The sequence below is a fragment of the Ceratotherium simum genome, chromosome 7 (genome assembly GCF_057802395.1).
Source record: "Ceratotherium simum simum isolate JZ-2026a chromosome 7, ASM5780239v1, whole genome shotgun sequence".
Classification (NCBI taxonomy): domain Eukaryota; kingdom Metazoa; phylum Chordata; class Mammalia; order Perissodactyla; family Rhinocerotidae; genus Ceratotherium; species Ceratotherium simum.
The window spans coordinates 61,668,499-61,740,587 of NC_141906.1; the positions used below are offsets into that span (position 1 = coordinate 61,668,499).

Sequence of the window (72,089 nt, forward strand, 5' to 3'; positions counted from 1 at the left end):
GATCCGAACCCGGGCCGCCAGCATCAGAGAGCACGCACTTAACCGCTAAGCCACAGGGCTGGCTCCCACCACAACATATTAAGCATGATAAAGTATATTTTTAAACTCATCTTTCTGGCTTTTGTAAGTCTTTAAAAAAATCTCAGTTCATCAAAAAGTTTCCTGTCAAGGCTCACGTATCTCTTGTACTCAGCGAACATTTATTTGCCATTCAAGGCTTAGTATTATTACCCGCCTTCCCCAGTTTCCCCAAGTTTATTCATTATTATGATCATTTATAACTTTATAGTCATCATTATTCCCGTGTATCACGCCTACTGGCATTCTGAAATTTCCTACTGTCCTTGTTTGACAATGCCCAGAACTCCCTTTTACTCTAATTTGAACTCCAAGATGACAATCTCCCATCTTGTTTTTTTAACTGGAAGGAGGTGGGGGGGAAGTGCAGAACAGAAGGAAGTGGTTTAGATAACTGGGAGTTGTTTTACTGTATCTTCCCGTCAGACGTTCAGCTACCTTTTAATATTTATTGATCCTGCGTGGCAGCTTTAACCGCTAACAAAGCAGCAAGGTTAAGAAAAAACCAGATCAGTAGGTGAAAGAGCAAAGCGCTTGGCCCCGCCCCCTAAGGAAAAACCCTTCCGGAAGGCGTGGGAACGCGCGGGGAGAATGGGTGCACTTGGGCGGGTAATGGATTTATAGGTCACCCGGGCGGCGCGCGGCACGGAGCTGGCCTCGGCCGGAACCCAGCCCCCCGCGCCCCTTGCCGCAGCTTTCGGCCGTCAGGCGCCTGCGCAGCCGTCCGCTCGCCCTCGTGGCCGCTGCTGTGCGGCCTGCGTCGCGTCCGGTTGTACCCGACCGCCGGCTATGGCCGCCGCGGGGAGCGTGCGGCTGCTGCGGGCCGCCTCCACGGTCCTCGGCGGCGCGGCCCATCGGTGGCTGCTCCTCGCCGGACCCCGCGCGGGAGCCGGGGGCCTCCCAGGGAGCCCGAGGCCGCGCGGGAGCGCCGAGCTGGGCCTGGGCGGCGGCGCGGGGGCTGCCCGGTCGCTGAGCACGTCGGCGCGGGCGCGGAGCAGGTGAGCGTGGGTCGGCGCGCGCGGGCGGCCGGGGGTCCCTCGCCGGGCGGCCGCGCTCCCTCGGCCCGGTTTCTGGTTGCGCTGGCTTTTCCCGGGCGCACGCGCGGGACGGCCAGCCTCTCGCTCCGCCTTCTCCGGGGTGCTCCTGGCGGCTCTGTCTGGTCGCGGTGCCGTCGCTGCCTCCCCTCTGTTACGCTGGAAGTTTTCTTTCCAAACCACAGACGCCTGGCGGGAAACGGGGACCTGGGACCCCCAATCTCCCTTTCCTGGCGCCTCCTATGCCCTCAGGAAAGTCGGGCGCTCTGCTGCCGCTGGTTGTCCATGCGATTTGCTCGGATGTGACCTTTGCTCTGCCAGGTACCTGCAGTGACCTTCGTTAGATACTCCCCACTGACGTCCCGGCCAGCCATTTCTTTCTGGGCCTTTCTCCTGTTCTGTTAGGACATTCTGTCTGTAATTCATTGTCAGGGTAATGTCCGTTTAGAATACACCCACTCTATCCCCTGTGCTTGCCTGTATGCTCTCTTCTGGTTGATACAGGGTTACAAGCCCCTGCGTTGGAGTGGCAAGGCAGGGTTTTCAAGTGGACTTTGGCACTTACTGTCTACCTTGTCTGACTTCCTCAGTCTCTGTAAATTTGAGTTCCCCGATCTGTAAGTGGAGGATAACAATAGTATAGGCTTCGTGGGGTTATTTGAAGAATAAATGAGATAATACAGGTAATGCCGGTAATCTTGTGTCTGGCAAACAATGACGGCTCCGTAGATGCCACCTGTTAGCAGCAGCCGCTTCCTTTTAGGCCCACAGTGTTGAGTGTTTTGTATTAAATGTTGAAAGAGATGTGAAAAAATTTCCCCCAAATATGTTGAAGTTTTATATTCTTGGGCATATTTGTTTTTCAAAGACAACAATCCCCTTAGATATAATAGAGAGAAAGTTTACTGATAATTTCAGAGTATAGCAACAGGGTGGAACCTTATATAATGCCGACCTCAGAACAGCCCTCTGACCCCCTGCTGTCATGTAGCAGGAAGCAAGAACTGGAGGGAGAGAGTGTTGGATTTGTATGTGCTTTTTCTAGTTTCTTCTTGATAAGGCCCCTGAGAATAGGGTCTAGGACTTATTCATCTTTCCCCCCTTAATCCTATTATGTAGTGGTTGCTTAATAAATTTTTGTTTTGTGAACTGTGAGGGAGATAACAGAGAAGGCAAACCAGATGTATTTGTCCATATTTCCCCTATACTTCCGTGCCTTTGACCTCCCTCTGCGTGGATGCCTTGCTTTCTACTATGGATGCATTCTTGAAAAATTGTGTATCAATTGGGACGTATATTGAACATATTTGTGTAACTAGTGTTTAAGAGAACATGAATACTTTTGTAAATGGGAATTCTCTCTCTCAAGTTGATTGTTTGAATTTGGATGTATCAAATTGTCTTGAAGGGAAGCACATCTGTTCTCTTCCCTCCTAATCCTGCCCTCCTCCCCCCCATTGGCACAGTTTCAGTTGATGGCCTTGTGCTTCTTATCACAGACTTTGGAGCTACGATTAGACTTTCCAGCTTTTATCATCTGAAACTTGTACTGTCCAGTACAGTTATCAGCAACCACATGTGGCTCTTTAAGATAAAGTTAAATAAAATTAAATGTTCATTTTCCCAGTTGCGCTGGTCGCATTTCAAGTACTCAGTAGCCACATGTGGCTGGTAGCTACTGTGTTGAACATCACAGGTATAGAACATCTCTGTTATTGCACAGAGGTCAATTGGACAGAGCAGTCTAGAAGCTGTAGTTATGTCTTTTAAGTTTAACATTTAGGTAATTTATCAGTAATTGAGAGTTGAAAAACTCCTTTTACTCCAAAATACCCTGACACAATACTTTATATTTTGTAGTGATTTAGTTTGCAAAGGGTTTCTACATATATTATTTCACTTGACTCTTAGGAAAATCTGTGAGGTAGGTGGGGTAGATAGATGGGAATAAAAATTTAGTATTAAGTAGCTGGCAAAACTAGGACTAGAACTCAAGTAGTTTTTTTTTTTGTCTTTTGAGCACCATAATAGTTGATAATTCTTTAACCTGTAGAGTCATTTGGAAGAGTGAGGGTGGCTATGGAAGCAGGGAGCCCTAGACAAGGCCCTTTTCTTGGACCGACTGCCCTAGGCTACCCTATATAGTGAAAGGGTGGGCATCAGCAGCTATAACTCCCCTCCTGTTCAGAAACTGTTACTGCACAAAGGGCACGATCTGCTCCCCGCGAGACAAAAGCCAATCATCAAGAGGCAAGATGGTGGCAGAGAAAGGGTAGTTTATTACACCTTGTTAGCAAGGGGGAAGATGGCCGACTAATGTCCAAAAGAACCATCTTAAGGGGGCACAAAATCTTGAAGCAGTTATACAGGCCGGTGGGTTATAGGGGAGGAGGTTAGGAACGTTGACCCTCTGATGTTACAGACTGGGAGTTGCCACACCAGATCTTTCAATTTTCATGGATGATGGCTATCAGCCAGTTGAGGGGTCATCACATTGCTGAGGAATTCAGAAGAACAAAGTTATCATCTTATCACAGCTGGGAGGTACATGCACAAGTAGGGGTTGTAAAATCTAGAGCAGTTAGATCTCCTGGAGGGCGCATATCCAGCTGGTTAGTCAGAGGTCAGTCAAAGTTACAATAGGGTTTCTTTTCTACAATATGGCTTCCCTTATGTCAACCTTGTCTTGAGCCGATATCAAAATCTGTTAAGAACTTGACCACAGCACCCCCTGACAGCTTTATTAAAATATTTGCTGTGGTTGAGCAGAATAAATGGCAGTGAGTAAAGAGTAACAAGTGAAGAAACCAGTTGTTTGTGGTGCTGACTGATTAATTGATGGTGATAGAGGATTTAGAAGGATCATATTTATTTCCCAGTGCATGAAATCTTATCCTTCTTGGGAACAGTGAAAAGCTTTTTGCTAGTTCTTAGAACTAGAGGAAAAAAGTCTACAAAACCCACCAACACCAATTGTTAACGGTGAATGGATACAGTTACTTGCGAAAAGGACATGTATAATGCTTTAATTCTCTTGGCAGCTTAGTGAAGTCACTGTTGTCCCCATCTTACTCATAAGGAAGTAAGTGGGTTCCATGGTCATCTCATGAGTATATGTCAGAACCAGGGCTAGAATCTACATCTTTTGATTCTTACATTCCATACTTTTTCAACTGAAGAATTACCTTTCCTCTCTCATTTCTGCTGCTTCTCCTGTCCTTTGGTAAACCTATTATTACTCTTACTCTGAGTTTTTTCTGTGGCTGTACAGCTTTACTACATCGCAGCTGTTCAGGCTTCTTAGCAGCAAAATGCCTGGGGCTTTAAAAAAAGATACTCATCAGTGTTTGTTGAACTCAACTCTGTGTCAGGTTTGTATTTTGCATCCATTGTTACCCTGTTTTTACAGAAGAGGAGTCTGATGTCCAAGAGTTTGAATTCCTTTGCTGTAAGCTTAGCTCTAGAGTGCTCCAGAAGAACAGCAATCCTGAAGCCTCTGGCTTTCAGTAGTGTGTATAAACAATGCAGTTTCTGCTGTTGTACTTCTTGTAGCTTGAGCCACCAGGCGTCTGTTGATGTCAAATCTCTAGACTGCTCTGCTGAGCTGAGACCCGTATTTCCCTCTGGCTTCTGGACAGTCTCATCTGTTTTTTGCTATTGTTAAATTAAACAGGTCTAAACTTTAACTCATTTTCATCTTTCCCAAAGCTCCTCCTTCTTTGGTAACCCTAGGTTAAACTGTACCCCTTAATTGTCCGAGCTGGAAATTTTTTTTTTTTTTTTTTTTTGTGAGGAAGATCAGCCCTGAGCTAACATCCGATGCCAATCCTCCTCTTTTCTGCTGAGGAACACCGGCCCTGGGCTAACATCCATGCCCATCTGCCTCTGCTTCATATGGGATGCCACCACAGCATGGCTTGACAAGCGGTGCGTTGGTGCGTGCCTGGGATCCAACCGGCGAACCCTGGGCTGCCAAAGCGGAGCGCACTTAACCGCTGGGCCGGCCCCATCAAGCTGGAAATTTTAACGTTATTTCTTCCCTCTCTCTCAGTCCACCTTATATAGATGGTCACCGAAACCTTTTAATTCTACGTCTTGAATATCTCTTAGGTCAGTGTCTCCTACATCCTTGCTTAGTTTATGCTCTTTCAATAATCTCCAAAGTGGTCTCCCTGCCTCCAGAGTATCTTCATTTTCAGCCATTTTACCTTGAAAAAATGGCATCTAGTTGAAAATCATGAATAATGTTTGAGGATATTTGTTTTTAAAGCATTTTTTGCTGTGAAAAGAAGTTGGAGACCATAGACCCTTTTGAGGGACATTCTCTCTTTCTCTTCCTCTCTCTTTCTTACACACACACACACACACACACACTTCTGGTAATTTTTAATTAACAGAATCCTCTTTCTTCAGCATTGAATTATCAGGGAATTCATTATCCGATAGGGGCTGCACTTGCCTCATTTGTGAAATGAGATAATTGGACTTGATAATTTGCAAGATGTTTATAGTTTTGAAGTTATGTAATTCTAGGTTTTACCTACATTAAACAAAGTTTCTTTGATGGACTATTACCATCTCTTGGCAGTAGTGAAAATTACAACTAATTGTTTTAAGCTGAAGTGTGTCTTTTCATTTGTGCGGTAAAAATTAAGATGACCAGTGGTGGAGGAGAAAGATCTAGTTGTTACTATAATTTCTTTTCCCAAATTTTGGATGTTTGTGAGATGGGGAAGAAAGTTAAGTCAGCTAACTGAGAGATAATACAAAATCCTATAGTAGAACATGTAAGCAAGTATTATATTTATCTTCCCACAGATTCAAGCAAATAAAAACCTTTTCTAGTCCTTTTGATTTTTGAGTACACACTGGACCAAAATGAAATGTTTAAATACTCAGAAGACTATCTTAACTGCTGCCTCTCAGCAGCAGTGCCTATGAGACACTTGCACAGTTGCCTTATTGATAGCAGAACGATTTGCTTTAGAGATAGCTCTCCACCCCCGTGGTCTAATCTTTTAGGGGCGCAGTCATAGGGACATTGTTTACAGAGAGCTATGTGAGAGCGAAGTAGACTTCATGAGTGATGATTGCTAAATGTGTTCACATAACTGTGACCTGTGACCATGACCACTGGGGAGACGCATACTGCAGTGGCCTTGATAGTGATGTCGTTGCTGTTTCCTTTAAGGTCGTAGAGCTTCCCTCCTGGTAGGTGGGTAGGTAGACATGCCTCTGATTTGTGGTGCCTTCTTCCCAAGTAAACTTTGGAAAGAAAAGAAAATACTATAAAAGAGCATATTTGTGTGTGCGTGCACACACACACACACAATCCCATTTATTTGACCTTAGGTTTTTAAAACAATTACTTTAAAGTATCTTTTGAAATTACTAAAAATAACAAAAGAATGCTTCGTTTTCCAGCTCAGAAGATAAAATAACAGTCCACTTTATAAACCGCGATGGTGAAACATTAACAGCCAAAGGAAAAGTTGGTGACTCTCTACTAGATGTTGTGCTTGAAAATAATCTAGATATTGATGGTTTTGGTGAGTATGGAATGTTCCTTAAAATTTGTAAGTGAAACTACTGAATAGATTTCAACTTGTTGTTTCTTTGAAGAATTTTAACCTATAGCATGCTAAGTAAAATATTAAAATTCAGGAGGTGTTAGTATTATATTCACATTGATAAAGAATGAGTGACACTGTGTTTCTATTCTTTGTGCATTTAGTTAGTTATGTGCTCAAAAGTCTGTTGCCTCGTTATCTTACTGATTGATTACCTGTGTGATGCAAAGCTGGGAGTAGCGAGTGGAGTTGAAAGATACCAGGTTAGAGATAATAAATGTCATATCACAGAGGGGGTAGTTACATAGTTTTAACCTAGTCTTTTTTTTTAACTTTTTATTTTGAAATAATCTTAGATCTACAGAAAAGTTGCAAAAATAGTACAGAGAGTCGTGTAATATTCATTCAGCTTCCCCTACTGTTAATAGTTTATATAACTATTGTTATATATGTATATGTATATGTATTGTATATTATGTACAATAATCAAAACCCAGAAATTAACATTGGTTCAATAGTTATGAAACTGCAGACGTATAGAATTTTACTAATTTTCCCACTAATGTCTTTCTGTTTTGGGATTTAATCCAGGATTCCACACTGCATTACATTTAGTTACCATATCTCCTTAGTCTCCCTCAATCTGTGACATTTCCTCAGTCTTTTCTTCTTTTTCATGACCTTGATACTTTGGAAAAGTGATGGTAAGTTATTTTGTAAATGTCCCTCAATTTGGATTTGACTGATGTTTTCTTGATTAGATTGAACTTATGCAATTTTTTTTTGTTTTAAGTGAGTTTTATTTTACTTACTATTTTATTTTTATTGAGATATAATTGATATAACGTTATATTAGTTTCAGGGTGTACAACATAATGATTTGATATTTGTATATATTGTGAAATGATCACCACAGTAAATCTAGTTAACACCCATCACCATACATAGTCTTGAATGTCAGCTCACCTTCCTAGGAATGGTAATTTATCTCCCTTTTGTTAGAGAAGGAAGTGTTTTATTTTCATTTCTATACTTCTGAGCATATTCTATAACCACTTACACAAAGCCCATGTCCCAGAAACTGTCATCTTACAGCTCAAGAACACCCTGTAAATCACTTGTCAGTTTTGCTCAAGCACCCTCTCTGTCTAGAACGGTGGTTCTCAAAGAGGGTTCCCTTAACCGTTAGCATCAGTGTCACTTGGGAAATGCAGATTCTCAGGCCCTACTCCAGACCTACTGAATCAGAAAGTCTGGGATAGGGCCCAGCAATGGGTGTTTTAACAAGCCCTCCTTGTGATTTTGATGCATGTTAAAGCTTGAGAACCATTGGTCTGCGATAAGGTCCAAGGAGCATATCTGACTATGCTTCTTTTGGGGCATGGTTCACATTGCACTTTTAAGAACCCTTTCCAGATCAGAATTATTTCTCCTCCTCCATTTTCCCAAGATATATTAAATATACCTCTCTATGTTAATGCTCCTCACAGTTACCCTTTTTAGAGAGAATGCCTCTTCATTATTAAATTGTGAGTTCTTAGAAGACTCTTATCACTCAGATATCGTCACAGAGTAGACTTTGTCCAGAGTTGACACTCAATAATATTTGCTGAATTTCTGAATCTAAGCTCAGTTTCAGGGTTAATAACAACAACTACCATTTGAGTGCATACTACATTCCAGCATAAGTTATCTATTATTGTAACAACTCTAAGAGATAGATATTTTTTTTAAACCTATGTTTTATAGATGAAGAAACCAAGGTTCAGAGATGTTAATTTTCTCTGGGTCGTACATGTAGCAAGAGGGCTGAGATTCAAACCAAAGTCTCTCTACCTCCTAACACTCTGCTTTTTCCTTTATGCCGTTTTGGCTAAGAATCATCTTTCCTGCATGAACACCTGCTATATAAATTAGGTGATGAAATAGTTGATATTGTTCTGATTTTAAGGAGTTTTTTAGTCTAATGCAGTGGTTCTTGGCTGGGATTGAGTTTGAGAATCTATGCAGAACTTTTAAAAGTACCGACATCTGTGTCCATCCCAGGTAGTACAGGGAGAGAGGGAAGTTGTGCAGGTGTATTTTGTAAAAGCTCCACGTGATTCAGATGTATACCGTGGTTAAGAATGACTCGTTTAGGGAAAAACCTCATTGATAATTTATGTATGACATATTCTATAAAATTCATATATAATTGATCTCCCTCACGAGTTCATATTCAGCTATACTTTTAACTGAACATAGTTTCTCTGAATTATTCTCTCACAAATGAAAAGTAGTACATAGCACAGTAATTGAGAATAAACTGGAATCACAGATTATGGTTCGTAAACCAACATTGTCACTTACTAGCCATGAGACCTGGAACAGGCTACTTTAACATCTGTATGCCTCAGTTTCCTCCTTTTGAAAAATAGGATTATAATAGTTCTAACCTCATAGGGTTGTTGAAGGTTAAATGGGATGTTGGACGTGAAGTGCTTAGCACAGTGCCTGCCTTTGTAGGAACAGTAGGATTTGTGGCATTTTAACTTGGCGTCCTCTCATCCTCCTGCCCCCACTTCCACCGTAGCCTTAAAAACCATCAGCCTTGCAGCCGCTTGGAGGGGCAGACTGGGTTTGAGTTCCTCAGCCCTGTCTTCAGAATGTTGTCACTTGTCTCGCAGCTTCCTGGAAAAGCTCCATCCCAGGGAGCTATTATTTGACCTGCCTTAGAGATTGCTCTGTGTGAAAAGCTCTATCTCGAGGGCTTTTGTCTAAAATAATTACCTGCAGTTGTTTAACATTGTAGCTGCCTGAGGCTGTCATACAGGTGGGGGCAAACAAGAGCCTGGCCAAAAATTTAAAAGGGAGATCTAGAGGCGGGCCCCGTGGCTTAGGGGTTAAGTGTGCGCGCTCCGCTACTGGCGGCCCAGGTTCGGATCCCGGGCGCGCACCGACGTACCGCTTCTCCGGCCATGCTGAGGCTGTGTCCCACATACAGCAACTAGAAGGATGTGCAACTATGACATACAACTATCTACTGGGGCTTTGGGGAAAAGAAAGGAGGAGGATTGGCAATAGATGTTAGCTCATGGCCAGTCTTCCTCACAAAAAAAAAGAAAAAAAAAGGGAGATCTGGGGAATGAGATGGCCCATAGTGGGCTTTGAAAAGCTCTGGGGATCTAGAAGGCCATGCACATGTGCAGGCCTGTGCTCATGTACAGGAAAGACCCAAGAGGGCCCCAATCTCTCATCTCTGCCTGACTTTGAGGTCCCCTACAAGTGAAAGCTATGGCAGACATGTAAACTGCTCAAATGATGAAGATGTGCCTAATCCCACACTGAGCTGCTCAGAGAAGTGTAGAAGACTTACTGGTTCAAAGCAATGAGGGAAACCTCTGCCCCGTCGTCTAGCTGACCACTAAGCTAACTGAGTAGAGACTTCAGTGGCCACACGCTACAGGGAATATGGACTTAGAGAATTAGTCCAGGAAAGTCGCCAGAGAAACAAATAGCAACAACAACAACAACCAAAAAGCCGGCAACAACAACAAACCCAGGGGAGAGGGCAGTGATCCTGATTTCCGCAGTGGTCACATTATATTACTTAAAATGTCCACTTTGCAATAAAAAATTCAAGACACTCAAAGAAACAGGAAAGTGTGGCCCATACTCAGGAAAACAAAAGCAGTCAATAGAAAGTGTCCCTGAGGAGGCCCAGGTGTTGAACTTACTAGACACAGACATTAAATCAGCTGTTATAAAAGTTCAAAGACCTAAAGGAAACTGTGTGGAGGTGTTCTTTGGCATCTTTACGTCTGCGTGTGTGCGGGCCATCACCACTCTGAGGGTACGTAAAAGAAATAGTGAACGTTGTTCCTGCCCCTGTGGAAGGCTAATGTCCAGGCTGTGATCCAGTAAATCTATTTCTATAGATTTCTCCACAGATTCAATCTCATTTTTAGGAAAAGACATATATACTAGCCTATTTACTAAAGAGCTATTTGTAACAGCAAAAAATTTGAAATAACCAAATGCCCATCAATAGAGGACTACATAGTCATCCAATGGGATATTATATGGCTGTGTTAAAAAAAGGAAAAATTCTCTGGAAGGAGTCTTAAAAACTAATATTAGTGGTTACCTGTTGGTAGGGGGGAGGCAGGAGGAAGATTTTCGTTATAAAACTTTTTTGCCAATATTCCTTTTTTTTTTTTTTTTGCTAATCTTCCTTTTTTTTTTTTTTTTTTTGCTTGAGGAAGATTAGCCCTGAGCTAACATCTATGCCAGTCTTCCTCTATTTTGTGTGTAGGTCGCCATTGCAGCGTGGCTGATGAGTGGTGTAGGTCCATGCCTGGGATCTGAACCCACAAACCCCGGCTGCTGAAGTGGAGCACGCTGAACTTGAACCACTAGGCCACAGGGCCTGCGCCTTATAAGACTTGTTATACTTTTGAATTTTGAACTACGTGAATGGGTTACCTATTTTAAAAATGTATTTAAAAAAAAATTAGAGGAGACAACCTAAATGTCTAACAATAGGAATTAAGTCCACGGTGGCATTTCTACGTTATAGTATGCATCCATTATGAATAATGTTCACAGTGAATTTGTAATAATGTAGGTAGATGCTTATAAGTGAAAGACAATGTATTTAGTTGCTTTTGATTTTTCAGAGTGCATTGAAAATATACTAGAAGGAGATGTTTGATGTTGGTTGTCTCTTCTTGATCTGATTGTGAGTTTGTCATCTTCATTCCACTTTTCCTATATTTTAACTTTTTATATAGTAACTTACTACTTTAATACCCTGTGGCTCGAGTAAGTTACTGACCTTCCCTGTGTTCCACTTTCATTCTCTGTCGAATGAGGATAATAATTAGTACTCACCTCACAGGGCTTTTATAAGGATTAAATGAATTAATATATGTCTTCAGAACAGTGTCTGACACTAGAAAGTTTATAAGTATTTACATTAGTCTATTTTATTATATAAAAGTGATCTTTGTACACAATAAGATACGACTTCACAACCTTTAGGATGGCTATTGTCAAAAAAATGGAAAATAACAAGTGTTGGCAAGGATGACGAGAAATTGGAGCCCTGAAGCATTGCTAGTGAGAATGTAAAAGGGTGCAGCTGCTGTGGAAAACAGTTCAGCGGTTCCTCAGAAAGGTGAACATAGAATTACCATATAATCCAGCAATTCTTCTCCTAGGTATATACCCAAAAGAATTGAAAGCAGAGACTCAAACAGATACTTGTAAACCAGTGTTCATAGCAGCTTATTCACAATAGCCAAAAGGTAGAAACAACTCAAGTGTCCATCAGTAGATGAATGGATAAACAAAATGTGGTATATACATACAATGGAATATTAATCAACCATAAAAAGGAATGAAATTCTGATACTTGTCGCAACATGGATGAACCTTGAAAACATTGTGTTAAGTGAAATAAGCCACACACAAAAGAACAAATACTCTGTAATTCTACTTATATAAGGTACCTAGAATAGGCAAATTCATAGAAACAGAACGTTGAATAGAGGAGAGAGGGAAGAATGGGGAGTTATTGTTGAATGGGTACAGAGTTTCTGTTTGGGATGATGAAAAATTTCTGGAAATGGTGATGGTTACACAACATCATGAACATACTTATTGCCACTGAATTGTACACTTAAAAATGGCTAAAATGGTAGATTTTATGTTATGTGTATTTTACTGCAGTTAAAAAATTGGGATACAAAATAAAATCTGTATAAATAGAGAAAATAGCATTTTTTCTGATTAAAAAATCAATACATGTTCATTGTAGAAAATTTTGGAAAATTTAAAAAGTGTGTAAAATAAAAATCATCCATTGTTCTACTCTCCATCACCACTAACAACATTTTTATGCTTTTAAAAACATATATATTGTGGTTAAATTTTATCCTAGTGTGAATTACATAAAATAAGAGCAATATAAAAATATTAAAGTTTCATATTATATACAACTTTTGGAATTGTGTGAATCCACATTTTTAAAATATGAAGAGATTTTCATCATTTTGAAGCTGACAGTCATGGTGAATTGTAAGCTGTGTTTGTGCTAAGGCTGTGTGGTGGAGCCACTTGAGCTGATAAATGGAAATATGTCCTGGTCTTTGACAGGAGCAGGTGAACCGTGCTGTTGTTGGTGTGCATTGGAACTTGTGACTATTATGCTGCTGAAAAAATTTAAATTTTCACGTCCCATAACAGTGTTAACTAAACTTGCATCAAGTCGTGGTGTAGTGCTGAAACATACCCCCAAATCAATAACTTTGGAATGGAAGTTAAACCTGGCGACACTATGAAGAAGGTTAAACAATCACCCTGACCTTCTGTGCTGTTAACCTAGGTGTAGGTACTGTATAGACAGAGGTGCTTAGAAAATATGATTTTAAGAAGCAGAAATATTTTCAAGTTCACAGAAATCTCTTGGACAAGGGTATTGGAAACCAAGACTGGTGAGAGCGGCAGGCGCAGCACTGTAGGGCGTGTGCCTCAGTCTGCAGTGGCTGATGTTTATGTAACTGAAAGTGCTGGAAGTGCTGCGATCGTCTGCACGCCTGCCCTGCCCCTCGTTGCGTTTATTTCTATGAGAAAGGGAGTCTTGACTTGAGTTTCGAATTATGTGAGAATTTGGGACTCAAGTCCCTCGCATAAATAAGGTTACTGGTTTAAACGCATTTTTTTTTCTATTGAATGTACCATGAGAGAATATCTGACATTTATAAATACTCTTTTGTAAACATCATTTTAAACGGCTGCACATTTTTCTATTCTATGTATTTGCCATGGTTTATTTGACCCATTTCCTCCTTTGGACATTTAGGTGGCTTCCAGTTTTCAGCTATTATAAACAACCTTAAGGTGAACATTCTCAGAAATACTTTTCTGTGTATATGTTTTACAATTTTCTTGCAATAAATTCTCAGGGATGGAATTACCGAGTAAAGTTTATTTGTTTTGGAAATTGTTCAAATTATTTGCCTGTTTTTCTGATGAGGTATTGTTTGTTTTTATTGGTTAGCAAAAGCTCTTTAAATGTGCTATTTGACAAAAAAATGAAAATTAATTTTAAACATCAAATAACTTTCAACCTCTATTTTACACAAAAGTACATTTTTCTCAAAATAATGTAAAATACTTTATTTGCAGTAGATAATTTTCATGAGTTGCTTTCCATTAATTTCTTTTAAATTAAAGCATAAATATGTGATCTTAATATTTGAAAGTATCTTTTTAAAAATTTAAAAATATTTTTTCTCTCATCATTCGTGATGGTCACAGTATGCAGTGACTGTGATGTTTTTCGAACTGAGGGTTGCAACCATTAGTGGGTCATGAAATCAATTTAGTAGCTCCCAACTAGCATTTTAAAGAAATCAAAAAGAACAGGATATATGAAAATACACCATCTTTTGCAAGGGTATTATTTCATGAAATATTTGTTTAGCTGTTTTACAAAGTGTATGTGTACTGGGTCATGATGTAAAATGGAATTCATACTGCAAGTCACAAAAAAATTTTATTTTGAAAGCTGTTGGTTGGGATGGTTAAGAATGGTCTTCCTGCCTGGGTTTGTTTCCCAGCTCCGCCGCTTCACCAGCTTTGTGGCCTTGGGTTAGGTACCTAACCTCTTCATACCTTGTCTTTTCAAGGGTAAAATCGGAATAATATTTGTTCCTACCTTGTCAGGCTGCTCTAAAGATCAAATAAGTTAATCCAAGCAAGCGCTTAAAATAAACGTTAGCTGTTATTGTTAACATAGTTATTAATACAAGTTCACCGTTCATTTTAGCAAATTTTAAAAATACATTAAAAAAGGACTTCCTATAATCCCATCACAAAAAGATAACCACTAAAAGGATCTTTTCCCTGATACCCCAGAAATATAGAAAATTTAATGCCAGCACAGTCTTTAGTAGTTTGATAAGAATTCTGCACTCCTTATGCAGACTTAAAAGAGAAGCTTTAAAGATCAAGGATCTTAACATGTCCAGAAATTTTGGCATATAAATATAAACTTGAGATAAGCTAAACTAGGTTCACAAAAGATAGAGTTAAGCCTAGGCCACTTTCTAGAATAAAGATGAAAGAAATGAGATCAAGAAATCTGAAATGTTATCTTTATAAAGAAGAGGTTATTATAGTGACATTATAGGGGCAGCTATTTCATTAATTCCTAAATATTGCCCTTGTCTTAAGTCATACTCACAGATGAACCTCGTACTCAAACGAGACTGACGAAGTACAGAGTCTCTCTACGATTTCTCCTCAGGTGATCTCATCTCTTCTGTGACCTTAAATCCCACCTAGATGCCCATAAATTCTTAACTTTACATTGTTAGCTCAGACTTCTCCTTTGAGCCCTGGACTTACAGATCCAGCTTCCTATTTTATATCTCGTCTTGGAAATTGCAAGGGCATTTTTAAGTCAACATATTTAGACAGCTTTTGATTTTTTTCCCCCACTGAAACCTGTCCTTCCTAGAGTCTTTTCTATCAGTAATGAGCATCACTCGGCTGTTCAGGCCTGCAACTAGGGAGCATCTTTTATTCTTCCTTCTCACCCATCCCCTACCTCCAGTCCATCAGCGGCTTCTGTCAGTTGTGCTTCCAAAATATGTCTCCAGCGTGTCCTGTTGTCCCTCCCTGCAGTCACTGTTTGGGGCTGTCCAGTAACTGTATGCTTGGAACTGTGCTGATCTGCCTCTTTTCTTGAGCCCAGCAGTGGGGGTGATTTGTCATAACACATCATGAAAAACTTCCCATTTCACTAGGATAGAATCTACGTTAGTTACCGTAGCCTAAAAGGTTCTGCAGTATCTGGCCCCATCTGCCCTTCTTCCTCTCCCCCGTTTTTCATCATTCTTTTTCTCAGTTTGGCCACACTAGCCTTTTCTCAAGAGCTGAACTCACCCAGAATTTTTACCTTTGAGACTGTGTACACACTTAACAGTTTTTTTTCTTGCCTGGGAAGTTCTCTCTTTCACCATCCTGTATATAGGATTTTCATCTGTCTAGTCACAGGTTATGTGTTACTTCCTAAGTGAGGCTTTGCCCAATCCAAAGTAGGGTTTCTCTCATTACCCTGAACCCATTATTCTCCATCACAGCATCCTGTTCATTTCTTTCATTGCATTTGTCACTATCTGTTGATTATGTATATGTATTTATTTACTTGTGTATCTTTCTTCCAAGAGACTGAGATGAAGGGTAAAATCATTCCTGTTTTATTCCTGATTGTATATGAAGTGAAGTAATGAATGAATAAATGAGTAAAAAGGGACAATTGTAAATTTTGGAAGCAACACAAATTTATAAGCATTCTTATTTTCAACTTTTATATTAATATAGACCTTTTAGATGATCCTTGTTTTTAAGACTATTGTAATATCCTGTCACTAGGGGGCAGTTACACCTCTCTGATGAAATTTACTTAGTTTATTATCTCAGACTTTTTTTATTTTATATTACCTATTTCGTATGTCTGTTTTGAGGGAAATTATTAAAATTGGGAGATTCTGATAATGTTCATGTAAATCTATATTTATTGCTATCATGTTTGTTGACTCCTTATTGGTATAATGTATTTCTGGCTATGCTAGATCAAGCTTTACGCTAGAAAATTAGATTTGATCTTTATATGTAGTTTCACATTTTTAATATATAATATTCCCACACAGCTATTCTCTGGATTTTTGTTTGGGAGAGGGATTAGGTATGGGGGTGGGCAATCTTGTCAGCATCATAACAGATCTACAAAATGATCTTAATGTAAGATACACACACACACACAATGATCTTTTCCTGTTGGCAAACACTCAAATTACATGAAAGGATAGAAGCAGTAGTCTGCAGATAGCTAACTTTCTCTGGAAATTAATTTTATGGCAGAATTTCTGAGCATTTGTGCAAAAGCTCAATATTATTAGTCTTGTTTTTAAGAAAAACTCAGTCTGGAGAAGTTTTATTCATCACCAACTTTGAAATTAGCCAGTAACCATGCTTTACTTATTCTTGATATAATTTTTAAATTGTGCAAATTTGAATTTGTGCAGATAAACAATATTAAAGTTCTTACTATAGCAAAATCAGAAGTACTGTGAAAACCAAAACTTTGTCAAGAATCCCATCATTTCAGGCTGACAGGCTGTGTGAATTGTATATTTTGCATTTGTTACTGCAGCTAAATTGGTGCCACTTTAGCTGGTAACCAAATACCTGCCATCCATTGTCAGTATCATGTGAACTGTGTTGTTTACAGACATCTGAATGTCTGTGTGATTTTGTTGACTATAGTGCTGTTTTAAATTGTGGTTATAATATAATTTTTAGAGCCTACAACAGTTTCATCCAAGCATTCGTTAAGTGCTAATGCTGAAAAATATGTCTGAAAATGTGTTACTTTGGAACAGAAGTTAGATAGGACAAAATGCTATGAAGAAAGCCAAAAACCTGTCATGATATGTATTACTGTTAATTTAGGGGAAAGAACTCTGAATTGTTAGCTAGAATGCTGACAAAGTTAAAGCAGCACTAAAGTGTACATACTTTTAAGTTCATGAAAATTGTTGTATAACCAAGCAAGGGTGATAGATAAAATGCCGGCACCAGGGGCTGATATCAGCATGACTGTAATGTGTCCCTAAGTCCCATTATTGTCTATGCTAAAGTGTGGAGTATTTTTGATTATTTGAAAGCTGGACATAGTAATGTAAAAAGTTTTATTTCAGATGTTTGTTCTACTTAAGTATATTTTAAAACAAATATGTTTATGAGGATTATAGGTTGGTGAACTATAAGAACCCATCTCCCTACTTTACATTTTGTTTCATTGAGAAAATAACTCTTGAATTAAAAGACTTCAGTTTTCAAAATTTTGGGGAATACATCCCTCATAAAATGTGATCACTTTATGCTTACATATATATGTGCATCTGTATGTATAAATATATGTATATATACATATGCACATCTGTCCATACATATGTATATGCGTACGTATACACATTTCCCCCATTAATTTACTCTTGTGTAACCAACCACTGATAAAGACACTAAAAGCTGACGGCCACCAGTATTGCTCTGGGCCTGTATATTAGCATAAATCACATAACTTTTATACTTTCAATCCCCTTCTTTCCACATATATCATTGTGTTAGTCTAGTGCCCATATTCTAATCAGCTACCAGGTTTAGATTGAAGGCTCTGTAGTTGTTGTTACTTTTGTATCCTTTTATAGGTTGCCTTCCATTGCTTGTTCTGTAGAGTTGTTCCCTGTGTATGTGATAAGAATGAAAAACAACAGATACTCCCTATTTTATGAATAGGTTTTGTTCCCCAAATCCATTTTCAGGTCAACTACTTGGCATTTGGAATTTGTTTTCTCGTGAAAGTGATGTTATACATGGTGGCTAAATTTTCAGGCTAACCCACAGAACCTATGTCTTCATAACTAATTTAATCACCATTTACAGGCTGGTTTCTTTGAGAAAATGCATTTCAACTTATAACTTCTAACGCCAGATCAAGAACACCTTAACTCCCTGGACCCACCTACTACACCCTCCCCGGCCCTCCCCGCCCCAAACACACACACTATAGGGACTCCTTTCTCCACTTTGCTCCCCGTTCTGGTGGAGGGAACATATGCCCTGCTGATTGTCAATGCAGACGATTTCATGGTAGATAGGAGCCTGGGAATTCGGTGATGCTAAAGAGGAGTTAGAAGATGAGGCCCAGTAGGGACACATCCACTTTGTTCCTGCCTGTAGCCATTGGCAGTTTGGGTTGTGGCTCCAGTGGAGTTGGGCGCTGCAGGGATGTTCATTAAAGATGTGAACTCTTGTCAAGGGAATATAGAATTGGTGGCAGCTCCCATGTTTTAACTGAAAATAAGTAGGCAATGACAGATCAGCTCTGGTTGTGCACAGTCAGGTCCTGATAAAGGGCATCTACAAAAAACCTACAGTCAACCTCATACTTAGTAGTGAAAGGTGGAATGCCTTTCCCCTATGTTCAGGAGCAAGGCAAGGATGTCTACTCTCACCACTCCAGATTAACATCTTATTGGAAGTCTTAGCCTGTGTAGTAAGGCAAAAGAATAAAAAAGAAAAAGAAAGAGATTAAAAGGCATACAGATTAAAAAAGAAGAAATAAAACTATTTTAGACAATGATTGTTTATGTAGAAAATCACAAGGAGTCTACAAAAAATCTTAGAACTAATAAGTGAGTTTAGCAAGGTCCTAGGATACAAGGTCAACAGACAAAAATCAATTGTATTTCTATATGCTAGCAATGAACAATTGGAAACCAAAAAACTTTTTAAAAGAATATTTACGATAGCTCCCCAAAATGAAATTTTTAGGTTTAAATCTAACAAAATACGTAAGGATCTGTATCCTGAAAAATTATAAATTGATGAAAAGAAGCAAAGACCTAAGTAGTAGAGGAACATACTGTGTTCGTGTGAATTGGAAGTCTTAACATAGTAAAGATGTCAGTTCTCCTCATTCATATATAGATTTAATACAGTTCTCATTAAAATCTCAGCAAGATTTTTTGTAGATATAGACTAGCTGATTCTAAACTTTTTATGGAAAAGCAAAGAAACTAGAATAGCCAGACAGTTTTAGAAGAGAAGAATAAAGTTGAAGAAAGTATAGTACAGATCTTAAAACTTACTGTGATGCTACAGTACTCAAGACAGTGAAATATTGGCAAAGGGATAGACATGTAGATCAATGAAACAGAATAAAGAGTTCAGCAATAGACACATAAAAACATGTCCAGTTGGGTTTTTTTGGGAATAGCTTTACTGAGATACAATTCACATACCATCCAGTTTACCGATATAAAGTATACAGTGTTTTTCTATTATATTCAGAGTTGTGTAACCATCACCACAATCAATTTTATTCTATTTACCTTCCAGCTTTATTGAAAGCTGGAATTGACAGATAACAGTTGACAGAAAACATTGTGTAAGTTTAAGGTATACAACATGATGATTTGATATACATATCTATTGTGAAATGATTACCACAATAGGGTTAGTTAACACTTCCATCACCTCACATAGTTACCTCTTTTTTTTTGTGGTGAGAACATTTAAGATCTACTCTGTTAGCAGATTTCAAGTGTATAATACAGTATTGTTAACTGTAGTCACCATGTTTTACGTTAGATCCTCAGACCTTATTCATCTTGTAGCTGGAAGTTTGTACGCTTTGACCAACCTCTCCCCATTTCCCGCAGCCACCAGCCACCACCATTCTATTCTCTGTTCTATGAGTTTGACTTTTTTGGATTCTACCTATAAGTGAGATTAGGCAGTATTTATCTTTCTCTGTCTTTCATTTAGCATCATTCCTTCAAGGCCAATCCATGTTTCACAAATGGCAGGATTTCCTTCTTTTTTATTGCTGAATAATATTCCATTGTAGATATATACCACATCTTATTCATTCATAGACACACACCCAGGTTGTTTCACTGTCATGGCTGTTGTGAATAATGCTGGAATGAACATGGGGGAGCAGATATCTCTTTGAGATGGTGATTTCATTTCCTTTGTGTATATACCTAGAAATGGGATTGTTGGATCATATGGTAGTTCTATTTTTAATTTTTGAGGAACCTCTGTACTGTATTCCATTGTGGCTATACTGATTTACATTCCCACCACCAGGTGAGGCAAGGATTCCTTCTTTTTCACATCCTCCTCAACACTTGTTATCTCTTATCTTTTTGATAATAGCCATTCTACTAGGTGTGAGGTGATATCTCATTGTGGTTTTGATTTGCATTTCCCTGGTGATTAGTGATGATTGGCATCTTTTCATGTACCTGTTGGCTATTTGCATGTCTTTGGAAAAATGTCTATTCAGGTTCTCTGCCCATTTTTTAATTATGTTGTTTGTTTTTTTACTGTTGAGTTGTATGACTTCTTTATATATTTTAGATATTAACCCCTCATCAGGTAGATGGTTTTCAAATATTTTCTCCCATTCCATAGGTTGCCTTCTCATTTTGTTGATTATTTCTTTTGCTCTGCAGAAGCTTTTTAATTTGATGTAGTCCTACTTACTTATTTTTGCTCTTGTTTCCTGTGTTTTTGGTGTCATATCCAAAAAATTGTTGCCAAGACCACTGTCGAGGAGCATTTCCCTATGTTTTCTTGTAGGCATATATTTAAGTCTTTAATCCATTTTGAGTTAGTTTTTGTGTATGGTGTAAGAGGGGAGACCAGTTTCATTCTTATACATGTGATTTTCCGGTTTGCCCAGCACCATTTATTGAAGAGACTGTCCTGTCCTCACTGAGTATTCTTGGCTCCCTTGTGAAATATTAGTTGACCATACATGCAAGGGTTTATTTCTGGGCTCTCTATCCGTTCCACTGGTCTCTGTGCCTGTTTTTATGCTATTACCACACTGTTTTGATTACTACAGCTTTGTAATGTAGTTTGACATCAGAAAGTGTGACCCCTCCAGCTTTGTTCTTTCTCAGGATTGCTTTGGCTATTTGGGGGTGTTTTGTGGTTCCACACGTATTTTAGGACTGTTTTTTTCTGTTTCTGTGAAAAATGCCATTGGAATTTTGATGGAGATTGCATTAAATCTATCGATGGCTTGGGTAGGATAGACATTTTAACAAGGTTAATTCTTATGATCCATGAACATGGATATCTTATGTATTTTTGTCTTCATTTTCTTTCATCAAATTGATAGGTTTCAGTGTACAGCTTTTTCATCTCATTGGCTAGATTTATTCCTAAGCATTTTATTCTTTTTGATGCTATTATAAATGGAGTTGTTTTCTTAATTTCTCTTTCTGATAGTTTGTTGTTAGTGTATAAATATGCAACTGACTTCTATATGTTGATTTTGTATCCTGCAACTTTACTGAATTGTTTATTAGTTACAACAGTTTTTGGGTGGAATCTTTAGGATTTTCTATATCTAAGATCATATCATTTGCAAACTGACAGTTTTATTTCTTCCTTTCTGATTTGGATGCCTTTTATTTCTTTTCTTGCCTAATTGCTCTGGCTAAGACTTCCAGTACTATGTTGAATAGGAGTGGTAAGAGTGGGCGCCCTTGTCTTGTTCCTGATCTTAGAGGAAAAGTTTTCAACCTTTAACCATTGAGTATGATATTAGCTGTGGGCTTGTCATATATGGCCGTTGAGGTATGTTCCCTTTATACCGTATTTGTTGAGTTTTTATCATAAATGGATGTTGAATTTTTTCAAATGCTTTTTCTGCATCTATTAAGATTCTCATATGGTATTTATCTTTCATTCTATTGTGTATCACATTTATTGATTTGCATATATCGAACCATCCTCGCATCCCAGGAATAAATCCTACTTGGTCATGGTGTATGATCCTTTTAATGTGCTTTGAATTCAGTTTGATAATATTTTCTTGAGAATTTTTGCGTCTGTAATTATCCAGGGACATTGGCATTTAGTTTTCTTCTCTTAATGTCCTTATCTGGCTTTGCTATCAGGGTAATAATGCTGGCCTCATAAAATTAGTTTGCGAATGGTCCCTCTTCAGTTTTTCAGAAGAGTTTGAGAGGGATTGGTGTTAATTCTTCTTTAAATATTTGGTAGAATTCACCAGTTAAACTGTTTGGTCCTAGGCTTTTCTTTGTTGGGAGGTTTTTGATGACCAGCTTAATCTGTTTACTTGTTATTGGTCTGTTCAGATTTTCTATTTTTTTTTTTTCCCCTTTATGATTCAGTCTTGCTGGCTTGTATATTTCTAGGAATTTACCCATTTCTTCTAGGTTATCCAGTTTGTTGGTGTATAATTGTTCATAGTAGTCTCTTGTGATCCTTTGTGTTTCTGTGGTATCAGCTGTAATGTCTCCTTTTTCGTTGAGCTCACAACTCAGTACTCTGGATGAGGCGAGAGAGAAATAGGCCTCTGGCAGCATCTTCTCAAGACGGCTCTCCTCATTCTTGGACTGCAGTGGAGTTTCAGTCTGCTGCCTGGATCCCACAGCTCCCACAAAGGCACTTTGGTCTGTGGATGGATGCCAGATTGTTGTTGTTGAAGGGAGGGATATGATCAAGGGACGTCTTATTTGGCCATCTTGCTGCTGTCACTCCCTCACCACAATTAATTTTAAAACACTGTTGTCACTCCAAAAAGAAATTCTGTACCCTTTAGCTATCACTCCTCAACCCCCCATCTCCTCAGCCCTAAGCAACCACTTACCTACTTTGCATATCTATAGATTTGCCTGTTATGGATACTACATGTAAATGGAATCATATAATGTGTGGTCTTTTGTGATTGGCTTTTTCCATTTAGTATAATATTTTCAAGGTTGATCTGTGTTGTAGCATGTATCAGTACTTCATTCCTTTTTATGGCCCAATAATATTAATCTTCCATTTTATGGATATACCACATTTTGTTTACCCATTCATCATTTGATGGATATTTGGATTGTTTCCACCTCCTGGCTATGGCCAAGGTACAAAGGCAATTAATGAAGAAAGGATACCCTTTTCAACAAAGGGTATAACGTTGGAACAGTTGGACATCCATATGGGGAAAAAAGGAATCTCAATCTAAACCTCACACTTTATATAAAAATTAACTAAAAACTGATTTAGATCTAAATGTAAAACTTAAAACTGTCAGACTTCTAAAAGAAAGCATAGGAGAAAACCTTTGGGACCTGGGGCAAAGAATTCTTAGACATGATGCTAAAAAACACAATCTCTAAAAGAAAAAAAAATTATAAAGCAGACTTAATCAAAATTAAAAACTTTTGCTCTGCCCGTGATGCCGTTAAGAGAATGGAAAGACAAGCTACAAACTGGGAGATAATACTTGCAAATCACATATCCAAAACAGGTCTTGTATCCCTAATATGTAAGGACCTCTCAAAACTCAACAATAAGGAAACAAACCAATTAAAAAATGGGCAAAAGACACAAACAGACACTTCACCAAAGAGAATATAGAGGTGATACATAAGCACCTAAAAAGATATTCAGGGGCAGTAGGATCTGAACTTACACTAATGCACAACTCTGCCATTTAGAGCTTTCTCCTAATGGTACAAGAGATGAATGATGATGCCATTCTCCCAAATGGCTTTGGAAAAAAATGGAAATCCAAAGAAAAAAAAAAGCTATCTAACATCTTTAATTTTTGGAGAAATGCAAATCACAATGTGATATACTACATACTTACTAGAAGCAAACTGTGGTACATCCATACAATGGATTACTTTTCAGCAGTAAAAAGGAAAGAATTGCATCTACACACAACAGAGTGGATGAATCTCAAAGGCACTGTGCTGAGTAAAAGAAGCCAGACTCAAAAGGTTATCTATTTTATGATTGTATTTATATGACATTCTGGAAAAGACTAAACTATAGGATGGAGAACAGATCAGTGGTTGCCAGGGGTTAGGGATTGGGGAGACTGTGACTCCAAAGGAAGAGCAAACACAAGGGAATTTTTTGGGCTGATGAAACTTCTGTATCCTGGTTGTGGTAGTGGTTACAAGCCTGTACATGTTAAAATTCATAGAACTGGATTCCAAAAAGACAAAAGTCAGGTGCTTGTTAATTGGGAACTAGCTTTAAGTATAAGACCGGGAAACTAATAAACTAATAAATGGGAGGAAATAGCCATCATGAAATAGCCATCATGAAATCAGTAATTTTTTATGAGATGAAATAAGAACAAGAAGGGATAATTTTTAAATTTAATTTATTGAATATTAGTGAACAAATCCATTAAGAGCAGTAATTCTTCTTTGTGGAGTCATCAGAGCCAACAGGCCCTTAGAGATCATCTACCTCAGTCTCTCATTATACAGATGAGAAGAAAACTGAGGCCCTTGAGGGCTTTGCCCAGGACACAGCATACGGTGTGGTAGGTCCATCTAGAGCCTGGACTCCTGACCTCAAGGTCGCACTGCAGGAGTTTTTGAACTTGGTATATATATTTTTTAACCAGAGGATCTTCCTCTTTTTAAAATATATCCATTTACCTTTTTGTGTGAGATGTTTCAAATTTACACAAAAATACAACTAACCAATTGATGTGTATATATATTTGTATATTATATATGTGTATATATGTGTGTTTATATATATTTAAGTAAAGTGACTTGTATTATTAAGTGGCAGAAGCTAATCTTCAACATTGAGAAACTTAGCTGAAGTGATAACTTTTCTCTAACTAGTAAATGACCTTAGTCTATTCATTTAACTTCTTGGGTTTAGTTCTTCTTATGTTTATAAAAAATAAAATTGAATTACTCTAAGATTTCTTATAACTTCCAAATAATAATAATAATTACCGACAATTGTATGGTGCTTACTATCTACCAGTCGTGGTTGCAAGTACATATGTTGTACACACTTGTATGTAATTCTTACCACTGCCAGGTGAGGTTGGTGCAGTTAGTATCGAGGAAACTGACGTGTGGAGGGGAGGGTAAAGTAGCCCAAGGTGATGCTGTTAGTAAAAGGGGAGCTGGGATTGAAGCCAGGGAGTCTGGCTCCACAGCCCATGCTTGTAACTCCTACATTTCACTGTATGATCTCTCTCTACTTAATCCCGTGACTGCTTTGAATTGGATGTAATAAAAATGAACATTTAAGGAAGCCTCTCTTTTGATTTTTTTAGATAATAAAATATGAATAACAAATGTTTAAATTATGAGGGAACAACTTTTGTTAAAATGATCCATGTATTCAGAGGAAAATTAAGACTGTTACTCGTTATTGATAGTAGTTCTGTTACATATTTTATGTAGTGTTTGTTGGCCAAAAGAGAATCTAAATCAAACTGAAGTTATTCCTAGGACTGTGTAATCTTTAAACTTGTTTAATGGCTTTAAAAACCACTATTAAAAAACAAACCAAAGGGGCCGGCCTGGTGGTGTAGCGGTTAAGTTTGCGCACTCAGCTTTGGTGGCCCGGAGTTCGCAGGTTCAGATCCCGGGCGCCCACCGACGCACTGCTTGTCAAGCCATGCTGTGACGATGTTCCATATAAAGTGTAGAGGAAGATGGGCACAGATGTTAGCTCAGTGCCAGTCTTCCTCAGCAAAAAGAGGAGGATTGGCAATGGATGTTAGCTCAGGGCTAATCTTCCTCACAAACACGAAAACAGCAACAACAGAAACAAACCAGAATAACTTTTTTTTTTTTAAATAATTTTATTTATTTATTTTTCCCCCAAAGCCCCAGTAGATAGTTGTAGGTCGTAGCTGCACAGCCTTCTAGTTGCTGTGTGTGGGACGCGACCTCAGCATGGGCAGAGAAGCGGTGCGTCGGTGTGCGCGCGGGATCCGAACCCCGGGCTGCCAGCAGCGGAGCGCGCGCGCTTAACGGCTAAGCTACGGGACCGGCCCCAGAATAACTTTTTAAGGTAGAATTTAACCAGAACCCAATTCTGCACGATTTGGATTTGTCAGATCCTCCTCTAGATGCCATATTTTAAGAAAAGCCCAACTGGACTGAGAGAAGGGATTTAGAACTGTGTTATTGAGTAAGAAAAATTTGAAGAACCTGGGTATACTCAGCGTGGAGAAGGAAGAACAATCTCAGACATATGAAAACTTATTGTTCAGAAGGATTTGCTAAATAAACAGTCAAACTCATAGAAACAGAGAATAGAAAAGTGGTTGACAGGGGCTGAGGAGTGAGGGAAATAGAGATTGGTAAAAGAATACAAACTTTCAGCTATGAGATGAATAAGATCTGAGGATCTAATGTGTTAACATGGTGACTGTAATTGATAATACTGTGTTGTATAATTGATATTTGCTAAGAGACTAGAACTTAAATGTTCTCACCAAACAAAGAAAAAAAGATAAATATGTGAGGTGATGGATATGGATGTGTTAATTAACTAGATGAAAGGAACTCTTTTACAATGTATATGTATATCACATCGTCACGATGTGCACTTTAAATATTTTACAATTTTATTTGGCAATTATGCTTAATAAAGCTGGGGAGAAAAAGAAGGAGGATTTAGCTCCATGTGATAGAATTGGACCAGTAGCTAGAAGTTACAGAATGACAGACTTTATTTAGCTCAACAGAAGCCAAATGCGAGATTGGCTGGCTTATGTGGTATGGATTTCTCAGGAGTTTTTTAAGCAAAGACTGGGTAACCCCTGGAAAAAGGATGTTTACAGAGCAGATTCACTCATAGTTTGGTTGGACTAGATGACTTCTCAGTTCCCCTGTCACAGTGTCTGGCATATAATAGGCATTCAGTAAATAACTGTTAAATTAGTGGCTTCAAGAAAAATGGGATAAGAGAAGTATTCTTATCTTATTGTTTAAAACCTGTGTGACTGTTAAAGTGCCTTATTTGATTCTGTTCTGATTACAAAGAGAGATTGAAAGGGAAGAATATTTAGCTTAATTTAGACATCAGTTTGTTTGCTCTCTGATGCCTCCTGTCTACCACAAGTCTTCATAAATTGTGTTTAGCTCTCCAGGAAAAGGTAAATAACTTGCATAGCTATTACATAAATTATTTTATATATGTCTAAAAATGCATACATTTTTATATGTGTGTGTGTCCCAGTTTATTAACTTGTAAGCTCTTTGATATTAGGAGTGTGTATTTTTGGGTTTCCCTTTATAACACCTAGCCCAGAACCTTTTTGAAATAATATGTGAAAGTGATTTCAAATTGTGTGTGTCAGAGGGGAGTGTTGTTCCTAATTCTCATTTTTGTTCAGAAATAAAGTGCTGTCATTTATGTGTGCTAATGCTGATACTAAAATTTAGAAATAATTAACTGTTATTCACACCAGGTTTGAATTGTGTTTAGTGCAGAGGGGAGTGTTCAGTGTTTGCTGCTCTTGTAGGTGCGTGTGAGGGAACCTTGGCTTGCTCTACCTGTCACCTCATCTTTGAAGACCACATATTTGAGAAGTTAGAAGCAATCACTGATGAGGAGAATGACATGCTTGATCTGGCGTTCGGACTAACAGACAGGTAAGATTTTAGTACCACTTCAGTTGTGCTAATAGTCTGAGAAGATAAAGGTTTTGTTAGTTTGTGTCTACCTAAGACCAGACCCATGCATGTAATAGTATTCTCCCAGTGTAAATAGTAACAGTCACAAACTTTGAATATCAAATATGTGACAGTTCTCTTTGTTTCCAGTCTTCTATGGTTTAGGTCTTATGAAACTTGCCGTTTTACAAAAGTAGAAAAAGAAAATTAATTGGAGGTATTGGAAGTATAAGTTCTAGATCCTAGTAAATTTTCTTTCGTTTATTTTTTATCTCAGGAATTAATATTTATCACACTTTAATGAGTTGGGATTAAATTTAATGGTTTTTATGGTATTCTTTAAGGACAGATTTGATAATTGAACAAAATTATAATGGAAAATTTCACCTACTTGAGAGAACAGAATTTTTAAAGAAACTTAATATTTAATAGTAATTATGTTAAAATGAATAGTTTTGTTTCTTAGTGTACATTAAAGTAAATTAATCAGAGCTTATTCTTATAATTAATTGATAGAATTACTCTTAAAAGTGGTGTGATTTATAGTAGCAATTGATGTCAAGTGATACCTTATTTTTTTAAATTGTTTAGTCTTTTGGTTGGAGTTAGGGAAGGTACCTAGTTGATTTACTGTTTCAAGGAGCAAGGTAATGAGAGCTTATGTGATTAAGGTTGGCTTTGGTGTGTAGCTGTAATTTGGTGACCCTAATGAAAAATAATTTTTAAAAAGCTAAAGATAATAGTAATAATTATAGCTTTATTTCATGTGTATTATGTAACCACGATTTTATTAGACCCTTAACATAAACTATCTCATCTAATCCTCACAAGAATTTTTAGGTCATTGTATTTATTTAGAGGTAAACAATCATTTTGTTCCTTTTTTAGTTCATTTCCTCCTTGGTGGAGGTGAGGCTGATATCCTGGGAAGGGAAATTGGGAAAGTAGTCTCTCTTTAAACTCCCAAGTAAAGCAGATTATGGCTGCCATCTGCCTGTCCCTCCTCACATCTTCGGGTGCCACATTCTCTATCAACATCTCCTTTTTTTCTAAAGGATAACACAAAGAATACACTCAGTGATTGTATTAATTTGGTTCTGAGAATTGTTTCTCTCTTAATGGAAGGGGTAAATCAGGGCTAAGTCCTTGCCCTTTTATGCAGATAAAATTTGTAGGTGCGTGTAACAGATAATATTCTAAGTGAAAAGAGACAGAAAGTAAGAGGAAAGAGAAAGCTACAGATAGAGGAGATACACAAATGTAAAAAGGTCCAAAAGACCTATTGTAAGTGTGAACGAGCCAAGAACTTTGATAATAAAATTCAGAAGTTTTAGAACTGGATAATGGAGAGCAAAGAAAAGCTCCTCTAGCATTTTATAGCTCATATTCTTAAGTACACAGAATTTTAGTAGAAATGCTTTGTGAGGAAAAAGTAGATTGCTGTTCACAGGTGGCATTTATAAAACACTTTGACATATTTGGAATGAAAATAATTTTATTTAAAGCCAATAACTGCATATAAACTCCTGTTTCTAGGGTACCATGCAGTTCCAAAACAAAGAAGCAAGGAAATTCAGTCTGCTGGTTCCTACATTTATTTTAAAGTTAAATGCTATGTAAATATCTTTAATTTTTAGGATAAAACACCATCATTTTAATGTGTATTATAAGGGATACTTAACCTTGATTATGATGGACCGATGATACCCAGGCTCCTATGGCACTTGTAGTGGTTACTTATTTCCTTTTTCCCCTTTGGAGCAGAGCCATGTCTTATTTCATCATTGTCTCTCCAGTGTCTGATTCACAATAGGGCATCATCAGCTGTTTTTGGAGTTGATGGTTGATAGAGAGATTCAGGAATTATCTGTGAATCTATTTTTGATGTTGTTATTGCTCCCTGCCCCCAGTTCCCATGGATAATCTACACAGAAGCCTCAGTTTCTCTATTTGTAAGATGAGGATAATAATAGTACCTACACCGTAGGGTTGTGTGGAGTCACTGAATAGTATATATGAAGGTCTTAGAACAGTGTGTGGTGGAGAAAGCATTCGTTAAATGATGTTGTTAACATTATAACTGTAATAATATCAGTTTGTATGCTGGATACTTACTATAATGCCCAGGCACTTAACAGAAGTTATTTCTAACCTTCAGAGTTAGGCAGTATTATCACCATTTTGTAAGTGGGAAAACAAGGTTCACTTACTAGAGATTTACTGAAGGCTGCACAGCTGGAGAATGACAGAGCCCTGATTTGAATCAGTTCTGTTGAGCCAATGCCCTTGATTTTTTTTTTACTATTTCAAGCTGCCTCTTTGAATTGAAAACCAAACCTTAGAAGTAAACACAACACCCAGTATATTTCTGGTGTATATGTCATGGGTGATAGGAAAGAATAGCTTCAAGGTTTGTTTCAGTGTCAGAATTTTGTGGGACTAATAGTGAAATCAAGGAAGACTTGCTGTCTGTCTCCTTCTCTAGAGTTTAGGACACTTTCTACACTGAGTAAACCTTAGAGCCAGAGCCCTTGAAGGAGGTAGAGAAAGTAGAATGAGAACATAGCCACAGAGCACCACTGCCTTACCTTCTGGGGTCATGGAGCCAGCAAGGGCTCTCCGTGCCCTTGTTCCCATAACATGCTTCTTGTTCTGTTACTATATTTACTGTATTCTGCCCTGTTTCACTGGTAGCTTTTTCCATCTCTGTTTCTCTTACTAAATTAAAAGTTCCTTGAAGACTGGCATTATCTTACTTATCTTTGTCTGAACACCAAGAGTAACCAACAGGACCTCTAGGCTCACCATAGTCCTAATGAATTTGTCAAATTGGCTTGCCGCATTTTCTCTCTTGGAGACAGAGCTTAACGCAAATTGAGTATTATGGCTGTTTCTAATTCAACAAATGGGAATTATGTAGAAGGGGACTTTTTTCTATCAGCAATCACTGTTTCCTATGGTTGTACTTACTCTGTTACTCAGAAACTTCCCAGCAGTCTCTCATTGCTTACCAGTTAAAGCCTAAACTCCTTGATTGGCGTTCAGAGCTGTTCGTGGCCTGGCCATCTTTCTAGCCCATCACTGTTCTGTCCTTGTCTGCCCTGTGCAGCGGCCAAGCTAAAAACCAGTATTGCCACCAGCGTGCCTTGAGTCCCTGTTACCTGTGCCTTTATCATTTATTATGTATTAAATCCTACCCATCCTTCAAAGCCTGTTGTAAACACCATCTCCCCTGGTTAGAATAAGTGCTTTCTCCTCAGACCTTTGGCTTTCTCGCTCTGTGGCCTTTGTCACAGTCTCACATGTTAATTATCTGCGAATATGTCTCATCTCTTCTAATTGGTTGAAAGTTCACTCCTTAATACTGATATTAGCAACTAATCCTCGCAGCAGTCCTTTGAGAAACCTGCTTATTATCCACCTTTAGGATGAGGTTAGGCGACTGTTGTTTGGTGGGGTTCAGTTGCCTGTGAACATGCCATGTTTATGCTGGGGTCTGGACCACTGGTCTGTTTGGCTCTAACCCCCTGCTGCCTCCTCATTGCACCCCAGGCGCCCAGCACATAAGCGGTGTTCAGTAAGGATTGAAGTGAGTTGCTCTCTCTACACCTGCTGACATTTAGTAGTGTGCCTCAAGATGCTCGGTAAATGCTTGATGAATATGTTAATAAAACCAAGACCTGCATATTGCGTTCCATCAAATCAAAGATAATTTGATTGTAAGACTAACATTTATTTTTACATGCCATTAAGAAAGTAAAAAGCACTGCTGATTAAAATATGGCACAAAGTTGTCTTATCTTAACATATTTTGTTCATATTAAAAGAGCTATTTAGACTAATCTAGGCATAGATTTGTACATCACTGTTAAAAAATGAAAATATAAATAAAAGAAAATTGGTAGTAGTTCTTAAAAAGAAAATGGAATTAGAGTTATTCATAATTCCAATGACAAATATTTGCTGTACAAATATCAAATTTACACCCTGCTGTGATTCTGTATTCGAATAATTTTTGTTTTGTAATCTTTTTGGACATATTTTGAATGAAAATTAAATTCAACTCATGTAGTATTAACATACTTTCCTTGACTCAGTTGAAGACACACATACGTGAATTTTGTCACCAAGTTCGCAGCTCTGACGTGACTGACACCTCACAGTGTAGCAGTGATTATAAGATGCAGTTGATTTTCAGACGCATCTTGATTTCAGAGATGTGAAAAATATGGGAAAAATATTCATCTGATAATTGCTGACTTAAGTCTGTTTGTTCATTCCAAATTTCTTATTTTAGAGGCTTTAAAAAGTGTAGCTTTCTTTTATAGTCTGTATGGTTTTAATGATCTGGGAATTGATTGATCATTCTCTTGGTGTTGCTAAAAACCTTAGTTCCTCTTCTCCACTCTGTGCCTTCTGAGGAGCTCGTTGCTTCTCATCCCTTTTACCAAAGAGCAGTGTTTTCTGGTGAAACAATTAGTAGACAATAGAAACTAAAGACTAAAATGAAGCTGTGGCACCCTAGGCTTCTTGTTTTTCATATTTACATTCTGTTCCCTCTAGTTGAGAGGTGGATATATCTTGTTCTGCTTAATGGAAATTTAAAAGGTAAGTAAATCCCTAACTGCTTTGGGTAAGAAACTGTCCTAAACAACTGCATTGCCTTGTGAATGATACATACTTAATACTAAACCATACCTCCCCCTTTTTTATGCAGATCTCGGTTGGGCTGCCAAATCTGTTTGACAAAGGCTATGGACAATATGACTGTTCGAGTACCTGAGGCCGTGGCAGATGCCAGACAATCCCTTGATCTGGGCAAGAACTCCTAAGCTAGAATAAATAGGAATATTTTCATGAAATTTTACCTATTTTTATAATTATTATTTTTTAATGTAATTGAATGAGAACGTGGATGAATGGATTTATTATTATGACTAGCTTTACTACTTCAGTTTACCTTGTATAACTGGAATTTTATAGTTCTGAAAGTATGCAGTCTTAATTTAGTTAAATTACAAAAATCAAATCAAATGTTAGAAAATAGTTAATATGATAAAACCTCATATATTTTACCTTATATTTGTTTAGCGACTTTAGCAAAACTTTTTTCACATAAATGTTAGGCTTACTTACCCATAAGGTAGGTTAAAAAAAGATATTATTATCCCTATTAGATGTGGGTGAAGGCAGAGATCTCCAATGGCTTGTCTCGGGCCTTACAACGAGTTAGAGGATCTGTCCTAGAACCGCATCTTGTTACTACAAATTATATGTTCAGATTGAAACTGGAGAAATTATGAATATCTTATTTATAGCAAGAATTAAATAATGTGTACGTACAAAACTACTCAGTAAACTGCTTAATTGCAATTATCGCCTTATAAATAAATATTTCACAATTGTGATTCAGTGAAAAATATAAGCCTGAGCACGGGCAATATAACACTGTCAAAGAAATTTGTCTCAGTTCTGACTAAACTACAGGAATAAACTAATAATTAGATGTCTTTATTTTTTTCTTTCCCAAGCAGAATAGTCTGTCTTTGTGATCTTTTAAAAATAATACTGATTTATGAATCTCTGCCTGTAACAGAATGGAAATCTTACGGATTAGGTTTTCTCTGTCCTGAGCCACAGATGCCGCACTGCTCGGCTTGGGTGGGGGGCGCCGTCCCCTTTGACAAGGATGGAGCTGCACGGTGTGCAGTGTGCACAGCAGTGTGCATGGTCCCTGAGATGAGGGAATGGCTTTTATTTTGGTTGCTTCTAATTTTATTAAGGCCTTTTTTAAAAAAAAGTTCTATATACAAGTCTAATGGTAATCAAACTCTTCTAGGTACATGTAGTTTATCTTAAAAAACAAAAGAAAGCCCTTACTCTTTGCCACCAACCCCTGCCACAGTAAGAGGAAGGGCCCTTGACCTGGATGGGGTGAAAATGCTGCCAGCCCAGACGATGGCTGTGGGGGTATGGTGAGAGAGGAGGGGGAGCCTGCTTATGTGTATGGTCACCTGGCTGCTTGGACATGTTTCTGGCTGGGGAACACAGATTACCAGTTACGCATGGCAAATATTTGTATCTGTATCTACTATGAATAAACTGGTAAGAGATAATAAAGGGGTATGTGGTATGCTCTTGGAAATACGATAAAACATCCACTAACTTGAACTAATGATGGGGAACAGCAGAACGAATTAGTAGAAGGAAAAAAGTGAATTATAATACACTTGAGTTAGCTTCAGGTACATCTGTGCAGTTGGATCATTTGTACAAATATTTGTCAAGTACAGTATTTGACCTACAGCATTGTTTTATGTCCTTTGAGAAATTCAGAGATGCACAAGAGAAGGAACGCCCCCAGGGACCTCAGCTTTTATTAGGAAAAGACAAAATATATGTATGCACAAATAATTTACTTGAACTGAACTGACCCATTTGCCGAATAGAATACTTTAAAGCTAATTAATATGTAAGAAGTGATTAGGAAGAACTTGAGGCTCCTAATGTTCATTTGACATTTAATAACTATCAAGTGCCTGCTGTGTTGAGAGTGCTGTACTTTTAAAGTACTTCAAAACAGTTTGTTCTCTTAACCAGCTTCAACATTCTCTGTGTTCTTGCGTGGATTCCCTAAACTCTCCTTTCCAGAGCCACTTCAGTGACAATGCTCAGCCTCTAAACACTCTAAAATTTAGAGTCGAATTGTCTCAGATTTCAAATGAGACAAGTTCAGGTTAATAAAGTTTTATTACTTAAATAAAACCTACTAACATATAAAATGGAGGCTATATTCTATAATTGGTTTGTATAAAGGTTATTTTTTCAGTTTGAAAAAAAATCCTTCCGTGTTTGATGGGTGTGCATTCTAGGTAACTGCGTTAATTATCTATTGCTGCAGGACAGATTACACCAAAGCTTAGCGGCTTGAAACACAGTCATCTTTCATTATCTCAGACAGTTTCTAAGGGTCAGGAATTCAGAGAGTGCAGAGCAGAGATGGCTCATCCCTGCTCCACAGTGCCTGGCGGCTAAACTAGAAGACTTAAAGGCCAGGTGCTGGAATCATCTGAAGGCTGATAATTCTCTCAGGTGACTGGCCAGTTGATGCTGGTGTCAGCTGGGGGTCTGTTAGAGGCTATTGACTGGAACACCCACATGTGGCCTCTCCACATAGCCTGGGCTTCATCACAATATGGCGGCTGGGTTCTAAGAGCCAGCGCTCTGAGAGAGCTTGCATACCAGGCAGAAGCTGGACCCTTTTTATGACCTAATCGTGGAAATCACACAGTATCACTTCTGCCTGTTCTTTTCATTAGAAGTGATGCACTGAGTCTGGCCCATCATTTGAAGGAAGAAGTGTCAAAGAATTTGCAGACAAGTTTTATAAAGCCACCACAGTAACAGTTATTTTCAGGTTAATTTACTGGCCCTTTATTGCCTGTGAAAATTGGCTTTTTTTTTTTTTTTCTCCTTTGTTCAGGGAGATTGGCCCTGAGCTGACATCTGTGCCAGTCTTCCTCTATTTTTCATGTGGGTCACCACTGCGACATGGCTGTCAACGAGTGGTGTAGGTCCGCCCCCTGGGAACTGAACCCAGGCTGCTGAAGCAGAGCACGCCGAACTTAACCAGTAGGCCGCAGGGCGGGCCCCAACCTGTGAAAATTGGCCTTTTAACTAACAGTGTTCTAAACTTTTTAAGAGGGGCTAGATTTTACTCTTGTATTGAATTTTGAAAGATTCTTGTGTCTTTATTATTCTAAAGATTCGTTTGTTTTATTCTATAACTCCCAACACTTTTCTGACAGTTGATTTAAATCAAAGGGAGTAATGGTGGGTTCCCTTTCAGTGCTGTGTAATTTTAGTTTATATTTCTCTGTCATTTTGTCATCAAGAAAGGCATCTTCCTTTGGTATAGTACTCTATATAATTGTTGGTTGCGTGGTAATACTTAATATTGTATTTGGTTTTCACAGATAAAATCAACCTATAATTACATAAGTAATTCAGAACTACTGAGTTAGTTTTTTAAGTGAACAATTCAAGCATTTCCAAAACCTTTTGCTTAACTTTCACTGTGAAAATACTGTCTAATTTTTGTTTTAAAGGATACTTATCCTGTTTTCTTTATAACTAAGTATCATATGGTGCTCTATGTGGTTTCTATAATGGTAATTCAGCGTTTATTAGAACAATTACATTTCACTTGAAAATTATTTTCTAAGGGAAACTTAGATTCATTATATGTTTTCCCGTCTTTTCTTTTTTTCCTTTTTATAACTCTTTTAATTGCTTTTCCTTCCCTTAAACTACCTGAAATTTTGTGGTAAATCACATTTTGGATCAGAATTTGTTAGATGGCTTTCATATTTCTAGGATAACTTATCAGTCTATCAATAAAAAAATAGAAATAATGTGTTGTATGGACATTTCTAAAAATAGTATATGAAACTTTAAGTGTAAACTGTTCAAAGACATTCAAACATTACATATAAGCTTTGTTTTCTATTACAGACATAGTTAAGAATAGAAATATGATCTTGGTTAAGCAACAACAGGATTCCTTTAATGTGTTAACACATCACATGATATCAAGTTGTTTTTATCAGATTTTCTTCTGTTTATAAGTTTCTAGAAACTGAGAAATTAGAAAACCAGCTGGCAGGAGGAAGGCAGGATCACTTGCAGTTGCAAATAAATGCAGCTATAACAGAACAAAAATGGAGAGTTAAAAGATAATTCAGATCTACCAGAAGCAACTTAGGAGAGAAGTTGACGGGAAAGATCTTTACAGTGAGAGGCATCACTTCTGCAATGACTGTTAGCAATAAATCATCTAATCAGTGTCTTATTCCTCTTTCCTTTTGACTCCCATTTGCTTATCTTATTATCAGGATGTATTATTTGTCATTTAATTTTTAGACTTGATTTGGTGGTAATATTATAAAATTAAGCAGAGCCATTGTGCCTTTCTGGCTCCCCTTGTCTACTAGCCATTTCTGAAACCATCAACCCTTAGCTTGATTTACCCTAGTAGTCTGTCACTCCCTCATCTGTCTCAGTACGCTGCCTCAGACTGCCCTTTATAGCATTTACTCCGAATGGCATTATATGGCACTGATTACATGTATAGTACAGTTAGCACTTAACCACATATTTCCCCTGATAGACTGAGCTTTTTAAGAATAAGGAGTGGGTTGTGTTTAACTTTGTAACTGTAGTGTCTAACATGTGTCTAACATTTAGCCCACAGTAAGTATACAGTAAATACTTGTATTAAAACCTGGGCTTGTAAGGAATGTGTTTCTAGCATTTTGCTCTGTGGCAATCACCTGTTACGGATGAGACTATATGAGCTCAGTCTAGCTTGTATACAGAGTCTGCATTTTAACTCCAACTTAACAGGAGTCAGGATACATAGGAATTTTTTTTTTTGAGAGAGATCAAGTACTTTCCACTCTTTAAAAAGGATAGTGTTCAACTAGTCATCTTTTTTTTAACATATCTTGGATGAAACAGCTTTTGCGTGAGCTGAATGCAGGTTACTCTGCTGGTTTTAGATCTTTTAGGTCATTGGTTCTTGAAATATGAGTGTTGAGGTCCTGTAGGTGGTACATGGACTCCATCTCCTTGAATCACGTGACATCGTCATGACCATGCCTCCAAATGGGTGCTCCTCCATCTTGGAAGTGTCTGGCGTCACGATCCTCTGTTGGCCCTCAGCAATTTCTCATCAGCATTAGGCTTCCCATTGGTCCTGATGAGGATTCCACAAGGCAAAGGGATAAGTAGTTCACAGAATATTTTCCCAAACTAAGCAAGCCAAAGACAGAGAAATATTGAGAAATGCTCGTCTTAGTAGTTTTAATATTCTTTCTTTAATAGAGTCTTATTTTGTTTCTTACCTGAAGTCCAAAGACTGAGTGAGCCTCAGAGAGACAGCAAAGTAAGCTCTCTTATGTAGTGGGGGAAAAGCATGGGATTTATTGTTTGAAGACCTGGGTACTGTTTTAAAAATTATGTAAAACTTGGGGATAAAGCAAAAAGATTATTGCAGGTCTCTTCAAAGTTGTACTTAGAGCATTGTCTAACTGGGCCACCCAAGGATCCTCTGATGTTCTAGGGCAGGGGGGTTGGCAGACTATGTCCTGTCCTGTGGGTCAGATGAAGCCCACCACCTCTTTTATATAAATAAAATGGGAACACAGTCTTGCTCATTCATTACTTACTGCCTATAGCTGCTTTCATATGACAGCAGCAGAGTTGAGTAGTTGTGACAGAGACCAAAAGGCCTGTAATCCCTAAGTATATGCTCTCTGGCCCTATACAGAAAAAGTTTGCTGAGCTCTGCTCCAGCGGAAGTAACTTTGACTTAGTACTTACCTTGATTAGGACTCAGTCCCTCTAAAGTTAGATGTGAAATAACTTAGAGAAGATTGATAGGTTGCAAAGGATTTCTGTTTGGTAAAGGTAACTCCAAGAGATGGTTGTTGTGCCATGTAGGGCATTATCCGCTTCTGTGTCTATCTCTGCAGTCTTACTACAGCATTCTTTTTTTCCACTGTATGTGCATGTGTGTGTCTGTGTATTTCTCATGTTCTTTGACCCAGCTTTGTCATTCTACTGGTCCCCTCATTAATGGGATAAATAAATCATTGACACATGCTTACTATATATTTGTATGAGAGTCCTTTCTTTATAATTTATGGAAAATTATGCGATGACTGCTTCAATCTGGCTGTACCTCCTCATGAATGTTCTATCTTGAGGTAGTCACTTACCCCTACTGAGCCTCTGGTTACATCTCTGTTAAGTAGAGATAATTAGACCTACTACCTCAGCCAAACTGCTCTCTCATCCATATAGTAATATCCACTGGAAAAATTTTGTCATTATTTAAATTAAAAGGTGTATAAACATTTGGAACTGCAAAGTGCTGTGTGATGTTGGTTGTTGCTTCTCAACAAGATCTAGACCGTAGGTATTAAAGCATAGGTGGAATTCCTATTATGTATGATTTGCAAAATGAGACTTGATTCTTTAACTTTTACATTAGAATAGATATTTTTAAAAAGCAAATATATAAAAAGGTTGATTTTAGGCCTAACTCCCCACCTGATGAATGCACCAAAAAATGGAAGTGCTTTATTATAGTATTTACGTTAGAGAAATATTCCATTGATAACTACTTCTTTAGGATTTAATATATGTGGTTATGAGTTGAAAATTTCTAGGTTATAATAATTACAAAGGGAAGCAAATACCAATACAGCTGTGAATGTAGGCTGGAAATAACTCATTGCATTTTTATTGAAAGAAAAAGTAAGGAGGCGTAATTCCAATAAAAGTAAAAGAAGGGAAGTACCTATTGCTGAAAATGGAAATATGAATTGTTTACTTTTTTTGCTGAGGACCATCTGCCCCGAGCTAACATCTGCTGCCCATCCTCCTCTTTTTTTGTATGTGAGCCACTGCCACAGCATGGCCACTGACAGATGAGTGGTATAGGTCCACGTCCAGGAACTGAACCCGGGCCACCGAAGTGGAGGTTGCTGAACTTAACCAGTAGGCCGCCAGGGCTGGCCCTAAATTGTTTACTTTTTAGAGCAACATTAGTGCTTTGAAACCACACAGCTCCTTGTAATATTCCAAAACAAATTGCTGTATGGAAACCTGTTTTGAAAGGGGTAACAGCACTCTACCATGATCGGCTTATTCCCCACCTACTAAATTAAGATATTTATAGGAGTTAAAATATATTTTATTAATTAAGCTCAAAAAACTTTTTTACACATTTCTTGACAGCCCAATCTAATTTTTTGAAGTATGATCTTTGGATAGATGTTGCATGTTAGGTAAACCATTCTTTGAGCACAAACTAAAACACTTTGGGGAAAGTTCTAATAATCCCAGAAGAGTTCCACTCAACATTTATTCTTGCACGCTCTGGCTGCTCAGTTTTGAGCTGTGTCCTATACAAGCAAGTGAAATTGCCAAAAAGAGTCTTGTGTATACAGTAATTTCAAGTGATGTGGTCTACCTAAGATCAGACTTGAATTACAAAATCAAAAGTGACAGCTTCTATGGTCTTTTTAAAAAATCCAGTCTCTTTTATTCATTGTTAATTCTCAGTGCCTTTAGGAGTATCTGGCATGTTGTAGGTGGTCAATCAATATTGGTTGAATCTGTTGAATGAATCTCCTATGGAAAGGCCTTTGCCCACCACTGTGCCCTGAGAGGTTTCTGGGGTAAAATAGCAGGGGCTTGAGAGGAGGAGACAGTCTCAGATTAGAGCTTTGGATTAATAAGTGTAATCTGTTAAATGAGTGCTAAACCAAATAAAGAAAAGCAAAAAGGTAATATACCACTGACGGCTTCCAAGGTGAAGTCTTGGGTTATAGCTCTTATCAGGATGATGAAGAGACAATCTTTCAAATGTTTTTTAATCTTTATTACTTTTGCCAGACAGTTGAACTCTTCAGGAGGACACAATGATTATTTCTTCTAAGAACACTGCCAGAATTTACAAAATTGAAAATGAAGTGTTCGTGTACCAGCAGTGGAGTGGACATATTTGACTGGGCACCCACCTCTACCGGCTTCTCCTTGTGTGTATGGGGGTGCACTGCCGAGTGATCACACCTTTAGGGTATAGAGGCTTCTTTTATTGTAGAGGACAAAGAGAGTGGCGCCAGGAAGCTGACTTTCCTGGCTTTTTATTCCTCCACCAGGGACTAAAACCTTTGTCTAACCATTGCACCAGGTCTCGGCACCTGGCTGGCTACGTTTGTGCAGTAATCATACACAGTCTTGGAGCTCTTCCATGGCCCCAGTGAAGCCCCATCCTGTGGGGGTCAGAGCCTCATCTTGATGTGGTTCCTGTGCACACCTCAAAATATCCATCACCAAGCTCAGAATTCCTGCCGAGTGGCAAGATCACAGAACTTATCACAAGGCATTAGATTATGAAACCACCTGTTGGCACTCATGTGTCTTCATTATTACACAACGTTTTTATGCCACAAATCCAATTTTGTGGACAGACTACAGCCTTCCAAACCAAAAGTTGTCTGAAGAGAGAGCAAAGGGAAAACTAAACAGGAAATAAGTAAGCCAATAGTCATCACCTAATGCAACTGCACAGAAAAGTTGAAAAATATTTTAAGTGTTTTCAAAATGTTTGTAGATATCAAAGAGACAAACCATCTGGGTGAAGCATTCCATTACTCTTATTTTTTTTGTGTAGGGGCATTAGTTTTGAACTGGAAAAAGCTCACTCCTGCCCAAGTTAACATGCTTTGCACCTAACACCTCATTCAGAACTCACAAGCATGTTAAGTTCTAATTAGGAATAAAACGTGGAAGTGCATGGCTACTAATGTTTTTCTTTTAAACATTTGTCCACGAGGCTTGAAAAGGAGAGGAATCCTCTGCCTATACCACTCACACTTCCTGCCAAGATAATTAATTCCATTCTAGCTCCTCCCCTGTGTCCCGCCCCTCGCCTTTTCATGTCTTTCCCTTTTTATGTTTACCCAGCTCTTTCAAGCCCTATAATCTGATTCTCTGGGGCCCTCAGCCTACCCCCACTCCTTACCTGACCCTACCCTTGTCTCTGTCCTCCTTTTTGTAGTGCCTATTGTGTCCTCCTGTTCCAGGGGTCTTCCATGTCTAACCAAGTACCAGCACCGAATAATGACCAGGATAGAACTTATTGGTGGTACTCATTAGTCTTGAAAGAACTTTTTGATTTGGTCACCTGATAAACCCAGACTGGCGATGAGGGGCTATGATTTTGAATAAGGAGGAGACATCTGAGCATGTTTAGGGTTAGTTTTGTTAGTTCCTGAAGACTCAGGGGTCACCTGTAAAGTCCCGTGTGGGGACTGGCAAATGAGATCAGGCCCCATCAAGAGGGAGGAGGAGGATGGCACAGCTCCTCTCACTCCAGCCAGTTGATACCAAGTAGGCCAGTATTTTCAGAGTTTTTTCAAGAGAAGCTGGGACCCAAGTTTTTATATGAAATCCTATTGTTTGCAAGGATTTTAAGTTGTTTTGGTTTGTTTTTAATACTATATGGTATGAATAAAACAGCCATGAGCAGATAGAGTGGGCTACCACCTTGCAAACTCTGGTCTTGAGAACCCCTGAGAAGTGGTCAGTTGAGTCCTAATTATTAGGACTTTCATTTTCTTCAGAAAGCTCTGAAATGTCAACGTGGGTCTCTTTCAGTGAATCTGATTTTTGAGGAACTTCAAAATTAATTCACCCTAAAGGATTCTTTGGTCTTAGGAGGCTGGCCAGACCTGGGGTGAACCTGCGGGTTGATCGTGGACTGCAGTAGGTTGCCTAGCCTCTCTAGGCTACCTTCCTGATTCTGAGATGGCCTCTAGGCTACAGGGGTTTCTGAAGGGTCTGTAGCCTCTCCTATCACCATGTGTCATCCAAGGTCTCACCAAGTCTTGCTTTAGTAGACCTAAGAAACCTTTAACAAGCCTAGATTAAAACCATCCTCCATTAGGATCAATCTGAAAACTGGATTATTTCACATTCCACAAGTGAAGTCGAAGCTCCTTCATACAGCATGTAAGAGCCGCTGATCCTCATATCTATGCCCTTGTAGTTCCCTGAAAACATCACGCAGTTTCATAACTCTGCATTTGCTTGACTGATCCCTGGAGCACCCTCCTGTGCCTTCTTGGGCTGGCTGACTGTTGATCCTCTTTTAGACGTCTCTGGGAAGTCTTCTCTGAACTCCCAGCTGGGGTTAAATGCCCCCTTTCTGGCCTCTCCAGGATATACTTCCATCTCAGCATTTACCATATTAGAGTGTATTGAGATTGGCTGTCGGTGCCACTAAGCCATAAGCACGTCCTGTGTATCACACTGCCCAGAGCACAGTGCCTGACACACAAGTCTGTCAATAGATGCTTGTGCTGAGATGTTGGAAAGCAGGGAGTGAGTGCCTTCATGCTAGGGGGATAAGCCACGTGAACACTAAAAAAAAAGTAAACATATAAAGTCCTAAATATCCCAAACTCAGGAAGGAGTTACAGTGTGGATAAAGAGGCCCTGATAACATTGCTTGTCCCTGGCTTGGGTATGTTCTTTGTCTTGGAGCCCTTTAAATGTGTTTCATAGTTACAGTTTTTTTCTTATCTTTTTCATATTTTGGAAGGGCAGAGACTTCTGATCTAATAAGGCGTGTGACCTTGGAAGAGGAAGGAAGGGAGGGAGGAGGAAGATAACATCCACTTATTCATGTAACAAATATTTATTGAACATCTACTATGTACTGGGGATTCAGCAAGGACAAAACAAAACAATTAAATCCGTGTCCTCACAACTTACTTTCCAGTGGGTGGAAATAGAAAATAAATGAAAATATGGGATATTTTAGGATATCTTAGAAGTTGATAAGTGCTTTGGAGAACAGTAAAGCAGAGAGGAGGGATAAAGGTGTTGAGGTGGGCAGAGCGAGGAGCTGCACTTTTAAATGGGTTGGTCTCTGAGGTGGAAATTGTGCCAGAAAGACAAGGCCTAGGGAGCAGGCAGGGGCTAGGGGAGGACTAGGAGGGGGTTAGGAAGGTGAATGAGTGCAGGGGAGTTTCCAGATGGTGCAGCCCCTGTAGGCCACAGCAAGGACTTCCATGGAATGGAAGCCACTGGAGGGTTTTGAAAAAGCAATGTGGTGCTGTGACTTATATGCCCAGCTCTCTGTGCTACGTGTTCATATAAACTACCTGATTTAATCTTGTAAAGTACCTTGCAAGGTGTGTGGTATTATCATATTTTGCAGGTGAGAACTTACATGACCTTCTCCAAGGTCAAATAAGCAGTGAGTGGAGGAGCCAGGAAGCCTCTTAACCTCTCTGAGCTCATTTTGGCCTCTGTAAAATAGAAATGGTGCCTATAAACCCTATACAGTTATTGTGAAAATCAACTGCTGATGTGTATAAAGGGCCCAGGAAAGTGCTTGAGGAACTCAGTTGATGTTCATTTCCTTCCCTGTCGCAAGGTCACACACACATAATGAATAACAAAGTCCACGCTAGATAGAAGACCTCCACCTTCAGAGAGCCTAGAGTAGGCACATCCATGCGCTTCGTAGATCTCAGTTTCCTTCTGTCTCCTTTTTCCCCTCTTGTCTCTGGGTTCAGTTTTCTTCTCTATGCATTTTATTGAGCCTGTTGGACTGCTCTCTAAGGCGATTTCCAGGTATAAAGCTCTTTCTTGGTTCTGCATTGTCTTAGATGTTTGTTATACCCCCTTAACAACCAGTGGAGGGTTATGTCCACTGTGGGAGCTTCATCCATCCCCAATGGATGATTTGAGAGGTGTGGTGATAGAATGTTCAGTTCAGAATGCCAGTGTCGTGTTCAAGTTTGATTGAGTCGGTGGTCTTACTAAAGGGGCATGGCTAAGTGCCCCAAGGAAGAACTTAGAGTTGCTGAAAATGAATGCAGAATACAAAATGTCACTGCTTCCCAAGCGATGCTGGAGTGATCCTGCCTCTCATATGTCATCCTTATTACTTTATAATTACCTTCTGACCTTTACTGACTCTGACAGTTGTGAGTCTTCAAAAAAAAGGATTCAGAAATATTACCATTATGCAGTTGCCTAGAAACAGGGCCTAAAATACATCTGGCTTTAATAGAAGAGCTGAAATGAGTTTTCATTTTTTGGCATTGTCTCTCTTTCTCCTTTCTCTCCTCTCTACTCCCCCCACCCCTTTTTTTGTATCAACCATGATTTGCAATAGAATTGCTCACTAATCCTTTCTGAACTGTCTGAAGCCAAGATTCAACATAGAGAGCATTTTTCCATCCCGGGAAGCTTTAGCAACACTAACTTGGTATTATGAAACCTAATCCCTAGCCCACTTACGCACAGCATGTATAGAATCTGTGTTGTCAAATCACTCACCACTTTCTCTCTGAGGAAGCTTTACCAGCCCTCCTGAGAATGCTAGAAGGAGGAGATATTTGTCTTCATCAAGGCATGTTCTAGTACAGTTTGCCAAATGGCTACAAATACAATTTTCTGACCCATTAAAGTTTCTCTTCACCACTCCAACCCCTCTTCAAGGATTCATCCTCTCTCTTCCTTCTACCTCTTCTATCACTGCAGTGTTCAGTCAGTCCATATCTAGTGCACATCGCAAGCACAAGCCCGCAACCTAATAAAAAGAACAGAAAAAACAGTGAAAAGGAGAAACAGAATATATCCCATTTCTTCTATGTCTGCTGTTGGATTTCTACCTGTGGAAATATACTGATTTGCAGCAGAGTCTCCAGTGGCAAAGGTCACACACAGCCTTATTAGGTCATGAGATCCAGAGGTCCAACGTTCAGCGTACCAACCCCTACTTATCATGCACACACTTGATGGAGGTTCAGGGACTCAGAGTTCTGCAAAGAGAGAGATGAAAATACTCACATTTAGTTAAGAGCTGTCTAGAATTCGTTCCCATTGCCCAATGTCACCTCCAGGCTGTTTCCAAACTTGCCTGATCATAAAAACCACCTGGGGGCTTGTTAAAATGATTCATTCAAAGCCTCTCCTCTGAAGACTGATTCAGTAGGCCTGGCGTAGAACTGGAAAGCAGCTTTTAACAAGCACCCTGGGTAATTCTTATCAGGCAAGTTGAGGAAACACAGGCCAACGGGATAGAATCCAGGCGCCTTAGAACTGCAGACGAGGCTTTCTGTGTCCTTGTTTCAAATCCCACCATTTCTTGCTCACACTTGTGGCTCTAGACATAACACCCGTAGGTATCACCCCGTTGTGCTGCTCCAGGCCGTTGTGCGCACTCTATGTGGTGGGCCGCGCACCCTCCTCACCACGCTTCCTGTGCCTTAAGACTCAGTTCACGTTTCTCTTTCTTGTGTTTCTGGAACACCCTGCTCTTGCTTCTAACACAGGAACAGGACCTACCAAAATATATGACAATTATCTGTTTACTTGCCACTACCCCATGTCCTGCTTTGTTTATTTCTCCCCTACCTCATACTCCTCAGTTTGAATGCAAGCTCTGGGAGAGGAGGGACTTGGCATGTTTTTGGTTCATGGATGCTCCATCCCCAGCTCCTGCAAGAGGACCGGGCACATGGTGGGTGCTCCATAACTCTGTCACTGAACCTCTGTCTGCAACGCGGGACTGTGAGCTCCTAGGTCCTTCGTCTCTGGAACCCCAGCATCTTGCCCGGTGCCAATCCTTGAATGTTAATTGAATGAATCACTGAGAAATTTGACTTTATAACCAGACTTGGGTCCACTCAGGGCTCTTAGTGGAGGGGGGGATTAGGCAAATGGAAGCTTTGAAAGGGAAGAAAGGAGCCAAATGGGGGGAAACCATGGAAACCTGAAAAAGGGTAGAGGAAAGAGAGACATACGGGAAGGAGAATGTGGCGGCCGGGGAAAGTTGCTTTAGTGACAAGGCTAAGAAAAGACTGAGAAGGGAATAAGTGCTGATTGTTTCTGAACAACTCAGTTTTTGTTGGTAGTTTCCAAAGACGGCCCAGGGGTCACCCAGGGCCATCTCCACCATCCACCCTCCCCTGAATGGCTCTGCATGCAGCCTAACCCAGAGTGAGCCTTACCACACCACACCGTGGTCAGGAGGGCGGCTTCGAGAGTGAGGGTGCCAGGGCTCCAGTCCTGGCCCCACCCCTACTGACCTTTTCTTGGGCAGAATGTTCAAAGCCCCTATGCCTTCAGCCTCCTCGTCTGTAAAATGGCTATCCTAATAGTATCTCCGTCGTAGGGGTAAAATGGCTATCCTAATAGTATCTCCGTCGTAGGGCTGTTGTAATAATTACATATGGTAATTCATACAAAGTGCTTAATACAGTGGGTAGCATCTAGGAAGTGATTAGCTGTAGTCTCTGCCAAGGCAGCACTCTGCTAGGCACTGGGTAGGAGAGAGGCTAAGAGCACAGGCTCTGGAACAGATAGGTGTGGTTTAGAGACCTAGCTCTATCCCTTCCTAGAATTGTGACCTCAGGCAAATTACTTAACTTCTCTGGACCTCACATCCTCATGTGTACATTGGGGATAACAGCTACTATTTGTGGAGCACTCACTTATGCCGAGCACTTTGCAGCCATTAGCTTGTATGATCCACCCAACCATCCTGTAAGAAGATTACCCCCATAGACCCATCACCCCGTTTCAACAAGTATCAACTCCTAGTGATCACTGTTTCATCTATAACCCCAGCCCTCCCCCCACCTGCCCTGAGCCCTGGTTATTTTTAAGCAAACCCCAAATGGAATATCACTTTATCTCTCAATGTATTTTATAACTTTTTGGTAGCTTCACCACGTCTGAACTTATTCTAGTAAGTAAACAGACTTGGTTCTGGACAAGGCGCACAGTTGAACACCTTGCCTCGTGTTGGTCCTTCTCTTCCAACTTTGGAACCACCCTTCTCAGCCCCTGGTGAGCTGATACCGTCAGGCTGCAGGCAGCACTGGAGTTAGGGAAAGAAGGAGGCTAAGTGCCCTGCTCACCAAGCCAGAAGGCCAAACGGAGAGTGTAACAGGAAATTCTCTCTTTTGCCCTGGCCTCATGCAGATCGACTGGATAAGGATGCCTGGGATGACTGTTCGGGGCCACAGCCAAGCCCAGCTCTCCTTTATAAACCTGCCTCCAGACCTAAAGCTCTGTGCACATGGCACACTGCCATGACTGCTTAGAAGAAACCAGGATGCTCTTCTGGGGATGATTCCAAGGCCACTGAGACCTTTAGATCTGGTCTCCTTTAAGTAACAACATGAGCTTTAGCAGCTGCCCACGCAGAACAGTGAAAAGAAAGCCCATTTTGACTAAATTGTCACTTGGTCCTGTCCCATCAGGCTATCATTTTGACTAACTTGTCAAAAGTTCTTCATATCCCAAAGCTGAAAGAATCCTAAAAGACCTGAGCTCTACGGTGAGCAGACAACTGGCCTGAGTGGTTTTCCTTCTTTTAGACATGGATGTCTTTGCCATTCTGAGACTAAGGTGCTGCTTAAAAGTTCCTTTTATTATTTTCTCCCAGAGCTCACTTTGCTCCTGAAGCAATTAGCTCTGAGTAGATTGGGTTATCACTGCCCCCCAAAAAGAGCAATTCTTGTATAAAAGGAAAGATGGTCAAGCTGCAACTTCCTAATTCTCTCTATAGATTAACATCAGTTCCTCTTGAATGAGACTCCAACCCTAGTGGACTCCCCTAATGTGTTCTTCGTGATCACCATAAGGCATATCTAGGGTAGGCTTGGAGCCAGAGAGAGAGCTTTATTTATTTACGTACTTTTGGTAGTGCTGCCAAGATTCCTATTACAATTTAATTGGGAGACAGTATTATGTAACCACTGCATCAGATAAAAACCACCTCCAGTCTTTCTGCTGAGAGGGGGGTGCTTCTCTTTCCTCCTGGATAATGAGCTGGATATTGTCAGTGGTGAGCAGGCAAGTACCACATGGCTTTCTCTTTGTTGCAGGAAAGTTTTGATGTCAGCCCTTGGCATGAGTGGGAAACCAGGACGCCTCTGGAAGGAAAGCCTGCTTATCTGGGCTCTGCCTTAGGGCTAGCAGAGGTTTCTCCACCTCCACGTCTACAGTTCAAAGCACGGTAAACAAGTAGGTCGTAGAGTTCTCATTTAGAAGGGTTACCGAAATTCCTGTTTCAAGGCATCACTAGTATATTCACAGAAAGGCTGCTCTCCCTACCTTTGGTCCTAGTTCTCTTAGTGGTGTCTCTGAGCTCAGTTTCACTGCTAGTTGAGAAAAATCTAAGGCGAGAAGGTGGCCCTAAGTGGTTCCCTGCATTTCAGCTAACAGCACCTGTGACTGAAAGCTCTACCCAACCTGATTCAGCACTATGCCAAGAGACTATTTCTCTACTGCATTAAGAAGTTTGGCTATATGCATTGACATAACTAACAGTAGCTGCCCTAACAGACAAAACCTAAACCCCAGGGACTTAATACAGAAAGTCTCATTTACCTGAAGTCCAGTGTGGGTCTGGCTGCCCCCCTCTATCCTGTGGCAGGGCCATCTGGAACACAGGGCTCCCAAAGAAGGGGAAGAAAAAGATGGAGGAGGTACCTGCCTCATAGTCCTTTGACCAGAATTAGTCATGTGACCCTGACCTCACTTTGAGGGAGGCTAGAAAATGTAGGCTGGGAAACATGAAATATTTGGTGAGCACTGATTTTCTCTGCCACACTGACTATCATAATTCCATGATTTTCTGTGTTTTCCAGTAAGTCGCTGACAAAAAGGTTGAATAAGTTCAAGTCAGGACAAGAGCCATAAATACACCATGAAGTACCTTCCTTCATGTCTTGGTTCAGAGAGAGCCACTATTCACCCTCTGACATCTGGCTCCACTGTGGGGTTCAGGATAGGCTCTGGACCCCAGCAGGAGGACTTTCAGGGAACGTCAGGGCCCTTGTCCTAAAGGAATGTTACTCTGCACAAAGCTCAGGGCAAGCAGAATGCTTTTCCTTTGCAAGAAATCAAAATCATTCCTAGAAGGAAGAGACTATGAAAATAAGGTAAGATAGTTCTCTTTTTGGTGGCTGTAGTTTATGTGCTCATTTTGCTCCTCTGTTGAGGAAGGGTTCCAAGTCCCAGCTGGAGGATGCATTTCGTCATCCTGTTGCTCAATTCCTAATGGAGACAAGGAAGGTAATAGCTATAGAAAAAGAACTACTGAAAAATAAAATAGAATCCTTGTCTTATGGATAATTCTAACTTTTACCCTGGCTGATCCAGAGATTATGAGATTGAGACTGGCCACATAAAAAGTACAGACAGGGAGGGGCCGCCCTGGTGGCGCAAGTGGTTAAGTGTGCGCGCTCGGCTGCGGCGGCCCGGGGTTCGCTGGTTCGGATCCCGGGCGCGCACCGACGCACTGCTTGGTAAGCCATGCTGTGGCGGCGTCCCATATAAAGTGGAGGAAGATGGGCACAGATGTTAGCCCAGGGCCGTCTTCCTCAGCAAAAAAAGAGGAGGATTGGCGGATGTTAGCTCAGGGCTGATCTCCTCACAAAAAAAAAAAAAAAAAAAAAAAAGTATAGACAGGGAAAAATGAGCAACTGCCGAAAGTCAACAGTCTTTTCTGCAGCTTGGGAAGCAAGTAGAGATAGGTGAACTTTCAACTTGGTTAAGTGAGACGAGTGCATTCCAGAGAGTGTACTAGGATCCTGGAGGGAGGATGGTTAGGGAGATATAAGATTTTTATACTTATCGATTTATCAAAAGAGAACTTAAATTTAAAAAGAAGGAAAGAAAAATGTAAGGAGGAAGACAGAGAAAGAATGAAAAAGACTTCCCTTACCCACAGTTAGCAACTTTCCAAACCGAAGTGTGACTATAAGGTGATTGAGCTCACATGTATCATTAGTTGCTGGGAAACTGAGTTGCGATCCAATGCTATAGAGCCTCATATCATGTGGAGTAGAGGTGAACAGATTTTTCTGAAGTGCGATGGCTTTTCTTTTATCACTCTGGAAGTGGGGGCCAGATCCGAGGTGATATGGTGAGGGGGGTTTCTTTCTCCTGGAAGAGGTTTTCAGTCTGTGACCCAGATGTCACCAGAAGCACTTCTGGCCCCTGAGATCTAGGTAATATCTTTCCATAGCATATTAATGTAACATAATAACGTTAGTTTTACTACCTGTGGAGGTCCACAGCCAAATTTCTACCAATTCTCGGGGACTCACCCTCCATAGCCCTGTGCTCTTGGCTCCACGCAGGTTGCTTTGGCCCTTACCATGTTGATCAAAACATGAAACAACCCTGTTTTCAACAATTTCCAAATACACACAACCAATAAAACATTTATGAGCATATATTTATAACTTTATGACTACTGAAGAACTGGGTACTGAATTCAGCACACACCAAACAACATTAAAATAATTCATTTTGTGGAGAGATATACACCGATTTCGTGGATTGGAAGACTCAATATTGTTAAAATGCTAATTCTCCCTAAGTTGATCTATAGATTCAACACACTGCCAATGAAGATTCCAGGAGGCTTTTTTTGTAGAAGTTGACAAGCTGATTCTAACATGCATGTGGAAATGCAAAGGACCTAGAATAGCGGAAACAATTTGAAGAATAGCAAAGTTTGGGGACTTACACTACCTTAGTTCAAGATGTACTATAAATCTATGGTCGTCAAGAAGATGTGATATTGGTGTAAAGATAGCTATATGGATCGATGAAACAGAATAGAGAGTTCAGAGGTAGACTCACACATATATAGTCAATTGATTTTGACAAAAGTACAAAGGAATTCAGTGGAAGGATGGTTTTTCAACAAATGGTGCGGGAACAGTTGGTATCCATATGCAAAAACATGATCTGTGATCCATACTTGCTCCATGTACAAAAATGAACGCAAAATGGATCGTAGATCTAAATGTAAAACCTAGAAGTATAAAACTTCTAGAGAAAAGATAGGACAATATGTTTGTGACCTTGAGTTAGGCAAAGATTTTTTAGCTATGACACTGAAAGCACAAAGGGAAAAATTGGATAAATGGGACTTCCTCAAAATTAAGAACTTCTGCTTTGAAAGATGCTATTTATAGAAGGAAAAATCAAGCTACACACTGGAAGAAAATATTTGCAAATCACATATCTGATAAAGGACTTGTATCCAAATATATAAATAACTCAAAACTCAATAAAACCACTCACTAATAAAAATAGGAAAATATTTTGACAAACCCTGCATCAGGGAAGATACGTGGATGGCAAATAAGTGCATGAAAAGATGCTCAACATCATTTTTTATTAGAAAAATGCAAATTAAAATTACAATGAAATACTACTACACGTCTTTAGAATGTTAAAAATTAAAAAGACTGATGATACAAGTGTTGGCAAAGAGGTGGAGGAATTGGAATTCTCATACATTTCTTGTACAATCACCTTGGAAAACCATTTCTTAAAAAGTTAAACATAAACCCAAAATATGACCAGCCAGTCCACTCCTAGTGGAATGAAAACCTATTTCCACATAAAGTGAATAGGAATGTTCAGAGCGGCTTTATTTGTCATAGCCCGAAACTAGAAACAACCCAAATGTCCCTCAAAAGGTGAGTGGATAAACAAACTTGGATATATCAATACAATGAAATACTTCTCAGAAACAAAAAGGAGTAAACTATTGATACACACTAAAACATGAATGAATCTCAAAATAATTACACTGAGTGAGACACCAGATAGAAAAAGAATACATATTGTATGATTTCATTTGTATGAAATTCTAGAATGCAAACTAATCTATAGTGACAGAAGAAAGATCAGTGGTTGCCTGGGTGGGCAGGGGATTGGGGGACTACAAAGTGGCATGAAGAAACTTTGGGGATGATGGATGTCTTCACTCTCTTTGACTGTGGTGATGGTTTCAACTTATCAAGTTGTATACTTTGCATATGCACAGTTTATGTCAATTATACCCCAGTTAAGCTGTTGTTATAAATCCATTGTAGACATTCCTGTTCTCCAAAGTCCTATTTTAGTCTTCCCCATCACGGGGGAGTTCTTCTCATGGCCTTTCCCACATCATCCTTTGACTCATTTCTCCTGACTCATTTCTCCTCCCTTCCATTCTTTCTCCCCATCTGGCTTCTCTTGCTTCAACTATAAATTTCTTTCCTTGTCTCATGCTCAGCAGTTCTGCCCACGTCCCTGAACTCTGAACTTGTGACTCCAGCTAGACCTGGGCTCTTGGCCTTACCATCCACCTTGTGGTGGTTCGGACCCGAAGGTCTGGAGGCCAGGTGCGTGGATTCACAAGCTCTGCCTCCCACTTCCTAGCCGGGAGCTCCAGCAAATTACTCACCATCTCTATACCCGAGTTTCCTTACCTATGAAATGGCAGTGAGGTCATAGTACTCTTCTTAGGAGATTTGCTGTAAGTAACAAATGAGTTAATAAGTACAGAAGGCTTAGAACAATACTTGGCTTGTGGGCAGTATTCAATACATATTAGCTATTATTACTTCTAGGACTTAAAATCATTTTTTTTTAAGTTCAGACAATTCCTTCCTTAAGAGGAATTCTCACAATAGAGAAGGCGTTAAGTAAATTATGGTCCATCCACTCGGTGGAATATTATATGTACCTTAAAAAATAATCTTCCTATGTGTCTATAATAATTGGGGGGAAATGCTTGTTAAATGAAAATAAAGCAGGCTTCATGATCATTCATACAGTGTCATCTCAACTATACGCAAATGAAATGAAAATTATGCACAGAGTAAAGAATGAAAGGAATTATACCAAAATGTTAACAGTGTTATCTTTCATAATAGAAAAAAACGGTTTTTTTTTTAAGAATCCTCTAGTTACTAGTGAATACCTCTGCGGGGAGGCTGTGCACACTCTATACTTTTATTAGTTAACCTCTTATCTAGCCAAGCCCTTAGTAGGAAATAGCACAATGCAACTGAGAGTGGAGGAACATGTAAGAAAGGGAGGGAAGAGGATAAAAGAAGACATATATGAAAGAGGAAGAGGACACTGTAGGGAAGATGGGAAATGCCAAGAAAATGTTTGCTTTCCCATTGTACCTGGAGCCAGAAGTATTCACTGCCATGCCCTACCTTCATGCAGGCATGTCTAACTAGCCTACTGCTGAAAATCACTCTGGCACCATCTTATGTGGAGAGCCCTAAGGCGGACGCCCAGTTACGCCATGATGTCCACTCACACATTTTTCTTTGGCTCAAGGCCTATGCCTGTGGGAAAGGGTATTGCTCATTCCTGAAGATAATTGCAGAGATCATGATTAAATCATTGATAAGCTGCTGCAGGCTGCAGGCCCACCCTGTAGATTTTGGACCTGCCAGCCTCCATAATTATGTGAGCCAATTCCTTAAAATAATCTCTTTCTATATATGTGTGCTCATTCTATCAATTGTGTTTTCTGGAGAACCCTGACTAGTAGGACATTCTCTCACTAGAATATTTTCAAAGTTTTTGATAGCTGTTTTCAAATTGCTTCTCAAGAGGCTTAACAATGAATACTCTCCCCAGCAGTATATGAGGGGACATAAACTGACAACCACAAAAGAGGAGAAACACAGTATGCGAGTATCTGTCTCACCCACACCATTCAGCATTCATCTTTTAAAAATCCTATTTATATGCTATATGGAAAAGGACATTTCAGTGTTGCTTGAATTCACATTTCTTTTCCTAACTAAAGTAATTGAGCATTTCTTTTTAATTTTTTTAACAGCTAAGTACATTTTTTTTTCTACTTTTCTTTAAGATTGAGCTTTTCACCTTTAAGTTTCTGAAATTTCTTTTGGTGTATAGTGCATGATGATGATCTGATTTGATTTCTTCCAGAATGGCTCCTGTACTGGTCTATTGTCTTTTACTGTCTAATCCACTAAGCTGTGGTTTTCTCATCTACAGAATGAGAGGGTTGGACTAGAAGTGGTTCTCAGCTCTTACTGCACATTGGAATCACCTGGGGCATAGTTTTAAAAAAGTGTGGTTGCTTGGACTTTGCTCTAGAGTTTTTTTTTCCATTTGGTCTGGGATGGAAATTGGAGATTTTTTTTCTTTTTTCTCTTTTGTGGTCTTTTAAATTATTTAATGTGCAGCCAGGTTTGAGAATGACTGAGCCACGTGACCAGTGAGGTCATTCCACCTCTAAAATTCAGATTTGAGGTGAAACCGCTGTGACATCTGGGACCCCACTGCTCTCCAGGCTGGTGGCATTTGGGGAACATGGTGGGGATAGGGACGGGGAGATTTCTTTCCCTCTTCCCTGCTCCTTATGCTCACCTTCCAGAGCTTCCTGGTCCATGAGGACACTGGCCCAGCTCTGCTCCCTGCGAGGACTTCCAAGTATAGGACTCAATGATTCCTCAGACCTGGATTTCTACAAAAACTTTACCAAACAGAAATCAATAGCAGAGCAAAGCTGTGTATGTCTTCTGTAGGGAAAATCAGGCTCTGATTGATTTTGCTGCTGATTTTTGGCCCGTTGCCTGTCCTCATCCACCTTTGTAATCTGGGGATTGTCCCTGGCCCAGCATTCTGTTGGCCCTCGCCCTCATTCATCTCAACTGTGACGCAGTCTCCTTGGGAAGTGGTTCTGAAGCCTAGATGCAGGTTAGATCCCCTGGGGAGTTTTAAAAATGCTGATGCCTAGGCCCTACCCTCAGCGATTCCGAATTAACTAGTCTGGGGTAGGGTAAAAGCAGAGTATTTTTATAATATTTCTCAGGTGATTCTAATGTGTAGTCAGATTTGAGATCCACTGCCTGGGAGATGGTGGTTGGATTCATGTCACATTTAGAGAGAGAAATATTGTTGAAAAAGAAAATCCTAGTCAAATTAAATTTTTTTTTTTGACAACCAAGGGCAAAGGGCAAAGAAGTAGATGGCCTAGGGTGGACAAACCATATTTCGAGGGCCAGAACGATTTTAATCTAGGCTCAAGCAGGAAGCATACTGGGGCCTGAACTTCATCACAGCCTAAGAGAAACTGTAATGATGGGATGGAGGTGGGAGATGCTGGACTAGTTCCTGTGGCAACCAGGTGGGTCAAAGGGCTTGCAAAACTGGGAGGGAAGCTGGCCTAGTATTGGCACTCTGGAGATTAAATCTAGGAGATCTGGAGATTAAATCTAGCAGGGAGGCACAGTGGAGGCAGAGGATGAAGGTCAGGTGGGCAGTGGCTTTCTGGTTCTGGGCAAACAGTTTACTTGAGGCAATGGCCCAGTCAGTGTTTGGGGACTTGAGAATCAGGTTACAACCCCCACACAATGCGTCAGAGAAGAGCATGATGTGGTGGCTCCATTTGCAGGGAGGAGTGGCATTGAGAATAGGAGCCAGTGCAAGATCATTCACTCCTGGGGAACTTTTTCTTCATGGTTCCTCCCCTGGAATGTAAAGTCCATGAGAGTAGACACACATAATTTTGTTAACCACTCTTATCTCAGCACATGCCACAGTAACTGTTAACTGTTGCATAGTAATAGGTTCTCAAATATTTGTACTTGGTGCTGGTCTGTTTTAGCACATTCTAAGTCTACAAGCAGCAAGGCACAGGCTCTGTCCCCTCCTGTTGGTGCGAGGCATCCTCTCCATGCCCCTCTGCTCTGGAATACAGACAGGCGGGTAGGTCCAGGGTGACAAATAGGGTCTGTTAATCAATATAGTGTGGGAGCAGGGTCTGGAAGTGGGAAATGGCAGGATAATTCCTGCCAGATTACTACTTCCCCTAATCCTTGTGGGGGGCAGACTGCCTCATTCACTCCTTACTTCCCTCAGCATCCCCAACTTCTATCTGTGAGAGAGGCCTCTGAAAAGAGTTCCTGAAAGAGAATTGCCTGGGCCTACCTGTTTTGACACTGGAAAAAGAAAGTCAGCAAATCTTCAAAAGGTCTGGTTTTTCCTTCAAACACACATTAAACGCTTTCCCAGTGCCTTGGTAACAGTTTGCATCTTAGCCAGACACCTCAAGGATTGCTTTTCCAACTTGGAAGAGGATTTCCTCAATTTTAGAAAAGCTGGAATGAGCTATTGCCAAGGCAACCAATAGAACCCACAATATTTGGCCTCATCCACTTTAGCCATGCCCAAGTCAATTGGAGGGGTGACGGGGAGAAGGGAATAAGCCCTTCTAAGTAGCTAATCTCTGCTCCCATCCAGCTACTTCCCTCTGCCCTTCAGGTAAGTGCAATTTATTACATCTGACAGCTGGCTCTGCAGCTGTGGTGCAAACAGGCTATTTCTTCTTTCATCTCATGGTTTGAGACTGCTCCCTTATTAAATACACGCACTCCATTCAGAGAAATGGAGGTTTAAAGCAGGCTTTCAGGGAAGTTCAGAGAAATGAATCTTTCCCATCGGCTCTTCCTGGATAATGGCAATAGCCTCTTAGCTGGCCTTTCTGCTTCCATTTTCACTCTCCTACAAGCCAGGCTCTTCACAGCTCTGCCAGAGTGTTATTTAAAACAATAATCATGTAATGTCACTCCCCTGCTTAATTTCCATTAGTGGATTTAAAAATCTCGATCAGAATAAAAGCCAAGCTCCTTATGAGGGAGGCCCCTGAGGCCCTGTGACATCAGGCCTAGCTGGCCCCCAGCTCCAGCTCACAGCACTCACCCCGCACTTGCCTACTCACACGCTTTTCTGGTCCTCGTGCTCCTGGTTTGACCGTTTCACCCAGTCCTTCCCAGCTCCATTGATCTGAGTTCTGGTGATGCTGCCACAAGCTCATACTTTTCTCAAAACAGATTTACTCCTAAGTAAATTCTCAGCTAGATTAACTCCTAAGTAAATTCTCAGCTGTGTCATGGAAAAAAAATCCAACATTAACAGATATGCTCAAGTCTGTAAGATGGGACCTAACCTGGCCTCACCATTAGATCATCTGGCACTGGGAGAGATGGGAAAAGAGGATGGCGAGAGAAAATGGGAGGCTTGAGGGCAAGGAAACTGCAGGAACTGGTTGCACAAAAGATAAGAAAGGAGTTAGTGAAATAATATTGTTGTAAGATTTAGTCATTTACATGAAATGGTATAACATTCTGGGTAGACTGTGATAAGTGGAGAAACCATATTGTAATCTCTAGAGCAACCATTTAAATATATACAACAAAGAAATACAGATAAAAAGCCGACAGAGGAAATGAACACTAACAAAAGACTATATTAATTAAAAATGAAAAAGACAGGATAGGAGGACAAAGAAATAAAGAACAGATGGAAACATAGAAACAAAGAGCAAGATGGCAGACACAAACTCAACTATATTCCTAGTACTACTATAACAAATTACCACAAATTAGGTGGCTTAAAACAACAGAAATTTATTGCTTTACAGTTCAGGTGGTCAGGAGTACAAAATCAAGGTGCTGGGCAGCATTGGTTCCTTCTGGGGACTCTAAGGGAGAATCTTTTCCATGCCTTTCTCCTAGCTTCTCGTGATTGCTACCAATTCTTAATGTTCCTTGGCTTGTAGCTGCATCACTCCAGCCTCTTTACATGGTCTTCTCTCTGTGTCTGTGTGTGTGTGTCCTTTCTTTTTCTTATAAAGATATCAGTCATTGGATTTAGGATCTGTTCTAACTCACAATTACCTCATCTTAACTAAGTATCATCTGTAAAGACCCAATTTCCAAATAAGGTCACATTCTGAAATTCTGGGTGGACATAAATTTTTCAGGGACGTTATTCAACTCACTAAAAATATTAACGGATTAAACACTCATATTAAAAGGCAGAGATTACCAGGATTTACAAAAAAAACAAGATTCTACTATATACTATTTATAAGAGATATACTTTAACATAAAAACACAGATCGATTAAAAGTAAAGAATGGAAAAAAATGTCTACCATGAAAATTGGTGTGACTATAATAACATCAAAAAAGTAGACTTCAAGGTAAGGAATATGACTAGAGATAAAAACAGACATTCCATAATGATAAAAGCGTCAATTCATCGAGAAGACATAAAAATGCTAAAAGTGTATGCACCTAATAACAAAGCTCCAAAATAGGTAAAATAAAAATAGATGAAACTGGAGAAAACAGACAAATTCATAATTATAGTTAGAGATTTCAATATTCCTCTTTTAGCAAATTATAGAAGAAATAGACAAAAAAATCAGTAATTATACGGAAGATTTGAACAATAGTATCAATGAACTTGTCCTAATTTTTACTACAGAACATTATATTCAACAACTGAAAAATTCAAATTCTTTCCAATAGCACATGGAACACTTACCAAAGTAGACCTGGGCCATAAAACAAGTCTCTTTGTTTTTAATATGAATTTTCTGATGACAAGTAAGATCTAATAGTTTTTCATATACCTTTGATTATATTCTCTGAAAAATTTTATTTTTGTGTTCTTTTTCAAGGTTTTTATTGGATTCCAACCGCCTTAGCCATTTGACTTTGAGCTTATCACTTTCTGTGTCTGAATCTCAATTCTTATTTCTATAAAGTGTATGCTCGTTCATTCATTATTCATCTCTGCATCTGGCAAATATTCATTGAGTACCAATATATGCTGCTGTTCTAGATACTGGAAATACAACAGTGAGCAAAACATAAAAATCTTTTTTCTCATGGAACTGACATTCTTATGGGTAGAATAAATGCCTGTCTCACAAGGTGATGTTATATATGTGAAAGCATTTTTACACTATAGAGCAAAAACATGAGTGGTTATGATTATTATTTTACCTTTTCAACAATGGTGTGATTAGGAGGATACTAAAATATGCTCTGTGTCTCTGAACAGCAATCCCAAAATTCCTGCCTTGGACTTTATAGTACTGATTTCTCTGTGCTAAATCATTTGATCTAAGAAGAATGACAAACAAAATTTATTAAAATTCTTAGTTTATCAAATGAACCAGTCACCTAACAGGGCCCTGAAGGTACAAGGTATTGGTCAAGTTTAATTTTCATGTCATGAGAAGGGTCAAAAAAGGCAAAAACATGGGGAATTGCCAATGAGGACCATGCTCAGAATTGAGGCAACACCAATCTCCTGTGCTGAGAACTGATTGGAGAGCAAAGAAAACAGGAGTCTTTATTCTCAAAAACCAAAATCCTCAACTGGAATCTCCAGTTAGACTGCAAGCTTGATGAAGGTGGGGAACAAGATGGAACTGGGCATATCACTATATTCCCAGCACCAACCACAGTCTCTGGCATAGAATAGTCACTCAATAAACACTTGAGGCATGACTTAGAAGCCTCCATTCCAGGTATTGTAGCTCAGATTTAGCAGAAATCCCCATGGGGTGTTTATGAGGGGAGATCAGATAGGATTATTTTTTTATCAGACTAAAGAAAACTACACATCTGAACCAGATAATCAGTCTTTCTGGAAAATTACAGAACCTACAAACTATCTTTTTTTTGGGGGGTAGGGGGAAGATCGGCCCTGCGTTAACATCTGTTGCCAATCTTCCTCCTTTATTTTTTTCTTTTTTCTCCCCAAAGCCCCAGTATGTACTTGTGAATCATAGTTGTAGAGTTGTAGCTCCTCTATGTGGGATGCTGCCTCAGCATGGCTTGATGAGTAGTGAATAGGTCCGTGCCCAGGATCCAAACTGGCACACCCCAGGCTGCTGAAGCAGAATGCGTGAACTTAACTGCTACGCCACTGGGCCGCCCCAAAACTATCTTAAAATTACAGAACCTAAACACTTAAGGCAATTCCTTTTTAGGATCAAGCACTTGAAGAGGAAATAAATTCCCAAAGGCCCAGTCACATCAGAAATAGAACTAACTAGGTCCTCAGGACCCAGGAATTGTGTTTAAAGAGGGATATCAGAAGATTATAGTTTTTTTTTGGTTCGATTCAGTTAGGTTCCATTCATCATTATAAACACAAGCATCAGGAACACTCAGTAAGAGAGAACTCAAATTTTTGTTGTTCTTGTTTTAGTCAGAAAAGTTGCTATTCAAAAGTTGCCAGCTGCTTCTCTGTATTAGTGGAGATAAGTCACCTTGGGAAGAGCCACTTGAACACTCCCTTTAAATTATTCAGTTATAAATTGTAATGGGTAAAGGGCAAACTTTTTTGTTAAGTTGATAGAAGCTGTTCCTGAAAGACCTTAGGGAGAGAGTGGGCAAGTTTGCATAAGAGCCAAGGAGCCCTCTGGGAGGCAATGATTAGAAGACTTGACCCCTTCTTTTTTATATAACAGCTTTATTGAGATACACTTCAAACATCATAACATTTATGCTTTTTTGTTTGTTTGTTTATTGCAGTAACATTGGTTTATAACATTGTATAAATTTCAGGTGTACATCATTCTACCTCTATTTCTGCATCGATTACATCATGTTCACCACTCAAATACTAATTACAACCCATCACCACACACATGTGCTGAATTATCCCTTTCGCCCTCCTCCCTCCCCCCTTCCCCTCTGGTAACCACCGATCCAATCTCTGTCTCTATGTGTTAGTTTATTGTTGTTATTATCTACTACTTAATGAAGGAAATCATATGGTATTTGACCTTCTCCCTCTGACTTATTTCACTTTGCATAATACCCTCAATGTCCATCCATGTTGTCACAAATGGCTGGATTTCATCGTTTCTTATGGCTGAGTAGTATTCCATTGTGTATATATACCACATCTTCTTTATCCATTCGTCCCTTGATGGGCACTTAGGTTGCTTCCAAGTCTTGGCTATTGTGAATAACGCTGCAATGAACACAGGGGTGCATGTATCTTTACACATTGGTGTTTTCTTGTTCTTTGGATAAATACCCAGCAGTGGAATAGCTGGATCGTATGGTAGTTCTATCCTTGATTTTTTGAGGAATCTCCATACTGTTTTCCATAGTGGCTGCACCAGTTTGCACTTCCACCAGCAGTGTATGAGAGTTCCCTTCTCTCCACATCCTCTCCAACACATGTTGTTTCCTGTCTTGTTAATTATAGCCATTCTGACGGGCGTGAGGGGATATCTCATTGTAGTTCTGATTTGCATTTCCCTGATAGTGATTTTGAACATCTTTTCATGTGTCTGTTGGCCATCTGTATATCTTCTTTGGAGAAATGTCTGTTCACGTCTTTTGCCCATTTTTTAATTGGGTTGTTAGTTTTTTTGTTGTTGAGATGCATGAGTTCTTTACATATTTTGGAGATTAAGCCCTTATCAGATGTATGGTTTGCAAATATCTTCTCCCAATTGTTAGGTTGTCTTTTTGTTTTGTTGATGGTTTCCTTTGCTGTGCAGAAGCTTTCTAGTTTGATGTAGTCCCATTTGTTTATTTTTTCTATTGTTTCTCTTGTTTCTCTTGCCTGGTCAGACATGGTGCTTGAAAATATGTTGCTAAGACCGATGTCGAAGAGCGTACTGCCTATGTTTTCTTCTAGAAGTTTCATAGTTTCAGGTCTTACATTCAAGTCTTTAATCCATTTGGAGTTAATTTTTGTGTATGGTGTAAGGTAAGGGTCTACTTTCACTTTTTTGCACGTGGCTATCCAGTTTTCCCAACACCATTTGTTGAAGAGGCTTTCTTTTCTCCATTGTATGTTCTTGGCTCCTTTATCAAAGATTAGCTATCCATAGATGTGTGGGTTTATTTCTGGGCTTTCGATTCTATTCCATTGATCTGTGTGTCTGTTTTTGTGCCAGTACCATGCTGTTTTGGTTACTATAGCTTTGTAGTATATTTTGAAATCAGGGAGTGTGATACCTCCAGCTTTGTTCTTTTTTCTCAGGATTCCTTTAGCTATTCGGGGTGTTTTGTTGTTCCATATAAATTTTAGGATTCTTTGTTCTATTTCTGTGAAAAATGTTGTTGGAACTTTGATAAGGATTGCATTGAATCTATAGATTGCTTTAGGAAGTATGGACATCTTAACTATGTTAATTCTTGCAATCCAACAGCACGGAATATCTTTCCATTTCTTTGTATGTATCTTCTTCAATTTCTTTCAGAAATGTTTTATAGTTTTCCGTGTACAGCTCTTTCACCTCTTTGGTTAAGTTTCTTCCTAGGTATTTTATCCTTTTTGTTTCAATTGTAAATGGGATGGTATTCTTAATTTCTCTTTCTGCTACTTTGTTGTTAGTGTATAGAAATGCAACTGATTTTTGTATGTTGATTTTGTATCCTGCAACTTTACCATATTCGTTTATTACTTCTAAAAGTTTTCTGGTGGATTCTTTAGGGTTTTCTATATATAAAATCTTGTCATCTGCAAATGGTGACAGTTTCACTTCTTCCTTTCCAATTTGCATCCCTTTTATTTCTTTCTCTTGCCTGATTGCTCTGGCTAGGACTCCCAGTACTATGTTAAATAGGAGTGGTGAGAGTGGGCATCCTTGTCTGGTTCCTGTTCTTAGAGGGATAGCTTTCAGTTTTTCGCCATTGAGGATGATATTAGCTGTGGGTTTCTCATATATGGTCTTTATTATGTTGAGGTACTTTCCTTCTATACCCATTTTATTCAGAGTTTTTATCATAAATGGATGCTGTATCTTGTCAAATGCTTTCTCTGCATCTATTGAGATGATCATGTGATTTTTATTCTTCATTTTATTAATGTGGTGTATCACGTTGATTGACTTGCGAGTGTTAAACCATCCCTGCATACCTGGAATAAATCCCACTTGATCATGGTGTATAATCTTTTTAACATGTTGTTGTATGCAATTTGCTAGTATTTCGTTGAGGATTTTTGCATCGATGTTCATCAGTGATATTGGCCTGTAATTTTCTTTTTGTGTTGTCTTTGTCTGGTTTTGGTATCAGGGTAATGTCGGCTTCCTAGAGTGAGTTAGGGAGCTTCCCCCCCTCCTCAATTTTTTGGAAGAGTTTGAGAAGGATAGGTATTAAGTCTTCTTTAAATGTTTGGTAGAATTCACCAGGGAAGCTGTCTGGTCCTGGACTTTTATTTTTGGGGAGGTTTTTGATTACTGTTTCGATCTCCTTACTGGTGATTGGTCTATTCAAATTCTCTACTTCTTCTTGATCCAGTTTTGGAAGGTTGTATGATTCTAAGAATTTATCCATTTCTTCCAGATTGTCGAATTGGTTGGCATATAGCTTTTCATAGTAGTCTCTTATAATCTTTTGTATTTCTGAGGTGTCTGTTGTAATTTCTCCTCTTTCACTTCTGATTTTACTTATTTGTGCCTTCTCTCTTTTTTTCTTGGTGAGTCTAGCTAAAGGGTTGTCAATTTTGTTTATCTTTTCAAAGAACCAGCTCTTGGTTTTATTAATTTTTTCTATTGTTTTTTTGGTCTCTATTTCATTTATTTCTGCTCTGATTTTTATTATTTCCCTTCTTCTACTGATTTTGGGCTTGTTTGTTCTTCTTTTTCCAGTTCCTTTAGGTGCATTGTTAGATTGTTTATTTGAGATTTTTCTTGTTTGTTGAGATAGGCCTGTATTGCTATAAACTTCCCTCTTAGAACCGCTTTTGCTGTATCCCATAAATTCTGGCATGTCGTATTTTCATTTTCATTTGTCTCCAGGTATTTTTTGATTTCTTCATTGACCCAGTCGTTGTTCAGTAGCATTTTGTTTAATCTCCACGTATTTGTGGCTTTTCTGATTTTCTTCCTATAGTTGGTTTCTAGTTTCATACCATTGTGGTCAGAAAAGATGCTTGATATTATTTCAATCTTCTTAAATTTATGGAGACTTGTTTTGTGGCCTAATATGTGATCAATCCTGGAGAATGTTCCATGTGAATTTGAAAAGAACGTGTATTCTTCAGTTTTTGGATGGAATGCTCTGTATATATCTACTAGGTACATCTGTTCTAGTGTGTCATTTAAGGCCAATGTTTCCTTATTGATCTTCTGTTTGGATGAACTATCCGTTGGTGTAAGTGGAGTGTTAAAGTCCCCTATTATTATTGTGTTACTGTCTATTTCTGTTTTTATGTCTGTTAATAATTGCTTTATATATTTAGGTGCACCTACATTGGGTGCATAGATATTTATAAGTGTTATATCCTCTTGTTGGATTGTTCCCTTGATCATTATGTAATGCCCTTCTTTGTCTCTTTTTACAGTTTTTGTTTTATAGTCTATTTTGTCTGATATGAGTACTGCTACCTCAGCTTTCTTTTCATTGCCATTTGCATGGAGTATCTTTTTCCATCCCTTCACTTTCAGTTTGTGAGTGTCTTTAGGTCTGAAGTGTGTCTCTTGTATGCAGCATATATATGGGTCTTGTTTTTTTATCCAGTCATCCACCCTATGCCTTTTAATTGGAGCATTTAGTCCATTGATGTTTAAAGTAGCTATTGATAAGTATGTACTTACTGCCATTTTTTAACTTTCTTTTTTCTTCTTAGTGTTTTAGTAGTCCTTCTCTGTTCCTTCCTTCTTCTATACAGAATTGATGGTCTCTTTAGTTTGACCTCTGTCTGAAAGCTCTACTCTTTAACTCCCCTCCTCCCTCCTTTTATGTTTTTGATATCATATCTAACCTCTTTTTTGTGCATTTGTATCCATTACCCTCTTATCATGGAAATAGATAATTTTTTCCTATTTGTGGTCTTCTCTTTTCCCCTTAAATCAGTCCCTTTAACATTTCTTGTAGCACTGGTTTCTTGGTGACAAACTCCTTTAATTTTTGCTTGTCTGGGAAATTTTTGATCTCTCCTTCCATTTTGAATGATAACCTTGCTGGGTAGAGTATTCTTGGCTGTAAGTTTTTTCCTTTTAGCACTTTAAATATATCATGCTACTCTCTTCTAGCATGTAAGGTTTCTGCTGAGAAGTCAGCTGATAGCCTTATGGGGTTTCCTTTGTATGTAACTTATGTTCCCTTGCGGCTTTTAGGATTCTCTCTTTATCTTTAATTCTGGACATTTTGATTATGATGTGTCTTGGTGTGGGCCTCTTTGGGTTTATCTTGTTTGGGGCTCTCTGTGCTTCCTGTACCTGGATGTCTGTTTCCTTCCTTAGGGTAGGAAAGTTTTCAGCTATTATTTCTTGAAATAGATTCTCTGCCCCTTTGTCTCGCTCTTCTCCTTCTGGGACACCTATAACACGGATGTTAGTGCACTTGATGTTGTCCCAGAGGTCCCTTAGACTGTCCTCACTCTTTTTAATTCTTTTCTCTTTTACCTGTTCAGCTTGGATAATTTCTTCTAGTCTTTCGTCCAGCTCACAGATCCGTTCTTCTGTATCCTCTACTCTGCTTTTGAGTCCCTCTAGTGAATTTTTCAATTCCAGTATTGTATTCTTCATTTCTGACTGGTTCTTTTTTATATCTTCCATTTCTTTGTTGACATTCTCACTGAGTTCATCTATTCTTCTCCCCAGATCAGTGAGCATCCTTAACACTCTTAGTTTGAACTCTCTGTCATGTAGGTTGCTCATTTCTGTTTCACTTAGTTCCATTTCTGGGGTTTTGTCCTGTTGCCTTACTTGGAGTGTATTCCTTTGCCTCCTCATTTTGCCTCTTTCCCTGTGCCTGTGTCTACGTATTAGGTAGGTCAGCTACGTCTCCTGCTCTTGGATAGGTGACCTTATGTAAGTGATGGCTTAGGAGGCCTGAAGTGTGCTTCCCTCTGTTCTCAATGTTCCAGGGATGACCCCTATGTGGGCTACATGTGTCCTTCTGTTGTGGCCTGTTTGCTCTCCCTGTAGGCACCCAGGGAGGCCGAGTTATGATCCTGGCCAGCTGTTGTAATGCTCAGCTGCTTGTAGTTGTTGTGGGCCCTTCAGTCTCTTTATCAGGTGTGGGGAGCCCCAGCACAGTTGGCTGCAAGTTCTAATACCACATTTGTGTTGCAGTATTTCTTTTAAGTGAGTAGGCCCCCAGTGTGGCAGGTTGTTAGGCTCAGGGCCTTACAATTGCTATAAGCCTCCAGCCTTTAGGTCTCCTGTCAGCTCTCTGAGGATTGCAGCTGGGTGGGGCTGGCCTCAGGCACTGGAGCATCCAATTGTTTCAGGCTTTGGAAGGTGGGGCAAACCCCCTATGTGGGTCTTTGAGAAGCACAAGTCTTCTGCAGCTGACAAGCCCTGCCACCCACAGGTCCACACACACAGTCAACACAGTCCTGCCCCGTGTGCACGCCCCCACCTCCCTAAGTGGACCCAGTCTCTCCATGGCGGGAGCCCCACACACTCCACCACCGCCCCACACTCTCCACCGGCTCCTTGTGCATGTCCTGTCCCGCTTAAGTCGGCTCAGTTGCCAGGCTGCAGAGAATCCAGTCACCAATCTATGCAGGCCCACAAGTTGCCTGAGGGCTTGTTGTTGGGTGAGGCCAGTCTCTAGGGTGGGCTGCCTGCCCTGGCTGAGCTGGATTAAATCGGTGCTCTAGCGGGTGGGGCAGACCCTGGGCTAGCAGGCCTCAGGGAGAACTCCAATGGCGTCTGTGTCAGCACGCCCACACCAGGCGACAACAATGGCCGCTGCCAATGTCCCAGTCCCTGGAGAGGTCTCACCTCTCACCAGATGCACTCAGGACCTATCAGGTGAGTCTCTTTTCACCAAAGCACTATGCACCTTTCTTTCTGGTGATTTTAGGATGCTTTCTGAAATGGGTGAGTTTGCGTGTGGGCCCTTTAAGAGCCGGTTTTAATTTCTTTGTGAACCAGCTTCTCTGGGGGTACTCCCCAATGTTTTAGTAGCAGGCAAAGTCAGATATTATGCCACTTGCTTCGATTGTGCTGGGTCCACAAAATGCCCACAGCAGGGGCGCTCCCCAGCTCAGGGCCCCGCGCCTCCAGGGAGGGCTGCGTACCTGTGGGCTGCTCCCGGGCGGTGAGGCGCTGTGGCTTGTGAAGGTGGCCTTTTTCCTCTCCAGAAGCGAGTTTCTGCCTCTTCTACCTCAGTTAGGGTTGTCCGTTGTTGCAGGAGTTCCTCTTATCCAGTTTTCAGTTCTGTCTCAGGGGTAATTTTTCCACGAGTAGTTGTAAATCGGCTGTGTCTGCGGGAGGAGGTGAGTTCAGAGTCTGCCTACGCCGCCGTCTTAACTTCCTCCTCCACATTTATGCTTTTAAAGTCTATTGGTCTTTTGTATATTCACAGAGTTGTATAACTATCACCACTATCTAATTTTAGAATATTTTCAATACCCCACAAAGAAACCCTATACCATTAGTAATTGCTCCTCGTTCCCCCTTGCCCTAGCACTAGGCAACCACTAATGTATTTTCTGTCTCCATAGACTTGCCTATTCTGGACATTTCATGTAAATGCAATCATGCCAAATATGGTCTTTTGTTTTCTAGCTTCTTTCACTTTGTATGTTTTCAAGGTTCATCCATGTTTTAGCATGTATCAGTACTTTCTTTTTTTGTAATAATTTCTTTGCTTTTATTCATAGTTTTATCAACTAAATATGATAGGGACTAAGTTCCCTAAACAACATTGTTTTATTTTCCATGTTTTTTTTTTTAATTATGGTAAAATACACATAACGTAAAATTTACTGTTTTAACCATTTTAAGTGTACAGTTCAGTAGCATTGAGTACATTCACATTATTATGCAACCATCACTACTATTCATTCCCAGAACTTGTTCATCATCCCATACTGAAACTCTGTACCCATTTAGCAATAACTTCCCATTCTCTCCTCCATCCATCCCCTTGTAACTACTGTTCTAATTTCTGATTCAGTGTATGTAACTGTTCTAGGTACCTCATATAAGTGGAATCATATAATATTTGTCCTTTTGTATTTGGTTTATTTTATTTAGCATAATGTCTTCAAGGTTCATCCATATTGTGGCATGTATCAGAATTTCCTTCCTTTTTAAGGCTGAATAATATCCCATTGTATGACTATACCACATTTTGTTTATCCATTCATCAAATGTTGACAGATGTTTGGATTGCTTCCACCTTTTGGCTGTTATGAATAACGCTGCTATGAACATTGGTGTACAAGCATGTGCTTGAGCCCCTGCTTTCAGATTTTTGAGATATATATCTAGGAGTGAAATTGCTAGATAATATGGCAATCTATACTTAATTTTTTGAGAAACCATCATACTGTTTTCCACAGTTGCTGTACCATTTTACATTTTTCACCAGCAATACACCAGGGTTCCAATTTCTCCACATCCTCACCAACACTTGTTGTTTTCTGACTTTTTGATAATAGCTATCCTAATGGGTATGAAGTGGTATCTCATTATGGTTTTGATTTGCATTCTCCTAATGATTATTGATGTTGAGCATATTTTCATGCGCTTATTGGCCATTTGTATATCTTTGAAGAAATGTCTGAGTCCTTTTCCTATTTTTGAATAGGGTTGTTGTTCTGTTGTTGTTGAGTTATAGGAGTTTTTTAAAATATATTCTGGATATTAATCCCTTGTAAGATATATGATTTGCAAATATTTTCTCACATTCTGTGGGTTGCCTTTGTGCTCTGTTGATAGTGTCCTTTGATGCACAAAAGTTTTAAATTTTGATGAAGTCTAATTTGTCTATTTTTTCTTCGGTTGCCTGTGCCTTTGATGTTATATCCAAGAAATCATTGCCAAAACCAATGTCATAAAGCTTTTCCTCTATGTTTTCTACTAGGATTTTTATAATTTTAGCTCTTACTTTTAGATCTTTGATTCATTTTGAATTAATTTTGTGTATGGTATTAGGTAAGGGTCCAACTGTATTCTTTTGCATGTGGATATCTAATTTTTCCAGTACCATTTGTTGAAAAGACTGTCGTTTCTTCATTTAATGATCTTGGCACTCCTATCAAAAATCATTTGACCATATATATGAGAGTTTATTTCTGGGTTCTCAATTCTATTCCATTGATATATGTCAGTCTTTGTACCAGTGCCAAACTGTTTTGATTACTGTAGCTTTGTAGTAAAATTTGAAATCAGGAAGTGTGAGTCCTTCAACTTTGTTCTTCTTTTTCAAGGTTGTTTTGACGCTTTGGGGTCCCTTGGGATTCCAAATGAGTTTTAGGATGCAGTTTTTGCATTTCTGCAATAAAAGTCATTGTGATTTTGATAGTGAGTGTGTTGAATTGTAAGTCACTTTGGATAGTGTTGACTCGTAACAATATTAAGTCTTCCAATCCATAAACATGGGATGTCTTTTCATTTATTTATGTCTTCTTTGATTTCTTTCAGCAATGTTTTGTAGTTTTCTGTGTTCAAGTTTTTCACCTCCTTGGCTAAGTGAATTCTTAAGTATTTTCTTGTTTTTAGTGCTATTGTAAATGGAATTGTTTTCTCAATTTCCTTTTCACATTGTTCATTATTATTTATAGAAATGCAGCTGACTTTTGTATGTTGATTTTTTATCCTGTAACTTTGCTGAATTTGTTTTTGTAATAACAAAATTTTTTGGTGGAATCTTTAGGGTTTTCTACATATAAGATTATGTCATCTCTGGACAGAGATAATTTTATTTTTCCTTACCAATTTAGGTATCTTTTATTTCTATTTCTTGCACAGTTACTCTACCTATAACTTCCTATAATTGGAACCTAGTTCCAATTATACTATGTTGAAGGAACCCAGTGAAAACAGGCATCTTCATCTCACTCCTGATCTTGGAGGAAAACTTTCAGTCTTTCACCATTGAGTATTATGTTAGCTGTGGGTTATTCATATATGGCCTTTATTATATTGAGGGAGTTTCCTTCTAGTCCTAGTTTGTTGAGTGTTTTTATCATGAAAAGGTGTTGAATTTTATCAAATGCTTTTGCTGCATAATTGAGATAATCATGTGATTTCCCCCTTAATTCTGTTGATGTGGGGTATTACATTGATTGATTTTTGTATGTTGTAACTATTCTTGCATCCCAGGAATAAATCCCACTTAGTCATGGTGTATAATCCTTTTAGTATGCTGCTGAATTCAGTCTGCTAGTTTTTCTCTTTTTTGAGGATTTTTGCATCAATATTCATAAGGGATATTGGTCTGTAGTTTTCTTTTATTGTAGCATCTTTTCCGGCTTTGGTATCAGGGCAATGCTGGCCTCATAGAATGAGTTAGGAGGTGTTCCCTTCTCTTCAATTTTTAGTAAAAGTTTGGAAAGGATTGATGTTAATTCTTCCTCAAATCTTTGGTCAAGTTGACCAATGAAGCTATCTGGTCTAGGGCTTTTCTGTGTTGAGGTATTTTTGATACTAATTAAATCTTCTTACTATCTATAGGCCTATTAGGTTTTTCTATTTCTTTATGATTCAGTCTAGGTAGGTTTTGTGTTTCTAGGAATTTGTCCATTTTATTTAGGTTATCCAATTTGTTGGTGTAAAATTTTTCATAGTACTCTTATAATCTTTTTTATTTCTGTAAAATTGGTAGTAATGTCTCCACTTTCTGATTTTATCAATTTGAATCTTTTTTTTCTTGATCAATCTAGCTAAAGGTTTATCAATTTTTTGGTCTTTCCAAAGAATCAACTTTTGATTATATTGATGTTCTCTATTATTTTTTTTATTCTCCATTTCACTGATGTCTGCTCTCATCTTTATTATTTCTTTCCTTCTGCTTGTTTTAGGCTCAGTCTGCTCTTCTTTTTCTAATTTTTTAAAGTGGAAGTTTAGGTTATTTACTTGACATCTTTTTTTCTTTTCTCATATAGGCATTTACTGCTATAAATATCCCTCTAAGCACTTTTTAAAGCTATATCCAATAAGTTTTGGCATGTTATATTTTGTTTTCATTTATCTCAAAGTATTTTTTAATTATCTTTGTGATTTCTTCTTCAACCCATCCGTCATTTAGGAGTGTATTGTTTAATTTTCACATCTTTGTGAATTTTCATTCTCTTCTGTTATTGATTTCCAATTTCATTATCTTATGGTCAGAGAGCAAACTTTGTATGATTTCAATACTTTTCAATTGTGGTTTGTTTTATGGCCTAACATATGGTCTATTCTGAAGAATGTTCCCTGTGCATCTGAGAAGAATGTATATTCTGCTATTGTTGAGTAGAGTATTTTATATGCTAGGTCAAGTTGTTTTATGGTGTTTTTCAAGTCTTCTATTTCCTTGTTGAATTTCTGCCTAGTTGTTCAATATGTGATTGAAAGTGGGGTATTGATGTTTCCAACTATCAATGTAAAATGTCTGTCTCTTTCTTCAGTTCCATCAATTTCTGCTTCATGTATTTGGGGCTTTGTTATTAGGTGTGTATATGTTTATAATTGTTATCTCTTCTTGATGAATTGAAACTTTACCATTATAAAAAGCTCTTCTTTGTCTCTGGTAACAATTTTTTGTCTTGAAGTGATTTTGATATTTATATAGCCATTCCAACTCTCTTTTGGTTACTGTTTGCATGGTATATCTTTTCTGATTCTTTTACTTTCACGCTATTTGTGTCTTTGAATTGAAAATATGTCACTTTTAGATAGCATATAGTTTTTTTGTTTTTCAAAAATCTATTTTGCCAATCTCTGCCTTGTGATTGGAATGTTTAGTACATTTTCACTTAATGAAATTACTGATAAGGTAGTTTACAGCATCATTTTATTTTTTTTCTGTTTTATGTCTTTTGTTATTTCTCTATTCCTCCATTACTGCTTTTGTTTGCATTAAATAGTCATTTTCTAGTACACTATTATAATTTTTTTTACCATATATTTTTAGTTATTTTCTTAGCAGTTGCCCTGGGGATTCCAATTAACATCTTCACTTACAAAACTCTAGTCTAGACTAATACCAACTTGATTTCAGTGGTTTACAAAACTTTGCTCCATAACAGCTCTATGCCCTTCCCTCTCCTTTGAGTTATTATTTTCTTACAAATTCCACATTTATACATAATATGTCAACATAGTTTTATAATTATTACAATTGTCTTTTTAATTTTTGGGGGGAAGATTAGCCCTGAGCTAACATCCATGCCCATCTTCCTCTATTTTGC

At 39.1% G+C, this 72,089-nt stretch overlaps 1 protein-coding gene across 2 annotated transcripts; it reads left to right on the forward strand.

Annotated features, from left to right (window-relative positions):
* Positions 1 to 699: 699 nt before the first annotated feature.
* Positions 700 to 33,235, forward strand: FDX1 (ferredoxin 1). 2 transcript variants are annotated; one of them, XM_087433674.1, is made up of 5 exons: positions 700 to 1,076; positions 6,537 to 6,661; positions 27,579 to 27,708; positions 32,293 to 32,337; positions 32,447 to 33,235. In XM_087433674.1, the coding sequence occupies exons 1-4, from the start codon at positions 868 to 870 to the stop codon at positions 32,294 to 32,296; spliced, it is 468 nt and encodes a 155-aa protein (XP_087289800.1). In that variant the 5' UTR covers positions 700 to 867; the 3' UTR covers positions 32,297 to 32,337; positions 32,447 to 33,235. The 2 variants fall into 2 exon arrangements, with proteins under 2 accessions (XP_087289800.1, XP_014640668.1); XM_014785182.2 differs by lacking the exon at positions 32,293 to 32,337 and having other exon boundaries at positions 714 to 1,076.
* Positions 33,236 to 72,089: the final 38,854 nt, after the last annotated feature.

Excerpts from the sequence above, each read along its gene's own strand:
- FDX1 (XM_014785182.2), top strand. The coding sequence starts at position 868 with ATGGCCGCCGCGGGGAGCGTGCGGCTGCTGCGGGCCGCCTCCACGGTC. Across the intron at positions 1,077-6,536 it reads TCGGCGCGGGCGCGGAGCAG|CTCAGAAGATAAAATAACAG; the intron begins GTGAGCGTGGGT and ends TTCGTTTTCCAG. Across the intron at positions 27,709-32,446 it reads GCGTTCGGACTAACAGACAG|ATCTCGGTTGGGCTGCCAAA; the intron begins GTAAGATTTTAG and ends TTTTTTATGCAG.